The sequence below is a fragment of the Bidens hawaiensis genome, unplaced genomic scaffold, assembly GCF_021521415.1.
Source record: "Bidens hawaiensis isolate Kalapana, Puna unplaced genomic scaffold, B.hawaiensis_p1.1 tig00053971_1, whole genome shotgun sequence".
Classification (NCBI taxonomy): Eukaryota; Viridiplantae; Streptophyta; class Magnoliopsida; order Asterales; family Asteraceae; genus Bidens; species Bidens hawaiensis.
Genome location: NW_027499717.1, coordinates 8,823 through 80,911, shown reverse-complemented (window position 1 = coordinate 80,911; position 72,089 = coordinate 8,823). Strand labels below are relative to the sequence as shown.

Sequence of the window (72,089 nt, the reverse complement as noted above, 5' to 3'; positions counted from 1 at the left end):
GAGCCCTAATAATACTCGAGGAATGTAGGGCGTAATGCTTTTTATAACGTAAGATATGAATGTAAGTAGGTATGAAAGAAAGTATAAAAGTATGAAAGTATGTAAGAATGAATGTATTGTATGATGTATATTTAACTAGAACTCACTTAGCGTAGCTGACTTTTAGTATGCACGCAGGTGAGTAAGATGGAGTAGCTAGCTTCAGGGGAACACGTGGCATTGAATAAGAGGCTGGCATCAAAAGACTCGATATGTTTATGTTTATTATGATGATATTTTGGAAGACAATGTTCCTTTTGAGACAAGTTATGGATTAATGTAATCTTTTATGAAAGTTTTTATATTCCCCGTATGTTTTTATTAACTCTGATAAATAGAACTATGTTGATGAGTAAATCCAACGCCCAAATGTGAGGCACCGGTAACGGGGCCTTACAAGTTGGTATCAGAGAAAAGTTCGAGAGATTTAAGTATCCTATATGCTTAGACTCGAACAGAGAATAGGATTTAAGTAAGAAAAGAAAGAAGATGTCAGTCCAAGAATTCCATGTGTCGCTCAAGAAAGCCCAGTAAAGGTAAGGTGTATGATTGAATAATGTATGTTAATATTAGACATAAGATTAATTGATTTCCTTGATTGGTTAACTTTTTAAAGTAGAACCAGCACAAATAGACTCATAAAAGGAAGTATATAAGACACGGAAAGTAACGTGATCAGCTGGCCACTGTTATTACCTGTTAGCCTTACTATCCTTGTACTAAACAGTTCCTTGAGTGATAATGTTTGTGTTTTCCCTTTTAGAATACGATGGCTTGAACAGGAGGAAATGTAGGAGCTGGAGGAATTATGAGAACTGAAGGTCGCACTGGACGATGTGGCAGGCCTCGTCGTGTCCAACAACCTTCGGTTGAGACAGCTTCCAACACCGGAGAAGAAGGAAACGCAGCTGGAGGAGATCCGAACAACAAAAAAGGGGTTCAACTGGATTCCGCAATCCAAGCGGCCATTATTCAAGCTGTAGCCACCACTGTGAAGAATATGACTCCTGGAGGGTCTGCTGGAAGCCGTGAAAGAACTGCAGAAGAAGCAGGTGGTGATGGTAAGAGAGATGAGGAAGGGGGGAGAGAGGCCTCGAGTGGGAATAAATCTGTAAAAGCAGATGACAGGAAAAGAGGCCGAGGTGGGTGCAACTATAAGTCCTTCAAGGGATGCGACCCGCCGAAGCTGACTGGTTTGGGAGATGCAATCGCTACTCTTCAGTAGATAACCGCCATGGATAAAATTATCCGCATTAGCGAGTGTCGTCCCGACCAAGCTGTGGGTTACGCTACTCAGTCATTCGGTGAAGAAGCAATTTACTTGTGGGAGTCGATTGAGCAGAGGAAGAGTGAATAGGAGATTAAGGCTATGAAATGGGAGGATCTGAAAGAACTGGTTATGAAGAAATTCTGTGCTGACGCCGAGGTTGAGAAGGCGGAGATGAAGTTCCTGAACTTGAAAGCTGGAACGATGACACATCGTGAGTCCACACTGAGTTCAATCGAATGTCTAGGTTGGTGCCTGATATGGTCAACACTGAAGCTAAGAGAATTAAGTGCTATGTGAGGGGATTGCCACAGAAAGTCCGCACGCTAGTCAGGACGAGTAAACCTGCTACCTTTGACTCTGCTGTCAAGCTTGTAGAGATGGATTATGCAGACCTGATTGCGGATGATGTTGTGATGGAAGAAGAAAAGAAAGATAAAAAGTGGGTCTATCATGTCAAATGACCCGGTACTCAGTTGTGGAACTCAAAAGATAAGAAATAGAAAGTTTGGGAGAACAGGTCGTGCAAGACTTGTGGCAAAGCACATGGTGGTGAGTGCAGGTGGGGTAAGGGTTCTGACGTTTGTTGTAAGTGTGGAAAGATGCATGCGGGGGAGTGCAGAGTTGGATCGAATGTTTACTATAAATGTGGAAAGGCCGGTCATTATGCTCATGAGTGCAGTGCTAAGCCCGCATGTTACAAGTGCGGTAAGACAGGTCATTTTGCTAAGGAATGCACCGATGGTGGAGCCGGAGGAAGCGGAAAGAAGGATGTTGAACCAACAAGGCCAAAGACCAGAGGCTACATGTTGACTCAAGAACAAACCAAGCAGATTCCTGATGTCGTAACAGGTACGTTTCTAGTAAACGGTATTTCCGCTTCTGTATTATTTGATTCCGGTGCGAACAAAAGTTTTGTAGCCACACCCTTTAGTAAATTAGCTAAAATGAAACGTTGCCAAGTGTCTGAAACTTTTATAGTAGAAACCGCTAGTGACACTTTGGTTAAAATAATGAAAATGGCTAAGGACTGTAAGATAGAATTAGAGGGACACGAGTTCCCTGTTACCTTGTACGTTATAACCTTAGAAGGGTTCGATGTGGTGTTGGGAATGGATTGGTTGTCAGAGTACGAAGCTCAGATAGTGTGTAAGAGTAGGATGATAAGCTAAAGTCCTTGTATGGTAGTGTGGTGAAGGTTTATGGTGATAAGGAAAGTTCTAGGCTTATGTCATTTCGATGATAAAAGCCGAGGGTTGTTAAGGCGAGGGTGCGGTGCCTACCTGGCGTATGTTGTCAACGCTACGTCCGAGACGAAAGAATTGAAAGATGTTCCTGTCATGCGCGACTACCCAAAAGTATTCCTTGAGGATCTTCCAGGGTTGCCACCGGAACAAGAGATAGAGTTCCAGATAGACTTAGTACCAGGAGCCCAACCCGTCGCAAAAGCGCCTTACCATCTAGCGCCGCCCGAGATGAAAGAATTAATGTCCCAACTGCAAGAACTCCTCGACAAGGGTTTTATTAGACCAAGTGTTTCCCCGTGGGGCGCACCAGTGTTATTCGTGAAGAAGAAAGATGGAAGCATGAGAATGTGCATAGATTATCGAGAGTTGACCAAATGGTAAATAATAGATATCCTTTGCCAAGGATCAATGATCTGTTTGACCAACTACAAAGTTCAAGTTGGTTCTCGCGCATAGATCTCAGATCAGGCTATCATCAGCTTTGCATATTTGAAGAGTGTACATGGGGGACAGGATAGCTTTGCAAGAGAAAATGTAGGAAGAATTAGTGGAGTTGGTAATGTGACTTAAGCTAGAGAAAATGAACTATGTGGAAGAACTAAAGCACAATCTCTTGAGTGTTTCTCAAGTATGTGACAAAAGTTATTCTATGCACTTTACAAATGAAGAAGCCCTGGACTTGTATCTTGGGTTCAGGATACCTGAGAAATGGATACTCATGAAAGATCCAAGAGAGAAGAATACTTATGTAATGGATATGAGGGCAGCTTCAGCGGCTACTGAAGAATATTGCTTGCTCTCAAAAGCGTCTGAGTTATGGCATACACGCATGGGACACATCCACGTAAGAATGAAGAATTATATTGTGAAGCATTAACTAGTACTAGGATTTCCTCTAAAGAGTTCTGGGTTTGAACATAAATGCATTCCTTGTAACAAAGGAAAGCAGCACAAGAAATATTATCTGTCAAAATTGGTTAATTCGATTGTCACACCTTTAGATCTGCTCTGCATGGATCTGTTTGGTCCTATAAATGTAAAAAAAAATTGGGGGGGGGGGGCGGGGGTTTACTACTATTTGGTGTTCATTGAAGATTACTCACGATACTAGTGGGTATATTTCTTAGTAACCAAGGATGAGAAGGTACAAATGGTAATCAATTTGATTGCTAAGGTTGCAAATATTGATGGGGGAAACGTTTAGTACATCCAAAGTAACAACGGGATTGAGTTCAAGTACTATCAAATGGTATGTTTGTAAAAAGGAATAGAAAATAAATTCAGTGCACCGTACACACCACAACAAAATGGAGTTGCAGAAAGAAAGAATAGGACTCTGATTGAAGCTCAAGAACAATGTTGGTGGATTCCAAGTTGCATGTCATGTTCTGGGCTGAGGTTGTAAAGAAAACCCGTTATATCCTTAATAGAGTCTTGATTGTTAAAACACTAAATAAAACATGTTATGAATTAATGCATAAGCGAAAGCCAAATCCGAAAGAATTTGAGCCTTTTGGATCCCCGTGCATGATTTTAAAGAAAAATTCAAAATTGGTGAAGTGGTTCACGAGGGTTTCTTTGTTGGCTATGTTATGGCTCACCAAATAAACGTGTTTATAACACTGCAACAAACAAGGTAGAAGTGGTGTGCAATACTGACATCACTATCTACTTAGCACCTCTACCTTGTACGGGATCCGAAGGTGCTTTCGATCTAACAAATTGTTTAAATCTTTTGACATTACTTTAATGTTTGATGCAGAATCAGAAGATAAACTGGCAACACAGATTTTGTATGATGAAGAAGAAGCTTCAGTCCCCACTACCTCGACTACTGATGTTGATAAACTTAGGACTTCTAATGTGGAAGATGGAAACAATGAAGAATTTTACAATCCTTTCCACAATCAATCGGGTTCCAACGGAATTGATACTAATTTGGGTGACGGCTTAGCTATGGATCTGTTCTCCAATCTCAAAGTCCATAAAGATCACCATGTTGAAAATATTATCGAATAATTCGAATGAGATGGTGCGGAAAAGAAGAAGTATTGTAGAGAATGTATGTGTCTATGTTGAGATACAAGAGACTGGTATACTTAATGAGTGTCTTTACTAATATTTCATCAGTCAAGTAGAACCCAAAAACTATCAGATGGCTCCAAAACAAAGCTCCTGGGTTGAAGCAATGCAAGAGGAGCTGGCACAGTTCAAAAAGATGGATGTGTGGACTTTGGTAGAAAAAACAAGTGATGTAAAAGCTATAGGAATGAAGTGGGTGTTCAAATGCAAAAAAGATGACAAAGTTGTGGTCATAAGAAATAAAGCACTTCTAGTGGTAAAAGGTTTTAACCAACAAGAGGGCATGGACTACAATGAGGTTTATGCACCCGTAGCAAGATTAGAGGCAATCAGGTTATTTCTAGCCAATGCTGCATGTAAAGACTTCAAGGTTTTTCAGCTAGATGTGAAAAGTGTGTTCCTAAATGGAGAGGTTGACGAGTTGGTATACATTGAGAAGCCACCAAGATTTACTAATCCAAACTTTCCAGATCATTTGTGTCATTTAAGCAAAGCATTGTATAGGCTACATCAGGCACCTCAAGCATGGTATGAAACTATGTCAAAGTATCTTCAAGACAATGGGTTTGTATGAGGAAAGATTGACAGTACTCTGTTTATCAAGTGGCAAAAGAGGGACTTTCTCTTGGTCCAGGTTTACGTAGATGACATTATCTTCGGAGCATCGATGATAGAGATGAGTAAGGATTTTGAGAAGGTCATGCAGAAGAAGTTTGAAATGAGCGCAACGGGGGAGTTGACGTTTTTTCTAGGATTGCAGGTTGATCAGAAGGAGAATTGGATGTTCATTTACCAGACTAAGTATGTTCATGACATGCTTGAAAAATTCAACATGGAAGACAGTGCACCCTATGACACTCAGGTTTGCGTCAATCTCAAACTAGGTCCTGATACAGATAGTCCAGATGATGTGGATCCAACCTTATACCAATCAATGATAGGTTCTTTAATGTATTTCACTGCTTCTAGACCTAACATTATGTATGCAGTTTGTTTGTGTGCTCGTTTTTAGGCTAATCCAAAGGAGTCACACTTGAAATCGGTCAACAAAATCTTAAGGTATGTGAAGGGGAAGCCGAAGCTAGGATTATGGTATACAAAAGGCGGTGACTTGGATCTGGTGGAATACACAGACTTTGATTATGGAGGTTGTAATCAAAACAAGAAATCTACGATGGGAGGTGGTCAGTTTCTGGCAGGAAGACTAGTGTCATGGCAGTGCAAGAAGCAGACCTCTGTTGCAATATCTACGTGCAAAGCAGAATACATAGCAGTCTCTAGTTGTTGCTCATAGGTTTTGTGAATACAACAACATATGCACGATTATGATATGAATTTTACTCACACTCTTATGTTAATTGATAATATAGAAGCCATACCCATCACAAACAACCCCGTTCAACATAGTAAAACCAAACATATTAAAATAAGACATTGTTTTATAAGAGACTATGCTGAAAAGAAATTAACTGTTGTGGAAAAGGTCGACACCCTGGAAAATTTTGGCAGATCTTTAAACTAAGGCTTTTGACCGAACTAGATTTTCAAAACTAATCCAACTAAATGGCATGTTTAATCCTAAGTAACCTTTTTTTATTAAATATTAAAAAAAGTTCTTTAATTTAGTTTTTGTTTAATTTAATTTTTTAATCTCGTAGGGAAATGATATGAATCTTCGTGTAAATAGTAAGATCGACACACGTACGACACTGTAGCAGATCGGATAGACTCTGTCATCCATGTGTTGGTATAGTCAGCCCAATGGAATAAAACGTCGGTCTGAACGTTGACTTGTTGGAACCTAATTAAACTTGATCTATATGGGACACATCTTAGGGTCTTGTAAATTTAACTAAGTCTTGCGTAAGAAAAGGGATGAAAGGTCGGGTCATACACAAGCCCGTTGGTGTTTGGTCAACCAAATAAATACAATATTTTAATTATGATAATTCATTAAAGATCCAAATGGTGTTAATATATCAACCAAAAGTCGATGGAAATTTTACAAGCTTATGGGTTTAAAGCTAGAACTACAGAGGTTCGGCATCATTATAAGTCTTAAGAACCTCGAATGCAATGCATGTAAGTCAGGATGGCATATAAGTCCAACGATCAACCTTAATGTTTGAAGTTGAAAAATATTCCGAAGTTTGTATCAAAGTATATAAAAGTTCTGTCATCAAAACTATTTTGGCCATCATCAAGGGGTTGGAGTCAAGTTGGGGTGACTCGATTCGCTAAAACCAATAATGAAACTTGCCGAAGTAGTTTCTAGGCTTTTAAGTGTGGTATTATCCATCAAAGTAAGTATTAAGGGCATGGGTTTAAGTGGACAACAATACCGACAATGGACCAGATCTTACAAAGTATGTGTGTACCTATAAGTGTTCCTTGGTCTAACCTATAACCTTTGATCCCAACAACGAGATACTCATATGTGGGCTTTGTTAATTTATTTGTTGTTTGTTATTGTAACAACTCGGCTATTTCATATAATATATTAAATACCAATACCCGACCCGTTTTTTGTTTTCGGGTAATCTTAATCAATAAAACATCGCTGTTATCGAGTTATCATTAATTAATTATTATTGTTTACTATATCTAATTAATTATCAAGATATAACTTTCAATCATACACACTTTTAACACTAAACATAGGTTTTAGCTCATTATATATCCACAACTAAAGGTTAAGGACGTTTTTGCAAATCTGATTTGAATATTATATATTATGTCAAACCCTCAAATTTCGACTAACGGAGTTTAACCGCGAGGATTGTGACATACCAGGATCTAGCTCATTTGTTATACCAAACATCCAATTCAAATATTCAAAATATTATTTAGGTCTCATTCAAACATGAGAAAACAAAAACCAAACCATACAATTTAAAGTTTTGCGAAAGCGTAAAGTAAATGATTTAAAATAATAAACCACGTGCTCATACATGCACAACCCATCAAATGTAAGTACCATGAAATAAAGTTCATGTGACAACTATGACTCCAGACATATACAATGCAACCAACTCCTTAGCACATCTAGCAACCTAGGCAAGTATAAATACTCAAGGGTCAACACGAGGTTGGTGAGTTCATAGGTTGTAGTAAAAAGTAGTATATACATTATAGATAGTTTACGTAGCATAAGTAGTGTATGTATAAGTAGATTTAGCATTTTTCAAATATACCAGGGTAGCTAACCCATTTACAAGCTACTAGACGTTTGAACCGAAGCTGACTGTATGTATGCCTTTTTACCAGGTCTATCACCAACATTGGCGTATAAAAGTTAGGTAAATATAACACCCGTTTTACGACATCAGAGCCATGCTAGCGCGACTAGCCCGGGTGGGGTTTGTCAAACCCAGTAGTACTACTCCATATAACCTTGCAATCCCATCCTATCGGTTCAAGGTAGCGTAAGGACTTTAAGTGATACAAGGGCATCTAGTATAAACTTGTGATATATAAGAAACTACATAAATCCTAAACAAGTCGCTGCGTTTTCCTCCAGAAAACTAGTATCTAAGTATATCCCTATTTTCTCCCCGAAAAATAGTATAGGAAAATGATGTGTTTTCAATCCAGATTACAAGTATACAAAAATAGTTGTGTTTTCATTCCAGAAAACTACGAGAAGTGTTTTGTGTTTTCAATCCATAAAACAAGTAGGGAAAATGCATGAACTCACCTGGTGTCGCGTGTAATAGATTTTTCTCTAATCCAAAAGGATGCACTTGACTCGCTAATCGTTACCTAGTACAAGTGTATGAGAATGTGTTTAACAACACACGATTCTAACCCAAGTATGGGCTCACACACAAACACAAACTTGACACGAAGACTCTTTGGTGACAATAAGTAATTTCAATTGTACAAAAAAGTCTTAACATGTACCCACACATCATATCATGGCAAATAAACCAACTATTCATCATACAACTCAACTTATGATCATTCAGTTCACGAGACAGATTATGGCATATACAAACTGATTTTTTATTCAATAAGTAAAACTTAAGAATAAATTATACAAAATTTACCACAGTGGAATATAAGAATTAGGTTTCTCAAACAGTTTTTATTATATTTTCCCATGCATACAAAACTCAGAATAATCCAATCATCGCAGATAGGTACCAACAGTTCAGCAGATTGCCCAACAAAACGCTTTTCATGGTTCTCTCAACTCTTTTATCCAAATTGTGCAAGGCTAATTGTGTTATCTTTTAGACTCATAAATCTAAGTTCCAGAAGTGGAACCAACTCATTTGGCTTTGTTAACCTCAAGTAATGATGTCGGGAAGACATGCCAGAATTTGAATCCCCGCATCAGATTTGACACATGTTTTTGTAAAATCATAAAAAACTATTCAAAACTTGTCCACAAATTACAAACTTTACTTTTATGGAAACTAGACTCAGAATAATATATCCTAGAATCAAGAATCAATCACTAATCATCGTTTAACATCAAGTTACAAACTAGACAATAAACAAGAACAAATCTGTCAGCTAATTGTTGTCATCAAAACTCAAACCCTAACATGTTTATGTCATCTCTAGGGATCTAATTCATCAGTAAACATCATAATCATCAATTTTACAGAGATTTAACATCTAGGGTTTCACAATAACTCATTAAAAAAATAAAACTAAACGAAATTAAAGATTAATCTTACTTGTTATGCATGTAGAATCGATGGATGATCAAGAAACACCGTCAATTGCATTTAGTTGGCTTGATTAAAGATGATTAAGGTTGGGTTGGGGTTTCACGATCGTAAGAAAGGGAGAGGGAAGAGAGATCAGCTGGTTAGCAGGGAATTAGGGTTTAGGTTATTTTGTTTAATATTAACATAATCTAATTTACAAGAATGGTCCTTGTTGAAACAATTTTTGACTTAAACGAGCTTTTTAACAACGAACAGGGTTATAACGAAACGTTATGACTAAAATGTTAGTCCAAGTTTATAAAAGTTAACTCTCGTTGTTATGTTGTAAATAATACTTCATAAAAGCCTAAACCGTAGAAGTTATGCGCAACCGATCGAAATTTCACACAACAAGCTACGAACTAAGCACATAATAATTTGACGTGTAATTTCATATAGATAATGTTATAAACAAATACTTGATGTATTGCCTTTACATGATAACTGAAAGCAGGTTAAGCGAGCATAATGTACTAAATCATGTAGCACAAAAACTCATCTTGCACATAATAATTATATCCGGATTATTTAAACATATCTGATTCAACATTAATCACCAATGCGTACTTACATACTCATGTGGATGAATCGTGTAAATGTTATGCATGACGTGTAAGATAACGAAGTTTGGGTTAATGGAGCTAACATGAAAATGCAGGGTGTCACATATTATACCCAAACCCAAAACCAGAATCCATAAACCCGTATTTGAACCCAATGCCATGACCCGTTTAATATCCTGTACCATAATCTTCATTGTATAATTGGAATTAATAATTGCAGATCGTTTATAGGCCTATTACGAACTTGCACTAATGTTTAACTTAGGAATAAGATCAAAACGATACGGATTAACAATTTTAAACAACCCGCTCTAACCTATCGTACTATACCATTTAAACTCAATGAAAATTCAATTAAACCCTGGTACACCTTCTTCTGCACCTCGTGAATCAATCCCCCATAGTTAATTATATTACTGCATCCTCTTGATATCAGTTTTTAATCAAGTCCTAGCTGGCCTTATATCGCTCAAATTAACAGTCAGTTGAACATTGTTTAAGGTAATAATTATATGCATCAAGTTCATTTTTTATCCAATAACATTAACCCTAAGGTTAATTAAGCAAACTTAAACAGGATTGATCGATTTTAGTTTTCAAGGTTCATAAGTTGAATAAGGTTTTAACAGATGTTGTATATAATATCATGTTCTTGTTCAGTAACCAACTGACACCCTCAGCACAGCCGGTTGGGTGTGTGTGTTCCATAGCTAAGCCGGCTGGGGGCGTGGGTTCAAACCTCAGCCATCGCAGTTTTGTTATTTTATTTTTTTTGTTAAATGTCTTAAGGGTCTAAGTGATTAAATTTAAATATAATTAATAATAAATATAAAACAAACATTATTTTTATTAAAACCCGACATCACTAAGTTTAGGTTCTTGTCAATTAATCTCGTTGTAAGCTTTCGTGTGTGTGTGTATATGTTTGTGTGTGTGTGCATGTGTATGTATGTATTATAAGTATGTATTAATAATAAACCAACCTTATTTTTTCAAAATCCGAATCCATTTTTGATGATTCTTGTCGTTGAACGTGTTTACAAGCTTCTTATCTTTATTAATATATATATATATATATGAACTAATAAAGATAAGAACCTTGTAAACCAGCCTTATTTTATCAAAATCCGAATCCATTATTGATGATTCTTGCCGTTGAACGTGTTTACAAGCTCCTTATCTTTATTAATATATATATATATATATATACATATATAGAAAATGGTTAAAATAAAAAGACATAATTTTGTAGGAAGAGTAGGAATGACATAAAATCTAGAGTTAAGATACTATTTAGCCTAGATTCTAGATCCTAGGAAACTATTTGGTAGTTTAAAAACTACCAATCTCAACCACTAGATCATAAATCCAAGGGTTTAGATTTATTCTTACTCTTTCTAGGAAACTATTTCTTTTTATTATAACTCACCCTATATATATATATATATGATATATAGGGTGAGGATCCTAAGAGAAATCTTTGGAAATTGAGAACTTTAAAACCATTTTAAGTCACAAAAAAAACTCCTTTAAAAAATTATAAATAAAAAAACAAAATTTTATAAAAGTAAAAAAAAAACTAAAAAAAAATATTTTTCATTCCAGTTTTATAAAAAAAATGCCCTAATTATACACATATGTATATTTTTATTTAATATCGATTTACGTAATGTACACATATGTACATTATCATTTATCTTAATTGTACATATGTGTATAAAGATTAACTTGTATAAAATTAAAAAATATGTATTATACATATATGTATAATTTTGCTAAACTGATATTTTTTTTATGAAACCCGGATGAAAAATAAAAAAAAATGGTTTTTTTAATTCTTTTATTTTCATGTTTTTTTTGTTTATAATTTGTTTTTATTTTTTATAAATAGAATTTTTTTTGTCCAAAATGGTTCTCAAAGTTCTCAATTTTAAAATAGTTCTCACATGATCCTAATCATATATATATATATACATATATATATATATAAGGGTTCAAATAAAAAAAAGTTGTTTCCTAAGAATGGTAAGAACCAACAGAATTTTAACATTTGGCATTAAAACCTATGGTTAAAGAACAATTGTAGGAAACTATGACGGTTTTTTGTTATTTTAAATCTCAACCATTGATTGATATGATCCGATGGCTATGATTTATTCCTAGTCTTCCTAGGAAACTACTTGTTTTTAGTAGTTATCCCCTATATATATATATATATATATATGTATGTATGTATATATACATTTGTCTTATTTTTAAGCGAAAGTATAATAAACGTATTAAAGTGGTTAAATATATATTCACCGCTAATTGTCGTTAAAAGATTCAAAATAAACTATTTATTTATATATATCTTATTACATATTATTATTTATTTTAAATGTTTATTTGATAATTAATTACGCATTATTTTTTTAAGGGAAAACACTATAGACTAGTAACCAAGTTTCAAGTTTGTTCTAGTTAAGTAACTCATATTTTGTTTTGTCTCAATCATGTCACTCAACTTTTAGTTTGTCTCAATTAGGTTACTTAAATTTCAATTTGTGTTCTAAACCGAGAGGGAGAACTACTATATTATCGTAACTGGTATATTTACTGATAAAAATAAAAAAAATATTGATTTTAATAACGTTTTAGTTATTTATGAACATATAATATTAAGGTAAAAAGATAGTATCAGAAAATTTATTGAAAGTTGAGTGGCCTAATTGAACTCAAAGTAAAAGTTGAGTGACCCAATTGAGAAGCATTAAAAGTTGAGTGACCTAATTGAGACAAAATAAAAAATGAGTGACATAATTGAAACAAACTTGAAACTTGATTACTATTCTACAGAGTTGTCCCTTTATTTAATTATATTCATATAATCATAATTATATCTCAAATTATAGTTAAACTAATTATTTTTTAATTCGATTACATGTTTATTATATCAAGAATAACTAATGATTTTTCAATAAGAAACAATAGAAATTACTCGCTTAATCAGTAACATTCTAATCACAAACATAACTCAAATCATCGGAATCCTAAATTCATTATATGTGTTATGTCATTTATAATTAACTCATTATTATATTATTTAACTAGGAATCCTTAACGGTATATCCCGAAGGGTTTTAACTTTTTAACATCATCACTAGATCCTTTGTCCATCCGTTAGGGTGAGTATCACTCCCCTATTTTACTGTTTTTTAAATACATATGGGGACTTATGCGTACCAACTATCAATTTATACATTTTATTATATTCTCAAATGCAAACTGTTAATACTTGTGTGATGTATCAATTGAATGACTACTTGCTATTTTCTATTTGTTTATGTGCTTATTTATCGCATTCAGAGAGGTTTGTCATTATAATCACATTATGTCGTTCTGGCCGGCGTCCGATCGCATGACAATGGTTTCACCGAAAACTCAATTAATTCGCATGGCAACGGTTTATCCCACACAGTTTTGTGGTTTTTCTTATATATTATTCTAGTGTGAAAACTGGTGATTTTCTCACTCAACATCGTGTTGACAAAATTATATTTTGTACGCATTTTCAGGTAATACGGTTGGATTGTTTATCAAGATGAAGATCACTTAGAGATAACTTTTAGGATTTTAAAACTTATTCAATAATTATTTGATCTTGTTTTGTAATTTCTTTATACTTGATGTACTTAAATGTAAATTGTTTATTTAAAATAGTTAATTAGATATGGTTACTTTACAATTGCATGATAGTACCTTGTGAGCTGCGAACAATCAGTTCACGCCCCGACATTTCCACATTTGGTTGGGGTGTGACAGTTACTTTCAGGATTTAAAGTTTCATCAAATGATTTTCTTTAAATAGTTGGAAATTAACCAAAGTGTTGTTGGCTGAAGGTAACTTCTCCATGAAAAATTGGGCGAAATTGTTCCTAACTTTGTTTGTGCTGCAGTTTTCATATAAATATGAGTTCCATGGGTCATTTTCTCATTTTAACTTCCATATTTTCCACGTGCGGCTTGATAGGAATGTGGTCTAGCTCGATGCATTCACGTTGGTTCATATGCATGCTTGCACGTTACGACACTGGATACACTTCATTCCAACCAAACCTACTCTGAATCGATCTTACTTTTCATGATTCTTTAACAGATCTTCGAGTAATGTGGGTTTGGTTTAGTAACTTTTGGTGTTTAGATATAAGTTCTTACTCAGTTGTTTTCATGTGCTTGAACTCTTTGTGTGGTTGGTCAGTGCGGGTTTAGATGTTTAAGACCCAAAAACATGGCTTTCTGGGTTATTGGCCTACTGATCTACTAGTGTTGTGTGAAAACGGAACGGATGGGTGGTCTTTTTGTTCGATTTTAAAGAGTTTTTGGTGTTGGCATTGTTCGAGGTGGATCAACTGATCCTAGAAAGTGGGAATCTGTCAAATCAGATTCCTCAGGTGAACTTATGTAAATTCACCTAAGTATTGTCAAAACCTATACACACATCTTATAACATAACGGCGAAGTTACCAGACAAATTTTCAAAAATTTTTAAAGTGATAATCGTAGTTTTTCATCAATATCATAAGGTGTAAAATCATTCAATGTTCACAACCATATAACTCTTAATCCATAATGTTGCTTCGTTTGGATGTTATGACCAAAAATTGGTTTTAAACCTAACTAATCATCAAAACGTCACTTGGGTTACTGTTTAGTGCAAACTGAGTTCCGAATCTTGTTTATCGTCACTTCTAGTACCTATGATGATCCTCAATTTGACTTATTCATGGTTTCATCTTACGTTTGATGTTTACCGATGAACAGTTGATGTTTTTGGCGAACTTGTTCATCAGGCGAAGTTAACTAACTTCGCCTACTTCCTATCTTCTCTAACCTAGTAACCAGCGAAGTTAGCGACTATGGGATTTTTACCAACTTACTAACTTGCTTAGTTTTGTGCAGATATGGCAGCTGTTGCTGGGGCTGGTGATGCAGGTGGAGACGACGGTGGAGATGATTTCAGGAGATTTGTTCCAGCTCATAACATGTTTGTGACTTTGGAACCGGATTAACGAGGACTTGATGATTACCGAGAGATGATAAACTTCTTGCTATGCTAAAGAATATTCTATGCTATCTCTACCACGTTGTCGATATCCGAACAAAACATAGAAGACTTTTGGAACACGGTTGGCTATGATTGTCGTGTTGAACTACCTGTGTTTCAAGCTACGGTTAATAATCAATAAATCGCTTTCTCTGCTAATGATATATGCGCAGCCTTACAGTTAGGGAGTGTGGCTGAGGATACGGGTCCTACAGAGTATTCCTATTTATTTCGTAATGGGGATTTTCAGCGTATGGGGTATCAGGTCCTATTGGTGATTCTCATAGACGTAAGGGTTTTCTTTTAGGTCCGTGGAGGTTTTTGATGCATGTGTTGATAGTGTGTATATCGAGTAGGAAAGTAGGTTCTGATGGTATGGGAACGACTATGCAATCATCTATGGCTTCGTTGGTGTATAATAAGCCGTATTGCTTTAGTGGCATAGTATTTTATGAGATTGATAATCAACGGAGATAAACTGCATGGGAACTGTTTTTTTTTTTTTTTGCATCCCAAGTTTCTACAGATGATCTTGAATCAGGTTGCTCCTAATTTGCCTCAACGACGACCGATTAATTATGTTGATAGTATTAATAAGAGGATATATGTTCAAAGTCGTTCGTTCAGTTCGAGAAGTATACCTAAGTTGAGACCACAGCATACTCCGTTGTTTGGGGCTATTGTAAATCCATTTTATATGCATCCACCTAATGATGTTTTCCTTGATGCACTTGCTCATGCGGTTGCTCCGCAAACTAGGAAGCTCCACAACAGCAACATCCACAACAGTTTGTTCCTCCTCCATAGGGGCCGGTTATTCACCAGGAGGGTGTTTATCCTCATGTGTTTGAAAACATTGATCTGGATGTTGCTTTCGATTTGGAAATGCTTGTTGTTTCAAAAGCTATTATTGTTTCAGAGGTTGTTGCTGATCCTTCGGAGTCGCGATCATATGAGGCAACTAAATCTGATAGTTCCTCGGGGGAAATAGATGATAATCAATGTTACTTGGTTTTGCAACATAAATTGCAAAATCTTAAAAAGAAGAAACGGGCTAAGGATGATGATGATGCGGATTTTGTTATTCCGAGTGATGAGGAAGATTCTGAGGCTGAACAATACAGGTTGGTAAGACATTTCAAGAGAGCCCGCGTTGGTGAGGGTTCTAGTTCATTTCTACTTGTTTTTGTTTCACAGTCAGTGGCTAGTTTTTCGATTGCTGATGTGACACGTACTGTGTTGATTACAAGTGGTATATCTATGGTGGCTTTGGATGCACCGGCTATTATTTCATTACCACGGTTTTCTTTGACACCTACGGAGGTGGTGTCTTTGTTTGTTGCTTCGACGGTTATGGCTACATCTGGTGTGCCTATAACTTTTCCACCGGTGTCTACTTCATTGTCAATTCCGTCTACAGATGTTGATTTTCCTCCACCCTACATCTATGCAGTGCCATAGGTTCATGTGAATTGACGTGTGTGAATATATATATATATATACATATTTAAGTAGAAGTTCCACACAAATCGGGTTTTAAAATAGGTTTTCACCTACAACTAAACCACACACGAAAGGCAAGTGTACCTATCGTTTGTAATATAGTGTTGGTAAGAACCGAGTATCAATCCATGGACACGGCAACTTTCTAGTACTAATCTTTGTAAATGGCCAACCGAACAAATAAACCTTGATTTAAATATTTAACTAATTAAACTAGCATACAATTAAAAGAAAGCAAGTAAAAAATACAAGAAAAACAATCAATCCAACAAACTACCTAGACAAGAATCCACTCTACTAACATGACAAAATAGCAATGATATGGCAAAACATCATGAATCTAAACATAAATACTATTTCAATAAAGCAACCTAATACTAGCAAATAATCATCATGATGGGTTTTCAATCAAAAGATAAACATAGACTAACTTGTTTGTCAAAACAACAAAGTCTCATAATCAAAGGAAACCTAGCATGAACAACACTCTAACCACCTAAGATTACACTAAAGTAGCCAAATTCATGAAATCAATATAAACTTATGAAACTTTAAGTAGAAAGCCATCACCAAGTCAAGAATCATAACAACACTCATCAATTTTCCAATATTAAGTGTAGGGTTTCATACTCATCAATAATTATATAACCAAGTTAATTTTTAATAGTCATTCCTAACTTAGTAATGTAAACAAATATTTCATGAACATACAAAGTTTACAAACAAACATCTAGAACATAGTTTTCCAACATGAATGCCGAAACATTTGCAAAACTAACAAGGTTATGTAACTATAACAAGCATGAACACCACCAATATCAACTTATAAACTCAACCATATTCTTGAAAGAACACCACTTTACCAAAATCATGCGTAGAAAATATATCACATTAACAAGAGTTTCAACATTGTCTAGATAGCAAAAGTAATTAGCCCATAAGGCTTAATACAACTACAATAAAACTAGAAATAAGCTTACAAAACATGTTTAAGAACAAAGGAATGCAAATTAAGATCAAGCAAGGATTGAAGGATGGAATGATGAATCTTGTGTTGGTGGAAGCCTCCAAGAATCCCCTAAAACTACTGCACTTGGTTGAGAGAGAATTCCCACGACTCCACAAACCAAAATGAAGTTAAAATGAGTGTTTATAAGCTTATGGACAAAGGGCACGGTCATGCACTATTTTGGCTAAGTCAAACTTTCACTTTCAGATGCTCAGAGTTGCAGGTTCCAAAAAGGTGCATGGTCATGCACAAAAAGGGCATGGTCGTGCATTTCCGGCACTAGCTAGTGCACTTTCAAAGATGATGTGTCTTGCTCTCGGCATCGGATAGTGCACGGGCTCGTGCCCTCGGGAGTGCACGGTGGAGCACAAAAAGTGCATGATGGTGCAGTTTCACTTTTGGCACGATAGTAGATGTGCACGGGTTCCAATAAAGGTGCACGGTGGTGCACTATAAGCTCATGATGGTGCATTTTCTCAGCATGGTCATGCACTTTCATAGCATGGTCATGCACTTTTGGAACGGTATCATATGTGCACGGGTTCCAATAAAGGTGCTCGGTCGTGCAATAAAAGCGCATGATGGTGCAGTTTGGTCAGCATGGTCATACACTTCCTTAGCATGGTCATGCACCGGCTCTGCATGGTCATGCACTTTCTTAGCATGGTCATGCACTTTTGGCAGATTCTTGATTTTTGTCCGAAAAGCACCATCTTTTCGTCATTTCTTTGTCGGGCGGGCGCCCGGACCTGCAAATTCATAAATAACTCAATTAAGTACTAAATATAACGAATTTGCTTGGAGTTTTACCAATATAAGAGGATAATTTGATGCTAAAATGTGTAAACTTTGTATTACATCAAACATCCCCACACTTGAACTTTGCTTGTCCTCTAGAAAATGAAACAAACTCCACAAAAACAAGAATAACCCGCAAGCAATAATCATTCAAAGTTTTTAAAAGATTTACAAGAAAGAACTATTGATGTTTCCATACAAACCTATTAAAAATGAAGACATAGTCTAAAGAACATTACATTTGTTGCCATCACATTCCCACCTTGCAAACCTCACAATGTTCACTCATACACTCGGCTATATTTAGTGATCATATATGTAATATTGAATGTTGAGAACACTCGATGCCAAGACGATGACCAAACAAAGCATAGGCTTGTTTAAGGCTCAAATCTAACCGACACATACATAGCATAATGTAGGTTCCCAGCCGGATCACACAGGAATATCTCGTAACACGAGGGTGCGGAATCCCCACGTAATACGATACGAGCGTAAGAGATGATAATATGTTGAACCAATAAAACAAACACACGGCACAATACTAATAAACTCGATTGTATTACAGCACTTCAACACGTGATATCAATAATCACTAACACACGTTCGGAAAAAACTTGTTTCAATAACCGAAGTAGAGGTATAAATAGACCTCGACAACTTCGCCTAACATACTAGGCGAAGTTGTCATAACTTCGCTTATCCTCCAAGTTCGCCTACATCCCAGGCGAACTTATGCAAAACAATATTCAAAACCAAAACAAACAATCTAAAACGATTACAGACACATACAAAACACAAGATACTGAACTACTGATATTATGCACCAACAGACTCCCCCTTGGCAGTAGCTTCATATCTCTATCTTCATTCGCGTGTCTAGTAATCCCGAAAATCTCGTGTCACCCGTCTTCAAGCATGAACGCCCTATCTTACACAGACAGAGACCACTCTCTGGTACTTCTTGGCTTCATCTTTCCACGCAGGAATATAGAATATCTTCTTATCGTTTAGTACCTTCAAATCAGCTTGAGACAAATTTACCAAGTGCATGGGATCATACACTCTCAGAATCTCCTGTTCGTCCTCATCTTCCATAACAGCTTCAGCTGTTTGACTATCAACGTACCACCACTTGAGACTCTTTAAAACATCCTTGGGCATTATCTTCATCGGCACTTCTTTCAAACACCGAATCGGCTTATATTTCATCACCATCCAAGGTTTGCCATAAGCTCGCATTCCCCTTTCCTTATCTTCAACTAACTTCCCTTTCTGAGGCTTTAACAACTCAAACTTCTTCTCTTTCACGCTTTCTTTCCACACGATCTTCCCAATTATTCTAGCCATATTGTCATCACTCCTATTAATCAATCCCAAATTAGCTAAATCCTTCACCTCACACTCAGGCAAGGTATTGAGCGATCTCAAAGTCCTCTTAAAATACTGAATCCCATCAAAGCATTTAATCACAAATAACTTTAACTGCTCATCATACAGCCAGCAAATAATACCTTTCTTCGACTCAGCATACCCCTTGATATTGTAACTCTTTTTGAACATTGTTGGAACCGCTGGCTTCTTTGTCTTAACAAACCACTGAGCATAGCCTTCTTTCCATCTCGGCTGTTCTTCCCACTCAACCTCATCTGACACATCCATATCTAGACTCACATTCACCTTGTCAACATCTGGAATATCATGTTCTACACTATCATCCACAATCTCACCTTCTCTATCTCACTATCAATCACAATCTGTTCTCCTATCTTTTCAATCTCATCAACAGTTAACACATCATCTGTTAAATCATCATCATCACCCAACATTTCCTCATCATCAACAACAACGACATTCTCACCACCTGATCCACCTGATGTACCAGTTAACTCCCCCTGAGATGTGGAAGTCCCAAGAGTTTGTTCAGTTCTTGGCAACTCACCACCTGCACCTTTCGATGCATTGGGATCATCGTCTCTATCTTGTCTCTTCTTGGTTCTCAACTCGTCGCCCTTGCAGCTCGTCTCCCCCTGAGATGCTAAGAACTCTTTAAGGGCATCAAATAATTTACCGTGTTCAACAAGGAGGGACGACTGTAACTGGTTCTCTGCCACAAGTCTCTGGATGGCATGAGTTTGGATGAGATTAATTCTTGACTGTTCAGCAACCACCCGTTCAAGAGCTGCTATCCTCTCGGAATCTGATAAAGTAGCATCAAAATCAAACCTTATGTGAGAAATGTCTTGAGCATACGGTGGAGGAATGCCCAAGCTAGCTGGAATATCAGAAGTAGTCTGAAAAGTAACTGCGGGAGGTATTGAAACAGGCATCCCCGCAGTAGCAACCAACGTTGACTCAACAAATCTTGCAACAACCTCCGATGGAGTGACAGTAGGAGGTGGCAAGGAGACTATCTCCGGTGCTGTAAATTGAAACGTGGGTTAGAGGAACACCAAAGGATGACGATGTGGTCACCACGGGAACACTTGAGGTAATCGGTACTCTCACAGTCATAGAAGCAGGAACCATAGTCATACCAGATAACGAGGGTGGAGAGAAACGAACCACCATTGAGCTTTCACCAACTCCTGGACTTTCACCAGCTCTGACCTTCTTCGATATTCGTACCAACTTGTCTAACTCCTCCACATAGTCAGGTTGACTGTCATCCGAGTCTTTCTTTCTCTTGCCATGTATTCTTTCTTCTCTGACCAGAATCTGTTGTGCTTCAGCAATATCGTCAGTGGAGGAGTCAGAGTCGGTTCTCTCAGAATCCGCCACAGACGTAGCGACCATAGAAATATTCACACCAGATGCCTCAGCTACTGGGGCTCGAACCTCAGCAGCTGGATCAATTTGTTCCATGTCGAAGAACCCTTGCCCTCCAAAGGCGACTTCAAGATCGACCTGTTCTACCGGAGGTGCAACAGGATCAGCAGGCAGTGCTTGCTGTACTACAGGTGGTGGTTGAACCACAGGAGGTGGTTGAGGAACATTAGCCTGTTGCGGTGCCGGGTCACGAAATTCATCTCCTGGAGGAGCAATATAAGCTGGATTCACCAAATAACCAAACAAAGCAGTGTGCCGCGGACGAAGTTCTGGTTTGCTACGAGCACTTGATGACCTACATTGCGCAAAAATTCTCTTACTTACACTTTCAACATAACGGATAGGACGTCGTTGAGGCAGCGTAAGGGCTACGTGATTCAGAATCATCTGTAGGAATCTCGGGTACATCAAAAATCTTTCCCGGCGACCGCGCGTCATTGACGATCAATTTCATAAAACACCATCTGCCTAAGCTATAGGGCTTGTTGTAAGTCAGGGCAGTCATTGCAGATTGCATCGTTGCCCCCATACCGTCTGTACCAGCTTTACGGCCCGACATGCACACTATCATCACGTGCATCAGAAACCGCCACTGATCTAATAAAAATCCCTTTCTCCGTTGAGTGTCACCTAACGGACCCGAATAACCCATACGCAGAAACGCACCATCTCTGAATGGAGCCAGAAAATCTGTTGGATCATCTTTAGTTTCAGCCCCGAACTGTAAAGCGATCCTTATTTGATCTGCCGAGAACTGTACCACCTGATTGTTCACTGTAGCGCGCATAACCGGAGGATCAACTCTACAGTCATATTCTACCGTTCGCCAAAAGTCTTCGATATTTGGTAGTGAAATAGGGAGAGTAGTCATGATGGCGTGAAAAATACGTGAGCGAACGAGGAATGAAATGTTCTCACGATAGTCGTCTATACCACTAGCATCCGGATGCAAAGTGATATACATGTTATGACCCGGAAAGAACTGTCAGTTGTTGACACCACCTTCGTCACCACCAGCACCACCAGCCCCTGCCACAGCAGCCATATCTGCACAACAAACGGTTTAAGTTAGAACATTGACGTAGCAGATCATAACTTCGCCAGTTACCATGAGCGAAATTATGATATCTTTTACGTTTAACTTCTCAGAACCCAATTTCGCCTGAGTAAACAGATCAGAACACTTAAATAATATAATCTTGAGCAGGCAAAGTTAAACATATGGCGAAGTTGAGTACAACTTCGCCTAAACCCTAACTTCGCCTGAGAACAAACCAGAACACTTAAGTAAAATAAGCCTGAGCAGGCGAAGATAAACATATGGCGAAGTTGAGTACAACTTCGCCTAAACCCTAACTTCGCCTGAATCTGAAACGGCGTAGCACTTGATCCTTTCATGGTTTTGTTTGGTAGTTTTTTGAGAATGAAAACATGAAAAGATTGTTCAATTGAGATCTAGAAGACCAAATGAGTTATAAACACAGTAAAAACAGATAGTTTATCGAGTGTTTTAAGGGTTGGACAAACTATGTCACAAATCGGATCACCAAGGCTTCTGATTATCACCATTAATATGAATTACAGGTTAAACCGATCCTACACACCTTTATCACGGACAAGAAACAGACAATAATGAGGTTCGATTCAAGGTATAAGTTCGCCGAGGGTTAGAAGTGTGTGGGTTTAAGTTCGCCGAGGAATAAGAGTTTGGAAAATATATGACCTAGTTGACCAGCCTTTTCACCTTATATAGTTTTGAAAATCCATAGGCGAAGTTAAGGTTAACTTCGCCCCTTTGACAACTTCGCCCCTAAGTCAAAAAGCTGGTCAACTTCGTTGTAGTTATAACTTCGCCTGATCCATCTTCGCTTAATAAACAACTTCGCTTTAAGTGAGATTAAAGAAAAAGGAATCAAAAATAGTAAACAAGAGTTTATTAAAACGTACCAAGGTATAAAACATAAATCAAAGTAAAGATAATTAATTAAACGGGATCAAATTTCAGTCTTGACGAGAACCCGCATGTTTTAGAAAAGATCCGAACAGGAATCATACTAATTAAGTGGCTGTCACATAGATCCATTTTCAGCGGTATTAAGACATAAAGAAACAGGTTGTAAGCAGGTATAAAACTTAGTATGGTTTTCATCGCTTCAGTGATACGGATAAGGTTCAATTAAGCTCAAACTTTAGATGGACATCACATGAGAGATTGTGATGCCTCCTATCTATTCTCAAAGCGTATTTGGCTTTCCCCAAGTCACCCCGAGTTGACTTCGACCCGTAGTGTCTGATTAGTTAATGTGCATACACCTATCTTTGGAGTATTCTTCCCGTTCACTCTCATGCTTGAAATATTCTTTCTTGCCTCTTTCTTGATATTTGACACAACATAAGCTTCAGAAGGCTTAACAATATACACGGTTTTTTTTTTTAATAAAGACATTAATACAGCTTCAAAATATAGACAACTGCAAGTCCCGAATCTGGATCACTGCAGGTACTTGACGCTATCTTCTCGGGAATCAGAACACTCACGGGCTCGTGTATGACTGGGTAATCACTTTTCTGCCTATCATTCGGAAAGATGTAAATGGAAACATGCACAACTCAGAATGATTCTCCACATTAAATTGAGGAGATTTAATTTGTATCACTTCTACTTTTACGCACCATAGAAAGCTACCATAACATACAATGACTATTCTTGAGTCTTTTAGGCCTAATAACTTCACCAGTTTAGCACACAAAAACAGTTTTCTATCACTTTCCAAGGTTGGATCAATTTTCTTTTAAACATTGTATTGAAACTTCTTTCGAAGTTATAGACTTGAAAAATTATATCATCTCCCAAAAAAAATTTTAAATTCTATCGCCCCCATCAAGTCAAAGTCTTCAGGTAAACGGCTATCCTGAAGATCCAATGGATCATCTGGACCGACCACATACGAGTATGTGTCCTTCTAACTAAGTATGAACGACTATTTTTCAGCGAAATAATAGAAACCCATCATAAACCGCCCCGGTCACTTTCAGTCATCTGGTTAATGGCTATCCTCATAATCTGCTAGTAGAAGTAAGGACCAAACATATCCGAAGATGTGTCCGTCAAACTTAAGCAACCGACATAATTTTAAGCGATAGTGATGGTTTTTTTTTTATAGAAAACAAGGTTACTCGGGATTGATCATCCCATTAAGCTCAACAAGATTTTGAAAACGGGATCGGTCAAACGCTTTAGTAAAAAGATCGGCAAAATGATCCAAAGAATCAACCTTTTCAAGCACAATTAATTTCTTCTCAGCACAATCCCGTATAAAATGATGACGAATGTCAATATGTTTAGTTTTGCTGTGTTTAATGGGATTGTTAGTTACTGAGATTGCAGCAGTGTTATGCTGCCATGTACTCTGCTTCGCAGGTTGAAATGGCTACTGAGGTCTGCTTCTTGTACTGCCACGAAACCAATCTTCCTCCGAGAAACTGACACCCACCCGTTGTTGACTTCCTGTTCTGATTGCAACCTCCATAGTCAGAATCTGTGTAAGCTACCAAATCTAGTTCTCCCCCTTTCGTGTACCACAATCCCAACTTAGGCTTGCCTTTGAGATACCGCAAGATTCTCTTCACTCCCTTCATGTGAGATTCCTTCGGGCTTGCCTGAAAACGAGCACAAAGACAAACTGCAAACATAATATCAGGTCTAGATGCAGTTAGATACATTAAAGAACCTATGATTACTCGATATTGGGTGGGATCAACGTCTCCATCACTGTCAGAATCAGCACCCAGTTTGTGGTTGACCCAAACTGGAGTGTCAAATGGGGTGCTTTCGTCCATATTGAAGCGTTTGAGCACATCATACACATATTTCATTTGATGAATAAACATCCCATCTTTCTTCTGATCTACCTGCAATCCCAAAAAGAAAGTTAATTCGCCCATGGCGCTCATTTCAAACCTCTTCTTCATGACTGTTTCAAATTCCTGACACATGGTGACTTTTGATGCAGCAAAAATGATGTCGTCCACATAGACTTGAACGAGTAGAAAATCTCCCCCTTTTCTCTTGATAAACAGTGTGCTATCGATCTTTCCTCTTTCGAACCCATTCTCAAGCAAGTAATCGGACAAGGTTGCGTACCAGGCACGAGGGGCCTGATGTAGCCCATATAAGGCTTTACTCAGTTTGTACACATGATCAGGAAAATCTGGGTCAGGGAAACCCGGAGGTTGTTCAACATACATCACCTCATCGACTTTACCAATAAGAAAGGCACTTTTCACATCTAACTGGAACACTTTCATCTCTTTGTGTGCAGCAAATGCCAAAAATAGTCGAATTGCCTCCAATCTTGCCACAGGAGCAAACACTTCGTTGTAATCGATTCCTTCTTGCTGATTAAACCCTTTTACTACCAGTCTTGCCTTGTTCCGTATGATTATCCCTTTCTCATCTCTCTTACATTTAAAAACCCACTTTGTACCGATGGCATTTACGTTCTGTGGTTTTTCAACTAATTTCCATACTTCCATCTTCTCAAACTGTGCTAATTCTTCTTGCATGGCTTCAACCCACAAGCTATCCTTTAGAGCCATTTGATAATTCTTCGGTTCAATCTGGCTGATGAAGCAGGTGCACAAGCATTCATTTATGATACCCGTGTCTTTAATGTTTGCGTAAACACATGTGTGTTCATCCAAACTTCTTCTTGTTTGAACACCGTCAGACAGATTACCTATCACGTTCTCCAAAGGGTGATTTTTGTGAATTCCAGTAGTCTGAACCGGAGCAACTTCCAGATTGTTTTCTAAATTTGAAGAGAGTTCATCAGTGTGTGATTGATGTTGAGAGTAAAATGGATTGTAGAATTCTTCTTCAGTGGAGGCAGCAGGAGTATCAACGGCACTTGACGAGGTTGTTTGACATTCATCGTATTGCGGACGTTGCACAATATTTTCCTCCTCGTCATATAGAATCTGTGAAGCAATTTTCTCATCAACGTCTGCAAAATCCAAGTAAGGCACATTAAAAGATTTGAATAGTTTATCATAGTCGAAAGCTTCAGCAGGTCCCATGCTAGGCCTTGGTGATTTGTAACTCGTAATGTCAGTGTTACAGACCACCTCAACCTTGTTGTTCGATAAATTAAAGACTCTTCTGTTGGAAGTCCCAACAACATGTCCGACTAAAATACCTTCTTCGGTTTTCTGACCAAATTTAGAGTTTGTCTTTAATATCGAACATGGGGATCCGAAAGGTTCGAGACCATTCAAGTTTGGCTTTCTACCATGCATAAGCTCATAACAAGTTTTATTTAATCTTTTAACAGTTAAAACACGATTAAGGATAAAACAGGATGTGGCAACAGCCTCAGCCCAGAACACCACAGGAAGTTTAGCATCTGCCAGCATGGTTCTGGCTCCTTCGATTAGCGTTCTATTCTTCCTCTCAGCTACTCCATTTTGTTGCGGAGTATACGGGACGCTGTACTGATGTTCTATCCCTTTCTGTAAGCAGAACATCTCCATCTGATAGTTCTTGAACTCTGTACCATTATCACTCCTGATGTACTTAACCTTTCTCCCAACAATATTTTCAACCTTGGTAATCAAGTTAATTACCAACTGAACAGTCTCATATTTTTCCTTTATAAAGTATACCCAAGAGTATCGAGAGTAATCATTGGTTACAACCAAGCAGTATGACGTTCTACCTAGACTCTTTACATTCACAGGACCAAAGAGATCCATGTGTAGTAGGTCTAGGGTACTGACAATTGAGTTAATCTTCTTGGAGTGATGAGGCTTTTTGTGTTGCTTTCCTTTCTTACACGACAAGCATTGATCTTCAAAGTTAAAATTCTTCAAGGGAACTCCAAGTACCAGCCCATTCTTGACAATGTAATTCATTTTGCGAAGATGTATATGTCCCATTCTTCGATGCCATAACTCAGACTCAGACTCAGTTGCCTTTGACAGAAGACATGACTCTTCTGTTGTCATCTTAGTTGACCTCATATCCATTACATACGTGTTCTTTTCTCGTGGAGCTTTCATCACCACCCAGGCCTCTGGTATCTTGAAACCAAGATAAAGAACGATTGCCTCATTTTTAGTAAAATGCACCGTGTATTCTTTGTCACAAATCTGAGAAACACTCAACAAGTTATGCTTCAACTCTTCCACAAAATTCACCCTCTCTAACTTCACTTCCATTCGTCACAGTTCCAATACCACTGATTCTACCTCCACTCTCTCCAGCGAAACTAACCCTTCCTCCTTGAACAGATTTCCAGTCACGTAACAATTTCTTATTACCAGTCATGTGCCGGGAACAACCACTGTCAACAACCCACATATTGTTTACAGCCATGTTTGACTGTTCCTGCACAATTAAAGAAATAGATTAAAATCTGGGGACCCAAGACCTACTGGTCTTGGGTCGATTAAATCTGTTGGCCGGCATCCAGTACTTTGGTTGCCCAAAGTCAGTTTAAGGATGGTTTCTGTAAGTTCTGAACGGAAACCTTCTAGAGGACTGGCTATGAGGCCATCCAAACCTTAGTGAATTTACTGAATTATAATTGTTGGTTTGGTAGTTGACTGGGAAAAAATGAGAATGATTTCTTTGAAATCTTGGATTAGTCCAATGACTGAAATTTGGTGTGTTCACATTCTTACCAGTATCATAATTAGTATTCGTTTTATTCTCAGTTTTCGGAGGCCTCATACCTCTAAATTTTCTCTGTTTTAAAGGACAATCCGCAATAAGGTGTCCTACTTTATTACATCTGAAACAACTTCTGTTATGAACTTTCGTCTCAACAGTTGTTGCAGATGTCGAGGTTGCATTACTACCCGTTTGTCTAACATATGGTGGGACAAACGGATTTAGGGAAGAATTATTTTCATTGCACTTATATTCCTCCCCACGTTTTAGCAACACTACCTCTTCTTTTATCTCACCCGATTCGGATGACTTGTCCGAAATTGATGAGACCGAGCTAGGGACAGAAATCTCAACATTAGAACTTAACTTACTCGTTTCGCTCTTATTAATTTCAGGTTCTTTAGTCGAAATTTTGATTGGAACTTTCTGACTAATCTCAACATTAGCGGATTGCTGATTACTAGGATCATAAGTATAGTTATTGTTATACGGTGGTGGAACTTCAGAAAATCCAATTCCTCCTTTGTTAACCGGGGAACGTTGAACACTTATGATGTGATCTAGCATTGCTGAAGAATTTCTAAATTGTTCAATTTTTTTGTTTAGTTCCACCACTTTTACCTGGTAATCAGCTATCTGTTTATCTTTTTCAGCAATTAGTTTGGTCTTTTCTTCTAACACTTCATAACTAAGATCAATTACTTGTATTTTTTCAGCTAGACTGGCTTTAAGACTTCTGATATCCTTTTCACTAGCTTTTATTTTTACCGAGTAACTGTTTTCTCTAGTTTTAGTATAGTGATGATCTTCTTTTAAGGTTTTAAATTGTGTGTCCAAACTAACAAACTGATCAGTTAATGTTTTCAATTGTTCAGATAGATTTTCACATTGTTCACAATGAAGTTCAGAACTTACCTCAGAGAGCTGATCGTTCACTTCTGCCATATATGCTTGATTTTCTCCCGTCTCCCTCTCACTTCCTCCAGTTTTGATGTTTACCAAATTAGCCTGTTCGAACACTTCCTCAACTTGTATATTCCAGTTGTATCCACCACTCTGTCTAGATACCATAGCCCTATTTTCACTACCGCCCCCATTCTGTTGTGCAGGCCTGTTCTGACTTTGTTCGACTCTCTCATTTGTACATTCCTTAGCAAAGTGACCATTTTGTTGACAGTTGTAACATCGAACCTTTGATTTATCAAACCCTGGTCTTTCTCCAACGAACTTTCTACCCGTTTTCTTCATGAATCTCTTTACCCTTCTTACTATCATAGCCATCTACCACTGCAGGTCCATCTCTTCCAAATCATCAGCATCGATCTGATCATAGTCTTCATCCAAAGTTGCAGGGTCGACTATTTTACCTTTGATGTAGTTCTCATAAGATGCAATAAAGGATGCATAGAGAGCAAACTGCTGTTCAGCTGATTTAACACTCATGGGCATCTGTGAGTAGTTGTAGCTTGGAACATTTGACGAGAAATTTCCAGTTGTGGCTTGAGGTTTTGAAGGATTACTACCTCCAGCTACGAAACATACGTCACCATCCATATTGAGAATCACATGACCATCTCGAGTTGAGTTTGAGTTTGATTCTCCCTTTGAGTAGTAGGCAGAAGATTCTAATTTTGAACTTGAGCTTGGAGAGACTTTCGTACCATACATTCCGGGATCCTAAACCTGATCAGTTGGTGTCTCCTTCCGAACCATGTTAAGTTCAAAATTTCGTAACTTATTGACCACTGTTTCCAAATCAATATTGGCAAAGTCTTTATCTTCTCTCATCAGAATAGTGTACATTTCCCATTTCGATGGAAGAGCATCAAGAAGTTTCTCTACTATCTCTTTTTCCTTGTATTCAATGGAGTAATTACTTAGTTCGGTCATCAAGTGATAATATCTTGTGATGATATCGTCAAGTGATTCATTTTTCAATTACTTGAATACAGAGAATTGAGTTTTTAGCAGCTTTGTCTTGGAAGCACGTATCCCCACATTACCTTCATATCTATTTTCTAATGCTTCCCATAGCTCTCTAGCAGTTTTGTATTTCTTGAAGGTATGAAGAATCTCTTGTAGAAGAGCCATTGTTATAGCTGCATGAGATTTACTCTCTGCCTCATACATTTTCTTTTCCTCCTCTTCCATCTTACTGTACTTCTTAATCTGTTCACGACCTTCAAACAAGGATGTTGGTGGAATGTATCCGTCTTGAATGCAAACCCACATCTTGGCATCTTGATACTTCACATACTGTTCAAACCGATCTTTCCATGCAACGAAATCGGTACCCTTAAGCATTTTTGGAGCTGTAGTTGCTGAACCGGCTTCAACCTCCATCTTTACCAGTTCTGTAATGTTTATTAAAGTCATAGTTGAAAGAAACACGACTCGAAATAAAAAGAAAGTACTTTTTGTAAACAGTGATCAGATAGCGAAGTTATTATAACTTCGCTTGAAGCTTAACTTCGCTTGAAGCTTAACTTAACTTCGCTTGAAGCTTAACTTCGCTGAACACTCAACCTCGCTGCTTCCTAACTTCGCCTCTTATTAACTTCTCTTAAACTTTATAAGTTCTCTTAAACCCTACGTAAGTTGACGGAAACTTCGCTTGATGAACACAAGGTTTTGCAGGTTTTAATTTGATGTATTGCGAGGTATGCGGAGGTGTTTTGGGGTATATTTGATGGTGGAAGATGGGCAAGACACAATAACTAGGTATTTCAACGTAAACTCGTTCCGCGAATAGTCGAACGGAACGATCTTAACACCCGTGTAATAATCCCGAACCACACAATCACGAGCAAATTGCTCTGATACCAATTGTAGGTTCCCAGCCGGATCACACAGGAATATCTCGTAACACGAGGGTGCGGAATCCCCACGTAATACGATACGAGCGTAAGATAGATAATACGTTAAACCAATAAAAAACACACGGCAAAATACTAATAAACTCGATTGTATTGCAACACTTCAACACGTGATATCAATAATCACTAACACACGTTCGGAAAAAACTTGTTTCAATAAGCCGAAGTAGAGGTATAAATAGACCTCGACAACTTCACCTAACATACTAGGCGAAGTTGTCATAACTTCGCTTATCCTCCAAGTTCGCCTACATCCCAGGCGAACTTATGCAAAACAATATTCAAAACCAAAACAAACAATCTAAAACGATTACAGACACATACAAAACACAAGATACTGAACTATTGACATTATGCACCAACACATAAAACATGAGTACATGAGGGTTGTAATTTGGCTTAGTGTTAGGGTGAGGAATTTTTGGGAAAGGTGGCTAAAAAGGCTAGAAAATCCGGAACTAAGGTAGCTATAAAAAAACTAACTAAACCAAGTGGTCTAAATGAACCGAGAGCTGGCGAACCAAAAATTGCTCTTTGAAATCAAACTTCATCAATACAGGATGAACTAATTTCTTATTCTTTTCTTGCAACATTTTTTTTTCTTTCTTTTTTTTTCTTTTTTTTTTTGTTTTTTTATTTTTTTTGTTTTTGTTTTTGTTTTTGTTTTTGTTTTTTTTTTTGATAAAAACTATACAAATGTATACGAACTAATAAAACACTTTGGGAGATAGCATTGTACTTCTAATATTCCCAAGTGATAAAATACATGAAAATGAAATGAAAAACAAACTAACTTAGCTGAACCGGATTTCTATCCAAAAATGGGTGAAAAATAAAAGGCTTTATGGCTAAGTGGGAGATAAAATATAAGACGAAAAAGAAAAAATACGGGAAAAGGCTAAACATGGGCTACTAGGGGAATAATGTGGGTAAGGGTAATATAAGTGAAAAATGGCTAGACATGGGTTTATCCTAAATTCCTCAAACGGTTTATACTATGTATGTGTATATGGTTTGAAATGCATGCCAAAATCAAGTTCTACTTTGCAATAATCACCCGGCTCACTCAATTGCCCGCAAAAACATGAGCAAAAACAACTGACGAGGCTAACTCACGGAAACGGGCGGAATGGGTAATTTTTGCAAAGTAAGAATGTGAATCTTTTTGTTTGTCATGTTTAAAGGTATGTCTTTTTAAAGATTTTCGGCTTGAATGTCTTAAAGATTTGTGCTTCAAGACAATGCAATTAAAGTTTGAATTATAAATTGCTTAATGGTTATTATTTGTTACAAAAATTTATTTAGGAGTTTTGCAAAAGAAAAAAAAATTAATTTTAGACAAACAAAGTTCAAATTCCCTCCCCACACTTGAATTGTACAACGCCCTCGATGTACAACAAAAAACTATAAAAGTAAAGTGTAAAGAGAGAACAGAAAACTCCCTGAAATCCAGAAAGCTGCCAAAACCAAAGACCCGGCAAAGCGTGAAAGCATCCAAAACCAAAGAAACCAAAACATGCCACTGACATACTAACAAACACATTATAAACCCATCATATATAATAAAAGCATCCAACAAACATCATCCCAAAACCAACATAATCCAAACCATCAATATATAGTTTGCAACAAAACAAAGTACTTAAAAAACACACAAATGGGTTGCACCGACGAGGGAAAACGGTGCAACCCTACATACAACCATAACCAAAACACATGAAAATCCTAAACATGCTACATTTCGCAATAGTCGATAGCTAGACTCACAACCCCTTATTAACGGGTGGCTCTTTGATATTAAAAATTGTTATACGACCCGTTTAGTTTGATGAGTTTACCATGGGCTTGTAAGAAATTGATGGTAAACATAAAAAGTGTTTTAGAAAAAATAAATAAACGGGTCATGCCACCAACACTTAAATTTACCCGGACCATACCTGATACAATTTATGTAGTGAAGAAGGCGATCATCTCGACATTCCTTTAAACTTTTGATGTGTTCATATGACCATTGACACGCCTTGAACTGTGGTTGGTCCGACTTTCTCCATGCCCTCTCCTGTGGTGTTTTTGATTTGGGTGGCGATCCACCATCATGCTCATCCATGGTCGGACATTCTTTATTGCAAGGTAGTGAATTGGATGTCACCATAGTCATTGGTTTGTTGGTGAACCCACTCACTTACAAATTTTCTTCTTGGTGCGGTGCTTTGTTGACTTCCACGGTTGGTTTTCCAAATAATAATGCTTCCAATTCATTAAGATCACCAACCGGGTCGAACTCTTCTTCATTCACTTCCATGAGCGGCATACCTGACAATTCATCCCCAAACTCGTCTTCTCACGATGGAATAATACGAACCGGAGGTGGGACTTTTGCGGTGCTTTGTGGGCTTGAGAATTACACTTTGTCCATTATGGTCTCTGGTTCTTGAGTTTTCTCCAACACAACAATGGATGAGGTTTGTGGTGCTTTAATTACATCCTCATCATCCCAATATATATTGTCATTCGTGTAGCAAGGCAAACTCTCTCGTCGATGGTTAGCACAAAGTTCTTTGATAACAACACTTTAGGCCTCTAATCTACGGAGTTGTTCCTCGGATTCACGAGTATCGATTATCGGTAGCGGAATCCCAATATCTTGCATGCCTTTTTCGAGCATCGCGTCCCAACATTTAATTCTTTGTGCCCAATACTCAAGAAATCTCGTGCTAAAATCAAGTTGGGAAGGTGGTATGTTGGGACCCTCAGATGGTTGTGAATAAGGGTAAGGTTCTTCATTAAAAACGACGGGGCACCCAGGTGAATAATAACAATCATGTGTGTGATGGGGTTCCCCACATATCTCGCACCAAACCTCCATGTGATAATTCCCGTCATCATAATTGTATCCTTCACAATAATCTCCATAGTAGTGCTGCTCCATAGGTATCGCTGCGAGGAACACTCAAACAAAACGGATCACGGGCACCAAATATACAAGAAGAATATAAAATAAATAATGAATAAAGCAAAAGATAAAAAAATAAAAAAAATAACACATATACACAAAGTGACTACGGAAATAAAAAAAGGTAACTAAACAAGTAAAAGACACTAAAATTTAAAATAAAATTAAGATGAATAAAAACAAAATAAAGTAAAATAAAATAGATCGAAAATATAAACAAGGCTAAATCGAATACTTGGATCATTCTCGAAAAGTCACCATATTCCCCGGCAACGGCGCCAAAAACTTGACGTGTGAGAATATATATATATATATATATATAAATATTTAAGTAAAAGTTCCACACAAATCGGGTTTTAAAATAGGTTTTCACCTACAACTAAACCACACACAAAAGGCAAGTATACCTATCGTTTGTAATAAAATGTTGGTAAGAACCGAGTATCAATCCATGGACACGACAACTTTCTAGTACTAAATCTTTGTAAATGATCAACCGAACAAATAAATCTTGATTTAAATATTTAACTAATTAAACTAGCATACAATGAAAACAAATCAAGTAAAAATACAAGAAAAACAATCAATCCAACAAACTACCTAGACAAGAATCCACTCTACTAACATGACAAAATAGCAATGATATGGCAAAAGATCATGAATCTAAACATAAATGCTAGATTTCAATAAAGCAACCTAATACTAGCAAATAATCATCATGATGGGTTTTCAATCAAAAGATAAACATAGACTAACTTGTTTGTCAAAACAACAAAGTCTCATAATCAAAGGAAAGCTAGCATGAACAACACTCTAACCACCTAATATTACACTAAAGTATCCAAATTCATGAAATCAATATAAACTTATGAAACTTTAACTAGCAAGCCATCACCAAGTCAAGAATCATAACAACACTCATCGATTTTTCAATATTAAGTGTAGGGTTTCATACTCATCAATAATTATATAACCAAGTTAATTTTTACTAGTCATTCCTAACTTAGTAATGTAAACAAGGATTTCATGAACATTCAAAGTTTACAAACAAACATCTAGAACATAGTTTTCCAACATGAATGCCTAAACATTTGAAAACTAACAAGGTTATATAACTATAACAAGCATGAACACCATCAATATCAACTTATAAACTCAGCCATATTCTTGAAAGAACACCACTTTACCAAAATCATGCATAGATAATATATCACATTAACAAGAGTTTCAACATTGTCTAGATAGCAAAAGTAATTAGCCCATAAGGCTTAATACAACTACAATAAAACTAGAAATTAGCTTACAAAACATGTTCACGAACAAAGGAATGCAAACTAAGATCAAGCAAGGATTGAAGGATGGAATGTTGAATCTTGTATTGGTGGAAGCCTCCAAGAATCCCCTAAAAATGCGACACTTGGTTGAGAGAGAATTCCCAAGACTCTACACACCAAACTTAAGTTAAAGTGAGTGTTTATAAGCTTCTGGAAAAAGTGCACGGTCATGCACAAAAAGTGCATGGTTATGCACTATTTTGGGTAAGTCAAACTTTCACTTTCGGATGCTCAAAGTTGCAGGTTCCAAAAAGGTGCATGGTCATGCACAAAAAGGGCATGGTCGTGCATTTCCGGCACTAGGTGGTGCACTTTTAAAGTTGATGTGTCTTGTCCTCAGCATCGGATAGTGCACGGGCTCGTGCCCTCGGGAGTGCACGGTGGTGCACAAAAAGTGCATGATGGTGCAGTTTCACTTTTGGCAAGATAGTATATGTGCACGGGTTCCAATTAAGGTGAACGGTGGTGCACTATAAGCGCATGATGGTGCAGTTTCTTAGAATGGTCATGCACTTTCATAGCATGGTCATGCACTTTTGGCACGGTATCATATGTGCACAGGTTCCAATAAAGGTGCACGGTCGTGCAATAAAAGCGCATGATGGTGCAGTTTGGTCAGCATGGTCATACACTTCCTTAGCATGGTCATGCACCAGTTCTGCATGGTCATGCACTTTCTTAGCATGGTAATGCACTTTTGGCAGATTCTTGATTTTTGTCCGAAAAGCACCATCTTTTCGTCGTTTCTTTGTCGGGCGGGCGCCCGGACCTGCAAATTCATAAATAACTCAATTAAGTACTAAATATAACGAATTTGCATGGAGTTTTGCCAAAATAAGAGGATAATTTGATGCTAAAAGGTGTACACTTTGTGTTACATCATAGATGTTCTTAAAAGGTTTTTAGCATCTCAGAGGGGGGGGGGGAGAGTAGTTGCAATGGGGATGCATTGAAGAATGTTAGAATTGATGATATTGGCAATGATCCTAATGCATCAAAAGGTGCATGTGATGAGATGCCAAGCACTTCACAAGTTCTTGGTACTCAAGCTATAACTCAGGGTGAGTCAGGTGAACCAATTTCTGATGTTGGAGGTGATGATACGGTGATAATTGATGAAGAGATTTGTGCTCTTCAAGATTTAGATGATTTTGATGCTATATATGATATTGATGATGAGTTAGAAGAGGGAGAGATAAGAGATATAGGAGAGAAGATTGTGATAGATAAGTCCTTAGAGGAAGGAGAGATTGCTGAGGAGGGGGTAGAGAATGTTATACCATCTCTTATTCATGAACTGGTTTGGATTAACACTGATGGTGGTGCATCGGTGGATTCGAATAAAATTTCTAAACTTGTTGAAGAAAAGAGTGAGGAGTCTGAATGGGAAGAGCAACCCAAGTGGAAAGAAGGGTGTGATGAATGGTTTGTGAAGAGAAAGAAACCAATGGTTCCTCCCTCATTTAAAAAGTCTTATAATACCAAGGGGTTTAGAGAATCGAATAAAGGGATTATAAGTTGGTTGTTTGATGAGAAGTTGAAATTGTTGATGTTGAAAAGATATAAAGGAATTCAGTACTTTCCAAGGTTTCTAAGATTGTTTAATACCTTACCTGAGTGTGAGGTTAAATACTTGGCAAGAATGAAGTTGACAAATCGGGGAAAAGATAATTTTGCAGATTGGGTCAAGAAATTATTTAAAAGGAATTTGTGAAGGACAAAAAGTTTACTCAGCTCAAACTTAAAAAGGGAAAATGTGTTGAGGATGTTAACAGAAGTGTAAGATCAAACGGGAGACCATGGATGATGGTAAAATACAAACATGTTCGACGCTTGAAGAAGATTCTAATGAAGTTGATGCCTCAAGATGTGTAAAGAATATGAAGTTATGAGGTATTGATAGTGAGATGGATGAAGCGATGATGGAGGATGAAGATGAGCAGGAGTTGCTCAGAGTGTATGATCTAATGCACTTGGTAAATCTTTCTAAATCTGATTTTCTAGTACTAAATGATATCAAGATCTTTTATATTCCTGTATGGAAGTCAGAGGGGAAGAAGTTCCAGAGAGTTGTCTCGGTTTTTGTGAGGCATGGAGTGCATGCTGGAAGTTTTGCTTGAAAGTAGCGTTAGATTGCAGACTAAAGAAGAAAAACAAAAAACAAATGAATCTACTGTCAAGGGGGAGTTTGTTGGTGCATTTTGGTGTGTCAGTACTTCATAGGTTTATTGTTAGTCTTGTCTGTGATATACGACATGTTTTGTTTTATGCTTTGTGTTTTAGGGCTTTATGTTTTAGCGAAGTTAAGGCTTTAGCGAAGTTGTGATAACTTCGCCTATCTTGTAACAGGCGAAGATGTGTAGTATATAAACACATCTTCGGCCTAGGGTTTAGTAGTTGTTCATTCCAGCCGTAGAACTTGTGAAGTGCCATTACCGTGTATTAAAATATACCGTGTTATTATTCAATACAAGTAATCATTTTGATTAATCATTGTTCGCATGTTCTTTTTACTACTAGTACTCGTAATCAAACACATAGGGGCATCCGCACCCTTTGAGTTTGTGATATCTCCTGTAGCGACCCATTCTAGGGACCTTGTCTATGTTATTTGTCTGTGACGTTGATGCTCATCTTCATGATTCTGCAATCCTCCCTTTTCGCCACATCTTCATCTCACTTCGTCTCAACTATCATTTTTCCCACATTTGAATTTTCCGTTCCTCAATATATGTATAGTTGGTGTTAAAAGTATCTAATTTGGTAGACAAAGATTCCAATTTTCAATTGTTAGATTTGATGATGAACTTCCGCCCATTTGCTTTTGTCCCTCCCGATAGGGCGGGTGGGTTGATTTGGTTAATTTGAGAATTTCATCTTGATCCTTTAACGTTGACATTCATTATGTAGAAAACGCGCATCAAAGTCAATTGAAATGTAGTCATTTTCTTCCAAGATGTTTGTTTCAAACCACCAAAACATTGAATAGTACCAGCCACTATGTGCCATTTTGCCTTGTCCTTCAAAATGTGCCAATATGAAAAATGGTCAAAAAATTGATCTCTCGATGCTTTCATATTCCTCTTATGCTTTTGTCATGATGTCGCTATTTCTCCAACCACATTTTCAGTTGTTGTAGATATCGTTAAACCTCCCGGCTCTCTTGCTTACTTCACCCTACTTTGAGTTGATTTGATGATGACTTCGGTATGATTCAAGATTTTGAAACACATGAAAACGGTCGGTAAATCGCTTGTAAAAAGCATCACATTTTTGCGAGGTACCTTTGATATGCAGAAAAATAAAATTAATGTTAGATTAAAAAATATTTTAAAAACATAGATATAAATATAAATATAAATTATATATAAATTACCAGGTCCTTCGTCACATCTAACTAAGCTTTTGCCAACGCTTCTTCCTCTTGGTTAGTCCAATGTTAAGACAGTTGATTTGGGTTAGTCTGATGCATTTGTTTTTCTTGATTTTCGAATGGCTTTTGGTTTTGAAACGAGTGTTGATTGAGTCTTGGGCATAGGTTGAGAGTCGATTAGTGGTTGAGATTTGGGTATAGGTTGAGAGTAAGGTGCTGGTTGTGATTCGTGTGTAGGTTGATAATCGGAAAATTCACGTGCTTTGGTCATTGGCGACAAACGCACAAGGTTGTTGGACCCATTTGAATTGTCAGACTTGAACCCAAAGGGGCGGCTCAAACCTAAGACGATATCATCATCTTCGAAAGGGTTTTGTGAGGTACTAGGATCCATTGTAGATCAAAGTATTTGATGTTTGTTTGGGCGCATTCATTTCACAGAATGGAATGGAATTGGAGTTGAAATTAGAATTTGCATAAAATTTGGAATTTGAAAGAATTAGACTTGGAATCTGAGCAATCCAATAGGAATTGGAATTGGAAGGAACTGAAATCCAATTCCATTTTTGATGTGTTCGTTTGACAAATGAATTAGAATCTATCAGCACAAATGAATTAAAATCTTTTTTTTAACGAGGATAAAGGTGAAAACATTTTAGTTTTTTTTTTATTTTTTTTTGTCTTTTGTATATATTTTGTGTTATGATTTTTTTTTTTTGAAATTTTTTGTGTTTTCTATTAAGATCAAAAATTCCTCAAAAAAGTATTCAAAAATAATAGTAAAAAATACATAACTCAAAATATAAACTAAAAAATAAAAAAAAAACTAAAATGTTTTATTCGTTGTCCTTGTTAAAAAAAAAACCTCAAGAAAAGATTCCAACGAATTTCCTTGAATTCCTCTACATTTTGGAAAGATTTGGAATTCCTTTATTTAAAGGAATTGAATTCCAATTCCAATTCTTTGAACCGAACACACAAAAATGGAATTAAGATTCCAATCCCAACAAAACGAACACAACATGTCATCGGATTTTAATTTTGTTTCTTTGAATTCCCACAAATTTTATGAAATAAACGCGCCCTAAGAGAATTGATATTTTTCTTTTTGGTAAGAAAAAGGTGTAAAAGAGATGGATTCTTATATAGTTTATTATTATTATTATTGTTATTATTATTATTATTATTATTATATTAACTTAACCGTTGTAAAACGAGGAAAAAACTTTTATTTTATGTTTTAGGCTTAGGATCCTCATACATCTGTGTGGATTTTGACTCTTCATTTTTTGCCTATATGGCTTGTATAGGGCTATACGGGCCATATAGCGCGAGTTGTGTTAGCTTGTGTCAGACATTTTTCGGACATTGTTTCTAGTAAATCGTATAGCATTATATGGGCCGTATAGACAAAAAAAATTTACTTTTTTATTGTTTTTTAGGATGAGTAAAATACTGAAAGATTGAATAATATAATAGGATAATTTTCTATTTAAATTTACATAACATACTTGGCTAAGTAACTTTTGTTATGCCCGAGAGCGTTCGTTTAAGATTATATTATGTTACGCTTTACAGTAGTCGTACTCCATATACAATAATCAATCAATGATTTAGCAAATAACAAAACATTTGGCAAAAAGCAATTAGTCCACGTACATAAAACTAAAAGTGTACCTCAATATACATTATGTTCTAAACACATGGTCCACATACATAAAAGTAAACAGTGCACCCCAAAATACATCTATCAATACGTGTTGTATATCCCTATACGGCCCGTATAAGCTTGTAAAGTCGTTTGAGCTGCGCTTAACAGTAGTCAAAGTCAGGCTGACTATTTTTGCAAAAGTTATGTATACGATATTATAGCCTTATACCTTATAGGTTTTATGGTGTACCAGGCGCTATACGAGCAATTAAGTACACATACGGCTCGTATAGGTCTATACGGTTGTATAGGCTGCAAAAAGTTGTTTTTGTCCCACTCTGTACATTTGTTAGTCGTGCGTAGCCTATACGGCCCGTATAGGTCTATATACGAGCCGTATAGGCATCCCCAGTAATCATGAGGGGTGGTGTATGAGGATCATATCCTTTTTTTTAATTATTTTTTTTAGATTCCAACGGCAATATCATCATGGAGGAGAAGTTGCGGGTATACCTCATAGCCTAAATAATAAATACTCAGAAAGAAAATACATATGAAAAACCATTTAATCCATCTGGGCCATGTGCCATCAGTTGTAGTAATTAGTTATTGGTAAATATTTAATTTTGTTAAGAGGAGAAATTGGAATTAAGGGTTAGGTAGGGTGCCAATTCGCGGTATACACCACATATTTGGAAAGAGTAACTGTGATTGTTTTGAAATTAAACCGATTAGGATGAGTGGGTCATTGGATAAGCTAAATACTTGTATTATTTTTCTTTTAACTGATTAATGGTCCATGAGTATCATGCGGTTGCATTACAGTATAAGAAAATTCATATCCATGCGGTTGCATTATGTAGTCAACCCATAAATTCATTATCAATTTGAAGAAAAAAGTTGAAACACTCAATTGGTATCGTCGTTCATCCAATTTACAGAGCTAAACCGTCCTGAGCTAGCGAGCGCCAAGTCGCCAACTGGTAGGTATATCCAATAGTTGGGTTTAATTGGAGTGTTTTAACGGAAGAGTATAATGTGAAGAGACGTGAGAGGGGTTGGGTTGGGTTGGGTTGGGTTGGGTTGGGTTTGGTTTGGTTTTGGTTTTCTAGAACAACATGAAGGGACACTATTTAATATATTAACTACAAATAATATACAACTCTAAATCTTGTTCGCAAATAATAAATACAACTTTTTCATCTTCTGAAAACATACCTACCACCTTATTCTATATATAAACACACTCACACCTAATCACAACTCGTGTCTTGTTTAAACCTTTATCAATGGGGTCTGATCACATGAAGCTGAACATGAACATCAAACAATCAGCATTCATACAACCTTCCAAGCCCACACATGAAGCCTCCGCAAAACAGCTATGGACGTCAAATCTGGACTTGGTGGTTGGCAGGATCCATATTCTGACGGTTTACTTCTACCGTCCGAACGGCGCCTCCAATTTCTTTGATCCGGTTGTCATGAAGAAGGCGTTAGCGGATGTGCTGGTTGCCTTTTATCCGATGCCTGGTCGAATGGGTAAAGATGAGAATGGCAGAGTCGTCATTAACTGTAATGACGAGGGTGTTTTGTTTGTTGAAGCGGAGTCGGATTCCACGTTGGATGACTTTGGTGAGTTCACGCCGTCGCCGGAGCTGCGGAGGTTGACGCCCACGGTTGACTATTCCGGTGACATCTCTACTTACCCTCTGTTTTTTGCTCAGGTAATAATAATAATAATAATAATGCTTTGCCAATTTTCACTTGTTTTATGATGAGATCTAACACTTTAAGATCTAAAATAGATGTTAGATCTAGGTGTGTGCAGTGCACTGTTTGGTTTTGGACTAAAACCAAAACTTTGTTCAATTTTAGTTTTGATTTGGGTTTAGTTCGATTTTGTTTTTTATGGTTTTGAATTTTAGCCCAAAATAATGAATTTGAGCCTAAAATATATTGTTAGTGAAATGAGTTACATGTTTATTAACTTGATATAAATTACTTGAAATAAAAATTGACAACGTATAAATTCGGTTCAGTTTTTATTACAAGTACAACCAAAACCGAACCACAAGTTTGGTTTTTAGAAAAACATAAAATCAAAGAATTCGGTGTTTGTTTTGATTCGGTTTGTCGGTTTTGAATCGTTATCTTAGATCCATCAATGAACAGTACTGGTTGATATTTATATCACCCATAGTTATTAAAAGCCCTTGCCTCTTGCGCCTAGGCCCATTTTCCAGGCCGGGCCCAATATCTGCGCTTCTAGTTCCTAGGCCCTCACTTCTTGAAGGTGACAACACCTCCACTGGCATTGATGACGGATCAAGAACAATAGTCATTTGAACGTTTACTATTTATTACCTTCTGACCTTTTGGTTTTTATGTTTTGAACATTTTGGTACTTTACTTTGAACAATTTGTTATTCAAGTTTTGGAATTACATTTGAATCTCGACTCTTTTAGAGCTTTTGGTACTAATAGCCTTTGTTTATTATATATCAAATCATATCAAATCAATCATGCCCAGTAAAATCCCACCGACAGCAAAGCTATAAGTAGGGTCTGGGGAGGGTGGGATGTAGGCACACCGTACCTCCATCCAAAGGAATGAAGAGGTGGCTTCCAGAGAGACCCTCGGCTCTAAGTACATGTGTATGAAGCAAAATAAAGGAAATCAAAGTTTAACAGTTATATACAAACTACTACTACTAATTATAATAATATTAATAATAAGATCACAGTTTAACAGCTATATAAAAGCTAATAATAATTATAATAATAATAATAATATATGTAAGGGAAATACCATTATGGTATGCGACCTAAATAAGTTAAGTCTAAGCCCTAAGGTATTCAATTCTCTCTAAAAATCCTTAACTTTAATTCTACTTCTCCACGAATTCCTATCCTCAACCATGTACTCGGAGAGGTTTAGGTCTATCAAATCATGCCTAATCCTCTCATCCCAAGTCAATTTCGGTCGTCCTCTACCCCTCCTCCACTCTATAGTAATGTTTTCTACGGATCTAACAGGATTCGTCGTCTGTCTTAGGCCTGAAGAATAGTATTATTTTTCTAATACATAATATATTTATATATTTTTTTTTATTTAAGTGCGCTTTTTTTGTCTTAGGCCCTCACTTATTTTGCGACTTGCGCCTAGGCCCCAGGCGAGGCCTATGCGCCTTAAGTGCGTCTAGCGCCTTTGATAACTATGATATCACCTAATTTAGAAGTTGTTGATGAAATTGAAAGTGATTTATTTGATCCAACGAAAAACTGTTGGGTCTTGAATTAGAAAAGACCAATTGACACGGATGTATAGTTGTCATGTTTTATGCTCTCTTTGTTCTTGGAGGGGGTTTTACGTTTAGGTGGACCTGTAAATGAATGAGTTTATTTGGGCCTTATTAGAGAATTTGGCAATTAATTGCTGTTGCTTTTGACTTTTATTGTTGACTAGAGTATTAATTGATATGCATATCCTCATATGGTTACTTGTTGCTCACATCAATAACAGAAGACTCATTTGACTACGTTTCATATTTGTGCCTGGTAGTTTGGTTTTGGGCTCAAACGTTTTCTGAAACCACTTAATTCGGTTTCGATCTTAATTAAGTCATTAATATTAATGTATTATAAGTTACTTAAAATCATCTTTTTTCGGTACTATCATTTCGGTTTAGTTTGGTTGATGCAAAACCGAACCTAACAATCGGTCTACAAAATATATAAACCCAAAGTGTTGATTTTTGTTGGGTTCGGTTACTAACAGTTACTCCCGTTACAGTTCGTATATTTCGGTTTTGTGCGCACAAATAGTAAAAAGCAGGCAGGAGCATTTATCATACAACTAAAAATCCACCTAACTTCACACGTGCAACGATTTAAACTCACACTATAAAACATTATACTATTAAGTTATGGATTATTGTTATCATTTTTTTATTATTATTATTGATAGTTATTATTTATTTGTGACTTATAGGTAACACATTTCAAATGTGGAGGAGTTGGTCTTGGTTGTGGTGTGTTTCATACATTAGCCGATGGTCTATCCTCACTGCATTTCATCAACACATGGTCCGACATGGCCCGGGGCCTTTCCATAGCCATCCCACCGTTCATTGATCGCACCTTGCTTCGTGCACGCGAACCACCCACTCCCACGTTTGACCATGTCGAGTATCACCCCCCTCCGTCCATGAAAACTGCTCCCAAATCCACCCGAAAACCATCCACCACGATCCTAAAGCTCACCCTTGATCAACTCAATGCTCTCAAAGCCTCAGCCAAGGGTAATAATGGAAACACCAACTATAGCACGTACGAGATCCTCGCTGCTCACTTATGGCGATGCACGTGCAAGGCCCGTGGGCTCCCGGATGACCAACTAACCAAACTTTACGTAGCTACTGACGGACGGTCCAGACTGAGCCCCCAACTCCCGCCAGGGTACCTAGGCAACGTGGTGTTCACCGCCACACCAATCGCCAAATCAGCTGACCTCACAACCGGACCATTGTCCAATGCAGCATCGTTGATCCAGACCAGTTTGTCCAAAATGGATAATGACTATTTGAGATCCGCCATTGACTATCTTGAGGTGCAGCCCGATCTCTCGGCCTTGATTCGTGGGCCGAGTTACTTTGCAAGCCCAAACTTGAACATAAACACGTGGACCCGGTTGCCTGTTCATGATTCGGATTTCGGGTGGGGTAGGCCCGTGTTCATGGGGCCCGCATGTATATTATATGAGGGGACGATTTATGTTCTACCGAGCCCAAATAATGATAGGAGCATGTCGCTCGCGGTGTGTTTGGATGCTGATGAGCAGCCACTGTTTGAGAAGTTCTTATATGACTTTTAAGGATTGTGATGCATCAAGATTTGTGAAAATTGAGAAGGGCAATATTGGATTTTATTATTATTTTTTTTTCTTCTTTTTTGGATTTTGAATGCAGGCAATTAGCTTTGTGAGGTATGACAACTTTATAGTGTACTGGAAAAGTAGATTGAGAATTAATATATGTACAAGTACAACATGTCACAAAATCAGATAGTGACTTAGAAGGACAGTAAGAAAGCAAGTCAGTCCAACCCAAATGTTCTGGACAAGGGTGTTCCTAGTTAAAATGCATGATATTTTTCTGTCTAAGAAGGTAATTAGTTTTAACTAATTTATTTACAATAAAGGCACTACCTGTATCCGGGGTTGGAAGCGATATTAATTTGCGTTCACCATGCATTATGAAACAAAAAATGAACCTGCAAAATCATTATGGGTTATGACAGTAGAAGAGAGTCATTCACAATGGTAAATAAATCGTGAATTGTTTCTAACAAACTTCCATTTTCATAACTCCAATTATGGTCTTTTCAAAAACATAGCAATGGCTTTACCTCTTCGTTCATAAGAGCCGCCGCTGTAGATAGGTCTGAAACATTATTGGATTCGTTTTCACTAAAAGATGACAATTTTAACTTCAGAGTTCAGTATATTTCATATCTCATAAAAAGTAATAACAAAGTTAAATATATAACAGGCTTCGATTCTCTCGAGTATCTTTTGGAGATGGCGAATGAGCCAGGTGAAAAAGTGGGTAGCCGCATCTTGGTTTCAATCATTTTCTCTTCGTTACGGTTTATCTGGAAACAAAGGAAAGGGTGGAGATTTAACAAAGGGACTTTCTCTACGCAGTTCATTGTGGAAGAAATCAAGACAAACGTTTTTGGGTGGCTAAAAGAGTATAGATCTACCTACAAGGAGATTTCATGGAACGACCGGGTCAAGTCTCCTTTATCTTGTGTGTCGGTTCAATGGTTTGTTCTAGGGGTTTATTAATTTGTTTCTGTTTGGTTTTGTTTATCTGTAGACTCCTCCTCCAGGCTCCAGCTACCTGCCGGAGGTCTCGTACTTTCATTTTAGTTAGTAATGGATTGTTGCTATTCAAAAAAAAAATGTTAAATAAAATTAAACATCAGAAACAAAAGTAATTAATAATAAATTCATAAAGTAAAGAATTAACAAATACTTTTCAATACAAATAAGCAAAATGTACACAGTTTTGATTATAATTTATATGAATATAACAAAATGTACATAGTTTTGCCTAAATGTGGCATTTTTTTTTCTCCACACTAAGCATGTTTTCAGCATAAATAAGAAAAACCTTACTTGCTAAACTTATGTTATCCATTATCCAAGCCAGAACACTGATTCTACATAATTTATGCACCATCTCCGTTTCCATCTTCCCACTAACTAATGAGTAATAGAATTATGTGGCTCAAAGGATAGCTCCTGTTATGCATCATAAAGGAAACAATGGCATAGTAAGCAAATAATTTAAAAAACAATATTCCCACATCAACATAAACACATAACCGCCAAACCCGCCCATTTTGCAAGGCTTAGTAAGCACATTCTACAATTTTCTTTCATTTCATTTTAGTTGAGAGAAACTTAAGACATTTATCAATAATCTAAATGTCATTAGGAACCATGTAAATCCTAGCATGGAAATATATTAGCTTAGAACGGCTACAAGTAAAAATATATTACCTTCATCGTTTCCCATCTCGTGTAGATCATCATCCTCTTCTCTCTCACTTGAGCTCAGCTTATAATCATCCGACCGCAAACCACGTCTCCCCAATATCACAAGGTCTAGAAGCTTCCTTCTAACAACATACACCGGATTCGGATCAATCAAACACCCTCTCTCATAAGCTTCCCTAAGAAACACAGTGTGTCTTTTCCCCTTGGTAGACAGATAAAACATTCCCGGATGATCCAAGAATAAATCCCTAACATTCAAATCAATCCCAAACCACTTCCTAAAATGACTAATCTTCTCAACTTCAACCGTCTTCTCAACAGTCAAGCTCAAGAACTCATGAACAACTGCAACTGCTCGTTTCTCAATTTGCATAACTCCAGTTTTAGATCTCTTGTTAACGGTTGTAAACTCATCATACGGCCCGGTGTATGGTAACTTCTGCCATTCTTTAACTTTGGCCCTGAAATTCTTCTTCAACTTCATACTTGGAGGATAGCCATGTTTAAAAGTAAACCTCATTTCGGTTCTATCAACACTACAATCGTCTTTACAACACTCCATCATCCTCCAATCTTCAACGGAAGCGGTTAACTTTTGAATATTATGGGTTGCATTAAGCTTGATCAGGTGAGTATTGGGTTCATGAGCATCAAGAATGTGAAAAATGTGAGGGTTTTTGGATAACTGAATCTTCAAAGTCATCAGGAAGACCAAGTTCTCTCCACACTTTGAAAATGGCTCTAAGTGGGAGTGTCCTTGATGACGACATGGAAAGAAGCCGGGTCAAACGGTCAATGATAAGCGGGTGCATGTTGTGAATGGCTGCAGCTTCTTCTTTTGATATCTGCATTGCGGTTTGGGTTAGTTTACAGTAAGGTTTGGAGAGTGATGGGTCGTAATAGATGTCGAAAATGCGAGGGTACTTTCGTAAAAACCCGCGGTTGAGGTGGAGTTTCTGAGAGAGGCGGTTGAGGAAGTCGAGTGAGAGTGAGGGCGGGTTGTTGTTCGAATGAGGTCTTGAATGGAGATGACTTTTAGTAGGTTCTTGTAATGGTCCATGAACATTTTTCTTAAACGTGGCATCTCGGAACCTAGAGGCTACGTATTGAGACGAGGGTTTTGTGGCGGTTGGAAACAAGTGAATGAGGGCGGGTTGCCATAGTTAACGGAATACTGATGGTTCAGCTCATAATATTGTAAGATCTGAAAGTAAAAAAAGAGAGATAACAAGCATTACAGCCAAAGTAGCATATTTTAAAACTTTACTCTCAGTGGGGAATTTCATCTGATGGGCATTAAAAAAGCAGACAAAGAATACACATAAAGCGTAGCATATGATGAAATGAATTTGGAAAATGTGAAGCGTATTCATGTTCATAGGTTCTAAACAAGTATTTGTTAATTAACATAAACTACAATTATACCTTTGTGGGCAAATATTGGGAGAAACAGAGAGCGTGGATTGTTATGGTTTCACTTTCTCTCCTCCAAACTAGTATAAATAGTTGGTAAATTTAATAAAACCTTTTATCACAATCCACGGACTACGCATGGTTTTAATATTTGTGGATGGGCTACAATTGGGGGTGAATTGTGACACGTGGCGTCCAGTCAGTATGGAATAGAAATTTGTTTTTGGGTGTAATGGTGTAGGGGCTACAAGTTGGGCCCACAGTGTCTTTTTTTATTATTTTCTTTTTATAAATAAACTAATTAAATAAAAACCAATTTATTTAAATAATTAAATAAAAATGTATTAAAATTAAAAAATAAATAAATAAAAAAACTAATCTATTCGTCTCCGTCCCCGTCCTCGTCTTCGTCCTCCTCTCCGTCCTCATCTTCGTCCTCAACAGGACGATTATCCCACACGTGTTGAACCAAATCTGCCTTCAGTTGGTTATGTATATCACTTGATGTGAGCTGGTGAATGTTATACGTTCGTTGGTCTTGGGTTGGTTCAGGGAACTGTTCTGGAACGCTTCCTGGTATATAGTGTTGACATATTGCTTTTCCCTCATCTTCTAAAATCATATTATACAATATGATACACGTATACATGGCATCGCTCATTTTTGTCAACGTCCATACACGACAAGGGTTTTTCACATAATGCCAACGTTTTTTTAGAACCCCGAAACACCTCTCGATATCCTTTCTCGCGGACTCTTGCTTCTTCTTAAAATAATCTGCTTTTTCTTTGATAGGGTCTTGAAACGTCTTGACGATGATCGAGTATTCTGGATATATCCCATCTCCCAAATAGTATCTGTGACGATAGAAGGCATCGTTGGCATAAAACGGTAAGACCAGTATGCTACGGCTGATGTAATACTCTAACACGGGTGACGCGTTGAGAACGTTTATGTCGTTGTTGAACCCGACAGAGCCGAAGTAGGCTGACCAAATCCAGAGGTCGTGTGAACAAATGGCTTGAAGACTAACCGTTGGCACTCCATGGTCACCATGAGTGTATTGACCTCGCCATGCGGTTGGACAGTTGGCCCACTCCCAATGCATGCAATCTATACTCCCGATCATGCCTGGAAAAGAATATCATATATGCGAGTCAAGTCGTTTGAAGTAGGAATCCTCAGATAACGACGAGAGTATAATTGTATTATCCCTATACAAATAAATTATTAAACAATATTTATATTAAAAACAATAGTTAATATAAATAATTTAAATATTACCGATGCAAAAATTCTCCAACGCATCTCTCGTTGTTTTCTCAGCCATCTTTAAATACTCGTCATTGATATCGGTCGTGTTGCCGTATGCGAGGATGCGTAGAGCCGAAGTAAACTTTTGGATGGCGGAGAATCCTAAATATCCTCTTGCGTCGGGTTTCTGTTGAAAATACTCATACTCCCGCTCCATATCTCCAACGATGCGCAAAAATAAACGCTTGGACATCCGAAAACGACGTCGAAACATAGCGTCGTTAAATGTAGGTGTGTCGTCGAAGTAGTCCTTCATTAAACGAGCGTTCGATTGCATACGATCCCGAATGATATATGACCGTCTACGTGGTGCCGTAGATGGAGCAGAGCCGGACACCATGTTATTGGCGAAGACCCGAACCGCGTTTGTGATCTCTAAATGCTCTTCCGCCACTTGTTGATGAATCTAATGAATTCTCCGACTCTCGTTGATTAATTGATCCCAAATTTCGGCAGAGTTCGTGGAATCCGGGGAACTCATTGAGTTTGAAGAAGTATGAAAATAATAAAAATGATTGGTATTTTTATGTTTGGGTTTGTGTATGATAGGGTGAAAATGGTTTAATTGGATTGATATTTATATTAAGTTTTTAAATTAATTTTTTTTAATATATAGCCGTTACCCCCCCCCCCCCCAACGGTAACATTATTATTATTATATTGTTATTATTCAATCTCGCCGGCGACAAACTAACCCCGCCCCCGCCCCAAATCGCCCAAATATCGCCCAGGGGGGCGGTGTTTGCGCCTTTTGTCGCCCAATATCGCCCCAATCCGGCGCCCACTACATATAGCCTAACAAAGTTTTAGAAGCAATAACAGACTGTTTTGTTTTGAGTAAATTCAACCATTGGATGCCTCTCGATTGTTTATTTGTGACATAATTACAATTTAAAATAATTGTAAACTAAATTAATTGGGTTGCTTGACTCAGTTAGACCATGCGTAGTGAGGCGCTACCCCACCCTGTGAAACTCCCATAGCGTCGGGAACACCGCCCCCGAGGTGCTATGGAGGAAACCCGGGGGATGGCTACCCACATAGCGTCGGAAGGAGGGGGGTTGATAGAAGTGTTATGAAATATCAAGATTCATTGGATGGTCATTTTATTCAAAAAATAAGGATGAAAATTATTACCTCGTTGTCTCATAAATAGTTATCTTTGTCTACCAAATAGTATTGTAATTATTGTATATATATACTACCTACATGGTAATGAGAAAAATGCACTATCTTGAATAAATTCAAGAGTTATATGTATTTCTTACTACTCCTCTCTATAATTACCTCTAAACTTCTTAAGTTACTTAAAAAATCTTGTTATAATTATAGTTAGTATATTATAACACGTTATCAGCACGACTCGCCTGTGTCTTAATCAAGAAGATCAACCAAGTAAGAAGGTGTTAATCGTAAGCACGCTTATCATTTATATCTCCTTTATTCTATTACTTACAAAATAATTTTTATATCTATACATATAATTTTTATATATAACCATTGATGAACCGGTCATATAGCCATTAATAACAGTTATAAATTTTTAACTTTAATTAACTAATTATCAATCTCAATTCTTTCACAAATACAAAAAATTTCTTCTTAGAAATACTCAAGATAATATTTTGAAAGATGAATCACCCAATTTTGATGTTAACCACCAAAATACTGATAATCTTATTGTTCTTAATTTGTAATCTCTCACATAAGGAGTTTAATATTTTCTTTTTCCTTTATCTATTTATAGCTCTACCTTTGTATTTTCATTCAATTTTAATAAGTATGCAATCCTAATATTTATCTTATTTGTGTTTAGTAATAAAATGGCAAACATCGCAAAACTTGAATTTCCGGCTCTTAATATCACCGGAGATAATTATATGCCTTGGACGACACATGTTAAACGACATCTCCAACCAATGGGTGTTTTGAAAACGATGACGGAGGGAAATAATTGCGAAGAACAAGACAATGCAAAAGCCGATGTCTTCCTCCACAAACATATTGACGAGATGTTACAATTTGAGTATTCAAATTATGAGGATCCATACGTTTTGCGGGAAGATTTAAAAGGCAGATTTGATAATCAAATGGAAGTTCTACTTCCCACTGCTAAAGATGAATGGAACAATCTCAGGTTCCAAGATTTCAAAAAAGTAAATGAGTACACATATGCTTTGTTCAGAATATGCTCAACGCTCCGAATTTGTGGGCAAACTGTTACCGAGGAAGATATGTTGAACAATCTCAGGTTCCAAGATTTCAAAAAAGTAAATGAGTACACCTATGCTTTGTTCAGAATATGCTCAACGCTCGGAATTTGTGGGCAAACTGTTACCGAGGGAGATATGTTGGAGAAAACTTTCTCCACATTTCATGCGTCAAATATGAATTTGCAACCCCAATATAGGTTGCTAAAATTTAAAAGATACTATGATTTAAATTCATTTCTCCTCGTAGCAGAAAAGAATAACAAGCTTTTAATGAAAAACTATCAATCTCGTCCCACTGGATCCCTAGAAATCCCAGAAGCAAAAATTGTTACTAATAATGACACTAAAGAAGAATAGTGGGTGTGAGGCCGTGATCGTGGCCATTTTTATCACACCCCAACCTAAGGCGGAAATACCGGTGCGCGAACTGATTGTCATAGCTCACAAGGTTACTATCATGAAATTATAAAGTGACAATATCTAATTAATTTATTTATTATCGAACAACATTCATATACAACAAAAATAAAGAAAATTACAAATACAAAACCAACTATTCTTGTATATGTTTTACCTAAAGTCATCTCTATGTGAGCATCAGTTCGATAAGCAATCCAACTCTATAACCTGCAAATGCGCACAAAATATATGTTTGTCAACAACACATGTTGAGTGAGTAGATCACCAGTTTGACACAAACAAAAGTGGTAATACCATATAATGATATAAGTGGATAAAAATAGGCAAAACTGTTATCTGTGAGTATAAACAATTAAATCGTAGCACATACATAAGCAATCAACCATAAAGAAAGGGCTAAACCGTTGCCATGCGAATGGGCATTGGTTACCAAAAATGAGGTGTAGGTGAAACCATTGCCAATGCGATCGGGCTCCGGCCACTACGACGGTCGTATGATCATACTATAATGAGATTATGTTGGACCTCTCCGAATGCGATTCAAGTAAGCAAATAGCAAGTAACATGCAATCATTCAATTGATACACAACACAAAGATCACAGTTTGCGTTTGAGAAATAATAAGATAAATAGTATGATAAATGGTACGCAAGTGTCCCCAAAACATTTGAAAACAAGTAAAATAGGGGAGTGATTACTCACCTGATCGGATGATTGAACTACAAGTGATGATGAGAGAAAGATAAATCCTTCGGGATATACCGTCAAGGATTCCTAGTTAAATAATGGATAATAAGATTAATTATAAAGATATAACATGATGTGATGAATTAGGATTTCAATGAGAATTGACTTATGTTTGAGATTAGAATGTAATCGATTGAACAATTTATTTTCTATAAGAATTATTATTGTTATTAGACCTTTTCATTATAAATTCCCCAATAATTACCCACGATAAAATATATATAATTAAATACTTAAGTAATTTAAATAATTAAGATATAAGATATGTTTGTTATGATAAAATCTAAATAAGTAAATAATTAAATATACAAACTAAATACTATAATGTAATTGAACTACACCTTAAAGTACTTGAATAAATAAAATACTAATGTATAATAAATAGATAATGATAATGTGTAATTATTTAAATACAATATGTAATAAGATATAAATAAATATTTTGTTTATCTTTTAATGAAAATCTATTTATTACGATTATTAGATATATAATAATATAAAATAAATATAAGTAAGTTTATAAATATGTACATTGATGACGAAACGTGAATCAAAGTGTCGGGTTTTAAATAAAAAGAATAGGGTTTAATATTATAATTAAAATATACTTATAATACATACGTACACATACACACACACACACGATATATATATATATATACGTAAACGAGAGCTTTTTAATGAGTTTTGTCAAGACAATAAACTCCAAGATTTCGGTTTTAATAAAATAATATCTACTTAATAGCCAATATTAATTTAACACTTACCTAAGATTAATTATAATGATTAAATAATAAAGGAATAAACTGATAAAAAGAAATATCTAATATATCGGATGGACAGGTTCGAACCTGCGACCACCGCTTTCAACAAACACACCCAGACCAACTGCTCCAGCTTGACAGATGGTTATGAATTAGAAACAAAATAATAAGTATAATAACTGATTTAACCTATATAAACTATAAACCCTAGAATTAGCAATTGCCCAGACCAGTTTATGTTCGATCGATTAAAGTTAGGGTTATTGTTAACGAGATAAAAACAAGTCAAAACATATAGTTTATACCTGTAGAAGTTTTGTATTGACGACGTAATTAGACGATGAACAGACGGCGACGTTGCGTCTATGATTGAATCCAGAAAACGATGATCTAGGTTACTACGTCAATTAACTGTACAGTCTTGGTCGCGAGATTGAGATGAAGGATTACACTGGTTTAATTGCGTTATTGTCGTATATTACTTGTATAATGAGATCCAAATAGTGACGGCAATTGATAATTATGTATCATAAATCAAATTGATCAATTTAATCTAATCAAACTGTCGGTTGGGCCGAAACAAATAAGGTTTAACATGTATCTTGATTTGATTTCCATATTTATTCCGAAAATTGTGGTCCAATGCTTAAACGGGTCTATGGGTTTTGGGTTTAAGGATACGAGTATTATAATATAATTTTGATAAAATTTATTCTAATGGTCGAAACCGTCCATTCAAAGGTAATAATAATTACCGAGATAATTTTCATGGTCGTTGGCGTGGCAATGGTCGTGGTCGTGGTCGAAATCAAAGAACCACCAATTACCACGCTCCACAAAATAATAATTCCAACCAACTCAATAAATGGAATGAAGCCGGTAGGTCCGAAAACAATGGCACTTCCTGTTTTAGATGTGGAAGTACAAAGTACAAACCAATGGTCAAAGGCTTGCTACACAGCTCCACATCTACGTGAACTATACCAAGCCTCTCTCAAAAGAAAAGAGAAAGAAATGAACCATGTGGATAACTTTGATGATCTTAATGCGAAGCTGAACATTGCAGACTTTGATGTGGAACTTTGAAACAAATGTTGTTTGACGAAATTAATTATACGCAACAATTAAGTGTGATTCTTATTATCTTTAATTATGTGTTTTCCTTCATAAATTGTTTGTCTTTCAATTAAATAAAGATATTATTAAAATATCATAATGTCTTCATTATACACTTATTATGTTTCATAATATTTTCAAGATTGAAATGAAAACTAAAGCACAAGATCAAACAAATGAAGAAGATATATGTGTCACACCCCAACCTACGACGGAAATGTCGGTAAGCACGATGTCAGATGAACCGAATGATGGTTAACACGGGACGTATGATCATAATAGACTGAGAATATGTTGGACATCTCTGACGTGTATTCAAGTAAAACATATAAGTATATAACACGTTAGGTATAAATTGTTAAACACACAAGACTAACAGTTGCAAGTTGAGTATTAAATAATAGGTAAATAGATAAAGTACGCATATGTCCCCAAAAGATTTAAAACAAGGAAAAGGGGGAGTGATTACTCACATGTTCAAATAAGCAAAGCGGGGATGAATACGACAAGAAAGCGACAAACCACGCTCGACGAGGTATATCAACAAACGAATTTCCTAAGTAACAATAATTACGGGAATTAAATGAGAATTCAACAATGAAGCTAAAACTAGATAGAGGTTCAAGATTTTAGATGATGATCGGGTGAATTCTTGCGAAAGTTAAATATTACAAAGATTTATTATTACTTTAATAAATAGTATATTTTAATTTATAAAATACTTAAATGTTTAAAATTTTTTGATAGACTATAATAAGATATTTGTTTTAAATAATTATTTTTTACTAAAAATATCTTTAATGCATATATATATATATATTATTAACGATTTGTTTTAATTTAGTATCGTAAATATTCAAATATAGATAATAAATATCAATATTTGGATAAACTATAATCTTTTAACAATGCTTGAATTTATATATTTTAATATGTTAATTAACAAAATTATATTACATATATCTTGGATTAAAACTCTTTTCAAATATTAAAACCCTTAATTAATTTTTAATAAACTAACATATATATATGTGTGTGTGTATGTGTCTAGCTGTTTGAAAAAAGGGGGTGTTCCTCGGCTCTGGCCTCAGTGATAGACTGTGCTTTCGAGCGCTCGTCACTGCGGGGTCGGAGCCAATATGATGCCGTCGGGTGGGGAAATAATCCATTCCAATTCAGGTTCCGGGGGACCATCACACTCGAACTCCTGGATGGAAGATTCGTTCTCGATAGGAGTGTTGATGGAGCCATTGCCCGAAACATCAATGGAGGGCGCCTCAACCGCTTCTGCTGATGCAGGGCCGCCCCACGAAGGAGTTGTTGTCTGAAATGCGAGATTGGAGTCGTCAATGCAAAATCGCATTGTAAGACTCGAGCAAGACAATAGCCCTTATCTACTAGATTAGGGCAAGGGGGCCTACTGGTCGGACATAAAAAGGGAGCTGGATCATGCCCCCTCTCAGGGGAAGTATAACCGATTAGTCTCTTTTGAAAACAGGGACCTCCTGCTCCAATAACTCAAGCATGAGGATTTACGCCTTTTTCAAAGAGTCTTGGAGCAGAATCCTCCCTAAGTTGACCAGGCCCTGTACAGCCCGCAAGAAGTTTTTCAAGACTTCTTGGACGAGCATGGCGACCAATTGAACCGGCTCCAGTTGGACGTATACCGCCATGACCATTTGGACCGGCTCCAGTGTGTGTGTATTTATATATATATACATATATATATATATATATATATATATATATATATATATATATGGTTTTATTAACCAAGATTTGGAAAACAACTAGTAAAAGTGTCAGTTTTAGTAAGATATAATTAATTGTTAAATTCTATAATATATATATATATAATATTATTTAGTTGTTTTAAATGAACTTATATAATATATAATGAATTTAGAAAAATAAAACCGAAAAATTCGGGCTGGGGGTGGCTCAAACCGGTGTCACACCCCCATATTAGGCCTGGGTGTGTGGCCAACAGTTGGTACCACATTTGTAAATAAATTAGAGTTAATGGTGTAAAGCGGAAGTCTTTTATAAAATGTGAATTTAATATTTACATTAACAAAAGACGAAATTTTAAAAGTTGCCGTTTAGTGTTTACAAAACATTTACTTGTTTAATTACAAACCACCACTTTATATATATTAAGTTTTTAACAAAATATCTGAGCCATCGGATATCTTGACCACTTCGTTTTCCAAGCTCTAATCTTGATCACCTGCAAAATATTAAGAAAATACGTCAGCAACGAATGCTGGTGAATATGCTGACGCTAAAAATATTTTCTTTTACTTTATTACCCCTCGAGAACGCATGTATCGGCCCATCGTGGCTTAGGAATAACAAAACTAAAACAACACAATTGTAAAGCCCGGTTACCGGTACCTCACATTTGGACGTTGGATTTACTCATTCACATAGTTCTAGTCATCAGAGTTAATAAAAACATTCGCGGAATATAAAAACTTTCATAAAATATTTCATAACAAACCATAACTTGTCTTTAACCAACATCTCGTCTTTCAAAATAACATACTATTAAACATAAACGTCTTCCGATGCCAGCCTCTTATTTAATGCCACGTGTTCCCCTCAAGCGAGCTGTCTCATTCTACTCACCTGCGTGCATACTAAAGTCACCTACGCTGAGTGAGTTCTAGTTAATAACATAACATACTTTTCATACATACATACATACTTCCATTCATACTTTCATAATTCAAATTCTACTTTACTCTATTCTATTCTGCCTCAGATATTATTAGGGTCCGGTCCCTTTTTCTGCCTCGAGATTATTAAAGGGCTCGGTCCCTTTTCTGCCTTGGATATTATTAGGGTCCAGCCCCTTTTCTGCCTCGAGATTATTAAAGGGCTCGGTCATTTTTCTGCCTTGGATATTATTATGGTCCAGTCCCTTTTCTACCTTTCTAACTCTTACATTTATTCATAACATACATATCATTCATAGTCCATACATGACATTATACTTGACAGCGCGTGTAATATCCGAAGATCGTTCACTTACCGACAAGAAATCATTCTTACCTTTCATAACGTACATACATATCATTCATATTTCGTACATAGAATTATAACTTGAAAGTACGTGCAATATCCGAAGATCGTTCACGTACCGGCAAGCAATCATTCTTACCTTTCACATAATCACATAAGACATACACTTATCACTTAGGATAAATGTATTAACAATCACATCGAGTATGCACACAGCCCCGAAAACATAACACGGAAATGGGGCTAGAAACTCACCTGAATGCGGTTACATTCTCCGTTAATAGTTATTCCTTTCTTGAGCTGTGCACGGCTAACTGTATAATATTTACATGTATGAATTAACTATTGCTACTCATATCGTATTTCTATCTTTACATAACCCACAACGAACGGGGGTCCGGGGGCAGCGCCCCTGGCAGCGGGGTTCTAGGGGCGGCAGCCCCTAGCGGGGTCCAAGGGGCAGGGCCCCTGGCTGGGGTTAATGAAAAAATTTATTTTCATTAACTGTCTTAACGCATTTTCCATTAGGATTTTAATTTATCATTTTAACTCTCCAGAATTCGCAAGCGGTCATAATGTACATGAACATACGTGTAAGCGAACTTAACCAATAGCGATCTTAGCTTTAGGCGAACTTAACTTGGCGAAGTTAAACATTAAGCGAACTTAGCCTTAGGCGAAGTTAGCATTAAACGAACTTATCAGAGGCGAACTTATCAGTGGCGAACATGTTTCAAGAGAACTTGGTGAGCTGGCGAACTTGACAACAAGCGAAGTTATAGCCAGCGAACTTAGTCAGCAGGCGAAGTTATTCAATTCAGCTACGGGTTTGGTTCTTATCAATCTTAACAAGCATTTTGGCGATTTTAATACCCTTGTTATGGTTCGACATCACCCACTACCGTTCCCTAACCGTTTTCGTTCATATATATCCCGTATATACTATAAAGCTTGGACCTTTAAGCTTAAGAACGTTCAAAACAAGTCTCCGTACATAGCCATAGGTTTGTCAAGTTCGTTTCCAACGTCAAGTTTGCTACTTTACGTTTCGTTTAGAGCCGATTTACTTTATGTTTAAGTTTCAAAGCTAAACGATCCTAAAAACATAAACTTTAAGGTAAAAGGCATACCTTTATGCGTTCGGCGTGGTCGCGGTTTGCTTGGTTATCTCGTATCTAGCTCGTATATTGAAGATCTAATAATGGTTGGCTTGATTTTGGACTCGAATCCCGTTTTCTCTCTCGCGGTCGTATGAGTGGTGTGTGTGTGTGTTTGGAGTGTGTAGAGATTAGGATGGAAAGAATTGAGGATTTAGGGTTTTAGGGTGGTTTAAGAGGATATTTATATCCCTTAAAGCCCATGGACCTAAGGCCCATTCCCTTTAGTCCATCATAATTAGTCCATGATCTTTATTAATACTAATTATTATTTATTTAGGCCCAATAACTAAACGCGACTTTCTTTTATTAAATACAAAAATTTTAGGATGTTACAACAATTATAAACTCGAGTCTCTACACTATATACCTCAGCAAACACCGCAGCGTTCGACTTAGTTAAGTACATGTTTGTATACACATTGTCGTGCTCCCCGCAGGGAACACGTAATACGACCAGGTGTGGTGTGGTGTGCCCACCGCGTATACCACATATGTAAAACGTATACCACATCCTGAGGGCTAGGCTTATACTCTTGTTTATAACGCTTTAGAGACACGTAGTCCCATGTAAACCATTTTCAAATAATTAATTTGACTCGTTTAAAACAAGTTGTAAAGTTTGAGGCGTATTCACCTTTTTAATTTGGATCGGATTCAAATACCGTCCGAGGGTCTTTCCCATTGCTATCTCACACCTATAGTACGAGTATAACCTTTTGTTAGTCGGATATACAATCCGGCTTAAGACCTTTAGTCTTTTTAATCTTTACCTCGATGAACCTTTAGTTCAAATCTCTTTTCTTTACTTTAAAACCTTTAGTTAAAAAGTATTCTTTTATAAATTAAAAGTCTTTCTTTTAACTTATATCTTTTTATAGTATATACTTTTAGTTTATTTCTTTTAAACCCTACGTTTTCTTCTTCTCTAAGAAACGTATTCTTTTCTTTTCTTTATTGTTTAAGAATTATTATTATTACTTAAATAATATTTTATAACAAAGAATCACATATATATATATATATATATATATATATATATAATCACACACACACACACACACATATATTCATAATTTCTTTCTTTTCTTTTCTTTCTTATATTTTCTTTTATTTATCAAGGTATCGAGTATAACCTCGACTTAGGGTTTTAAGCCTTTATATAATTTTATTATTATTTCATTTGCCATTATGCATACCTTTGTCGGCTTATAATAACCCTAGACAATCGAGCCTCACTTCTACGTCTTTCACCCTTTTCAATTCCTTCTTGATCAACACTTCACTTTGGCACGCAAAACGAGGCACCAACACTTCTTCTCACACCGGAACGCTTTACGAGACGGGAAGTTAGGACTTCGGGATGGTAACACCTTCTTGATTTAAACGTCGGTGGTAAGTGGCACGAATATCGAGGAATCGGGAATGGAGATCGAGTATTATGGACCCGCTTTTCGAAGTGGATAGAGGGAATGATTATCGGGTTCTAGAGGGATGTTAGAGAGAGAGGGGAGTGAATTTTGGTGTGTGAAATGTGAACACTCGAGCTTGCTATTTATAGGAAAAATTCAGGAGCCCATCGCGATACGTGATGGCCTCTTAGAGCAGCCCGTCGCGTATTGCGACGTAGGCTTTCGTCGTCACCCCGTAGATCTGCCGCGTGGCGACACGTGGCAGTCGTTGTGCTACGTGGCGAAGCGTGGCGGACGTGCTGCCACGTGGCGGACGTTATGCCACGTGTGGACACGCGACACGCCTTGTGCTATGTGTGTCAGACAACCCATCGCGATACGCGATGGGTTTCCCTTCTGATCCATCGCGTATCACGATGGGTCAGGAAACCAGAAGTTTCTTTTACACCCTAAAGTTTGGATATTGACAGTTTTGGTCCCTTGGCTTTGGAACTTGATATTTTGAACTCGAAATTTTCACTGTGTTACAACCGGCGCCCCCAGCCACCTGAACCTTAGATGTCACCACCCTAGCCAACTGGGCTAGGGTGTTGGATGGTTATGACGCTAAACAAACAGTTTATAACTGCAGACCCAAATCACCCAGACCAAAATCAAACCCTAGCTAAATCAATTTGTTTTATCTGTTAATAGTTTGATTTATTTGTGTTAGGGTTAGTGAGCAGCGATCAAAGACGAGCATATTCATATAAGTAATTACCTCAAACGATGATTTAATTATGGTTAATTTTATCTTGGCAGCAACGGCTTAAACAGAAACAAGAACACGATCTAAACATCAATCCTAACTTAATGAATATGGGGTTTTCGTAAGCGATATCAAGGAGATGATGCAGACCAGATTAATTTGATTATAGTGAACTCTAGGTGGTATATCAACAATTAGCTAATGACGGTTAGTTAATGTATATGATAGTCGTAAATAACGATCCTGTTTCCTAATACCTCTTGTTGATGAGATCGAAATAAGTTAAGGTATGATTTGCACATCTCATTTTCCAAGATTATGACGAAATTTGTGGTGCAAGGTATAAAACGGGTATACGGGTTTGCTATATGGGTCGGGTTGATGGGTTTGGTAATGGGTTAATGAGTTGGGAATATATTATATTTGTGGATTTGTAAAATGGTCCCTGAATTATGGAGAAGGATACAAAAGAAGGTAAAACTTTTGATTAGGGTTAAAGTGTTTATTTTTCAAAGTTAATTAATATTTAATAAATAAATATAAATAAGCAATTAAAATAAGTTAATAATTGCTCGATAAACGCACTATTTTTTGTTGATAAATTTCGTGAAAATAAAACGAGTCGGGTAACGGATATAATATATATATATTAAAAAATCCGAGTTGTTACAATATGTATAGCGGATAGTGGAGCCACGCATGCTATACTTAGATCTAAAAAATATTTTTATGAACTAAAACCAAAAAAATGGATCATTAATAAAATACTAGGTCTTACAAACTTGATGAAAGGAGTGGGAAAAACTAATTTAGCATTACCAAATTGTAAAAAGCTCAAAATAGAAAATGTTTTATTTTCCCTAAAATCAACAAGAAATTAATTGAGTTTCAAAAACATATATATATATATATATATATTTATATATATATATATATATATATATATATATATATATATATATATATCATAATGGATATGATACTTAGTCAATGACTGTTGGTAATGAAAAATATTTGCATATCATAAGCAAAATCAGATATTGTGAAAACTGTCAATGCTCCATTCTGATTTACATTATACATATATAAATGTGCCTCAAGCACATATGGCAGTCAAAGAAAACAGCCGTGATTCAGGTATCATAAACTTTTTGCATGATATATTAGGCCATCCAGGATCCACAATGATTAAAATGATCAATGAAAATACATATGGGCATCCATTGAAAGATCAAAAGATCCACAAAATAGATAAAATGCCTCAATGTACATCTTGTTCTCTTGTCAAATAAATTACAAGGAATTCGTCATTAAAAGTTGATAAAGAATCACCAATGTTTCTTGAAAGAATTCAAGGTGACATATGTGGACCAATTCATCCACCATGTGGACCATTTAGATACTTCATGGTCTTAATAGACACATCCAGCAGATGGTCTGTAACATCCCCAAAATTTCAATCCAAAAATGACAAGTTAGTAAAACTAGGAGGGTTTAAAAATAAAAATCCTGATTTGTTGACCCATCGCGATACGCGATGGGCATAACCAAAGAGGCCATCGTGATACGTGATGGTTGTTGATGACACATCAACATGTGTCACCAGGAGATGACACGTGGTAGACATCCGCCACGTGGCGACACGTGGCACTCTCTGAGTAACACGTGTCATCGCGATACGCGATGACCAAAAAGAAATGTTCCATCGTGTCGCGATGGGACCAGATTTCAGCTATAAATAGGAGGGTCCATGGCTCATTTCATTCACACCACTCCACTCTCTCTCTCTCTAGAATTATTTTCTCTCTCTAGAATTATGCTCTCTCTACTTCGATTTCCGTGCCACCGACCCGACAATTATAACTTCGTAATCCGTACCATATACCGAAGACACCTCGAAGTTCGTGCCAACAATCCCGACGACCGGCGCACCTCGTTTTGCGTGCTGATCTCGTAACGCGTGACGACCTCGTAAATCGTTCCCATCCCAGACGACCCGACTTTCCACCCCAAAGTACGTGCACAACCCAGCGACCCCGAACGTTGCCTCGATTTGCGTGTCGAGGAGTTGTTGATCAAGATTCTCAATATACATGCAAAGCGTGGAAGTGCTGCCCGAGAATCTAGAAATAATAAAATAAGCAAGGTAAGAGTTCTGTCCAAATAAAATATTATTATCTCAAGGCTTTGAACCTAGTCAGGGGTATAGCCTAGACCTTGATCAAATTAAAAGATAATAATAAAATAAGATTTCTTCATAATTAAAGAAATATAAAATTTTATATAAACAATTGTTATAACTTGTCACACCCCGACTAGGTAGTTGCGGAAGCATAATACGGGAATGTAACAGATAACACTGGTATCAACAACATTGTTTATAAAGAAATTCAACAACTAATTTACATCATATTACATGGGTTGGTACTATGTTTACAAACTAAATGAGAATCACATAACCGGTTTACGAGCTTTATATTTAATATTATATGTCTGCGTCTATTCACAGCTATTCAACTCTCCTTCTAACACCAAGCATGTACGCAATTCATTCCACTTTCGCTTTACCTGAAAAGCATGTTAAAACCGGTCAACTACGTCTAGTTGGTGAGTTTCAAGTTTCATGAGTATCAATGAAATCAGTACACGAGTTCGAAAAGTTTACAGTGTGTATGTATATATGTATGTGTATGATGTATTATACTAAGCCACAAGTGAAACCGAAACGAGCTATAACGCATGGCCTCCACTGCCCATGCACTCCCGTTGGCATTTAACAGCCACTTTGCCCCAAGTATGTACTATGTCTAACACCACATAGTAGTATGTAAAAATATAATGACAATGTGCAACTGGGTTTACATATGTTCCGGCATACCCCTCCGGCCCTGTCAGTTGGGTTTGTCAAACCGATAGTACTATCCACACGTCACCGGCACGAAGTTAATCACTTGTGTTTGTGGGGACTTGTCAAGTGTTAGTACTTAGATAATCCACATCATCACACGTTTTCAAGTATATAAGTATATGTAAACACGCTTTTCACCCCCAAAGTTCGTAAAATGTAACATCCTAAAATTTTAACGATGAATAAAGGAAGTTATGTTTAGTGATTTCGCGTAATTAATTAATATCGGGTAAGGAGCGGGTCTTGGACTTGGATTAATTGAGATGGGTTAAATGAGAATGGGATTTAAGGGATATAAATACCCCCAAAATCCCAAAATATCTTCATTTTTACCATACTCTCTAACACTTCCAAAACAGACACACCACACACCTCAACCGCCGGCGGCCCGAAGAGAGAGGCGAGATCCGAGAGTGTGAGAGAGAGCGACTAGTTGTGATTAAGCAAATAAACAAGACCCAAACAAGCTCAAAAAGGTATGATTCTTGATCTTTGAAGTTTAAAGATCCGAGCTTTTAGTGTATAAACAACCGAAAACGGTCGGGAAGCGTAGTGGGTGATGTTGAACCGTAACAAGTGTGTTAAAATCGCTCGAAATGTTGGACAGAAACCGAAACTGCGGCTATCTGGGCAACTTCGCCTTCATCTGGGCAACTTCGCCTTCAAAGCGATGAACTTCGCCTGCAAGCCAAGTTCGCCTGAAGAACTTCGCCTGCAAGCTAAGTTCGCCTGATGGCAACTTCGCCTAAAGCTAAGTTCGCCTGATGACAACTTCGCCTAGAGCTAAGTTCGCCTGAGGCTTAACTTCGCCTAAAGCCAAGTTCGCCTGATGACAACTTCGCCTAAAGCTAAGTTCGCCTAAGGTTTAACTTCGCCTAAAGCTAAGTTCGCCTAAGGTTTAACTTCGCCTAAAGCCAAGTTCGATTAGAAAATAAATTAAAAACCTAATGAAAAATGTGTTAAGACAGCTCGACCCCAGCCAGGGGCTCTGCCCCTTGGACCCTGCTAGGGGCTGCCGCCCCTAGACCCCGCTGCCAGGGGCGCTGCCCCCGGACCCCCGTTCGTTGTGGGTCATATAAAGATAGAAATACATTATGAGAAGTGATAGTTAATTGATACGTATACTTGTTATACAGTCAGCCGTGCACAACTGAAGAAAGGGATTACGATTAACGGTGAACGTAACCGTGTTCAGGTGAGTTTCTAGCCCCATTTATGTGTTATGTTTTCGGGGCTGTGTGCATACTCGATATGTTTGTTAATACGCTTATCCTAAGAGATAAGTGTATGCCTTATGTGAATGATATGATATGTAGGAATGATTGCTTGATGGTACGTGAACGATCTTCGGATATTGCATGTACTGTCAGGTTGTAACGCTATGTGTAAGGTAAGTATGATATGTATGCTTATGTGTATGAACGTGATAAAGTTAATAAAAGAAGGAAATGACGGTTGCATGGTTGTATGGTTACGAAAAGGGTACCGAGCCCTAATAATACTCGAGGTATGATGTATGGTTGTATGGTAACGAAGAGGGAATCGAACCCTACTAATATTCGAGAACTAGGGAACCGAACCCTACTAATATTCGAGGAAAAAGGGAAACCGAGCCCTACTAATACTCGTGGAAAGAGGGAAACCGAGCCCTAATAATACTCGAGGAAAGTGGGTACCGAGCCCTAATAATACTCGAGGAAGGAGGGTACCGAGCCCTAATAATACTCGAGGAAGGAGGGTACCGAGCCCTAATAATACTCGAGGAATGTAGGGCGTAATGCTCTTTATAACGTAAGATATGAAGGTAAGTTAATACAAAAGAAAGAATGAAAGTATGAAGGAATGAAAGTATGATAGTATGAAAGAATGAATATAAGTTTATGTGTATTGTATAGTGTATGATTAACTAGAACTCACTCAGCGTAGCTGACTTTTAGTATGCACGCAGGTGAGTAGGATGAGGCAGCTCGCTTGAGGAGACACGTGGCATTGAACAAGAGTCTGGCGTCTGAAGACTCATGATGTTTTAATTTAATGCTTTAGTGTTGAAAGACAAAGAATGTTTTGAGACAAGTTATGAATTGTGGAATGTTTTATGAAAGTTTTATATTCCGCGTAAATGTTTTAATTAACTCTGATATTTAGAACTGCGTTTATGAGTAAATCCAACACGAAAGTAGGGCTACCGGCAACGGGGCCTTACATAAAACAGTTTAGAAAGTAGGGGTCGTGAAACTCACCTTATCGTAGTTCGCACGGAAATTACGTATCAATAAGTCAGGTGCCTCGCTTATAGCCTGATTCCTATAAACGGTATCGTATCGTTAATACTAGTATAGTGTTCAAGCTAAGTCGGGCTGTATAGATAATCTGGGTATAGCTGTTAGGCCCAGAACATGACTATAGTCTTAGATTGTGACGTTGTATACTATGAAATGTTGAAAACTGGATGTGGCTCAGTTTCACCGTTTCCCGAGCCTAGCCAAGTTGATTGTTTATACGTTTCAGGATTAGGTAAGATCACATAAACTTAAGTAAATATATTGATTGATAAAATGATTTGATTTATGAAAGAATTTTAAGGTTTCGGTATCTGGTTTGATCGCAGGGTTCGTTTCCGTTTTCACACGGGTTTGATTATACAAAACGCGCACAATCCACCCGAATTATCCGGAATTCTCGTAAAAAGTTCGTTTTTATCAATATCATTCAAAAATATGATATTTGACCACTTTTGACATTTTGACATACCAGTCAGTCCGTTAAACACAAAACTGCCGGTTTCGTTAAAACAATTATAATTTAAATCTTTGATTAATCATAACTAAATATGTACTTATATATAAATTTTTGTAAAAATACATTAAGACATGGAGAATTTTATAAAATTATTTTCAGAAATTTTATGATTAACTATTTATTTATAAAAATTCATTTAATAGGTTATAATCGTGTAATAAATGGCCCGTTTATATCAAACGACCTCCGAAAAATCAAATAATTTTTAAATATGGCCTCAATGTTATTACATAGCCTCTGAAAAATCTCCAGAACCTAACTCTTTAGAAAAAATGCCTTTTTGTGCGTTTTTCTGCTGTTAAGATTCTGTTAAATCATAATTGCACAAACCATACTTAGGCATTTCCAATGATCCCCAAACTTTACCAGTGATCTTACAATCACATATTAAACTCCAATGCCAAGTTTCATAATTTTTCAATATGTTTAGCTATTTTTCCCAAATAAACGCTCATAAACGAAAATAAATTCACCAAATATTCTCCGTTTATCAAAAAATTACCAAATTTGAACAGGGACTCATTTATATGATCCCTAATGTCCCTGCAAATTTTCACAAGCTAATAACAAGCACGTCACAACCTAATACTAAACAGCCCCTAAACGAGTGTTACGGGTTTACCTTGTCGGTTTTCGATGAGATTTGCTAGCTTAAACGACTCTCCGGGTCTCGGGTTACAAACTCAGTGTATCTACATATCATATAACATCAAACCAAGCATAAATCATCCATGTGACAGCCTTGATAATTAGGGTTTCGGTTTTGGGTTCAAACCGAACTTTCTAACCGTAAAAACGTTGTATTCATGTTCTAATCCGCGTTTTTGACCAATAAAGTATATGTTCCTGGTTTGTAAACATTTTTAACATCAAAACATGATTTTACTTGATTTTTATGATTTTTGGATGGTTAAACATGTTTAAAACTAATCAAGGATTAATTTTTCATGGTTAAACTATGTTAATCAAGAATGAAATCAATGAAAATTGAATGATTTACCTCAAACCTTGGCTGGAACTTGAAGAACACAGGTAAGAGGGTTCTAGGATGTGTTTGGTATAGTTTATAACTTTAATTTCTAGCTTATATAACAAGGTATACAAAGGGGGCCCATTTCCCCTTCTAGCGGCCGCATGCTTCTAAGGGCCCATTGGGCCTCTTTTTGGCCCAATGGTGCCTCGGTTTTTCGTGCCACGCGTAAAAGTCGGTCCAAAATTTAGTTCGGGTTCGGTTTTTCACAAGAAAACTAGTTCGAGTGCGAAAACCAGCGCGAAAACGAGTGTTTTTCAACCTAGTTTTGTAAATTAAGAAAAAACGTACTGACTCGTTGTAAAAATCCAAAATATTTTCACGGATTGCTTAGAACATGTCATATAAGTGTTTTATAAATCTTTTTTGGCTTAACGGATGCTACAATGCTCGTTTTGATATTAACGATTGCGTTTAAGCTTATAGCGTATCGATAAACGAAACCTTTTTCGTTTAAAGAGTTTTAAACGTACTGGGGCCTAAATATCAATATGTTAGCCACTATATCATATATATAACTCGTATATGACCCCTCAGTATGTATACGGGTCATAATTAGTATCGGTCGGTTACTCGTTTAAGCACTACGAATTAACCGATTTATCGTTTACTTGCTACGTAGTGAATATAGTATACCTCGTTTTGTCACGAATGTCACATTCTCCCCCCGTTAAGAAATTTCGTCCTCGAAATTTAATGTGTCATCGGTTTTCTAGGGAACAGGCGTGGGTATTTCTTTCGGAATTCATCCTTTCGTTCCCAAGTATATTCGGGTCCTTGTTTTGAATTCCACCGAACTTTTACCAATGAAATTTTGTTTTGTCGTAACTGTTTGGTTTTCCCGTCTACAATTTCTACCGGTTCCTCTACGAAGTTGAGCTTTTCGTTGATCTGAACATCTTCCAGTGGTACTATTGTCGTTTCATCAGTCAAACACTTTTTTAGATTCGATACATGAAACACGTCATGAATAGTGCTCAGTTCTAAGGGTAGTTTTAATCGGTAAGCTACGGGACCAATTTTTGCAATAATCTCAAAAGGTCCGATGTATCTCGGGGCTTGTTTACCAGTCTTTCCAAATCTTATAACACCCTTCCATGGTGATACTTTTAAGAACACCTTATCACCTATTTCAAAAGATAACGGTTTTCTGCGAACATCAGCATAACTCTTTTGTCGGTCGCGGGCAGCTTTCAGTTTTTGTTTAATCTGATGAATCTTATCGGTGGTTTCCTGAATTAAATCTGATCTTGAAATTTGGGTATCACCCACTTCCGTCCAACATAGTGGTGATCTACATTTTCGTCCGTATAGAGCTTCATAAGGTGCTGCTTGTATACTACTGTGATAACTGTTATTGTAAGAGAATTCAATGAGCGGGAGGTGTTGATCCCAATTCCCTTTGAAGTCCAGTACACAAGCACGAAGTAAATCTTCTAAGGTTTGGATGGTTCGTTCGGATTGACCATCGGTTTGGGGATGGTAAGCCATACTTAGGTCGATTCGGGTTCCCAAAGCTTCTTGTACTGCTTGCCAGAATTGTGAAGTAAAGTGACTGTCTCGATCTGAAATAATCAAAAGAGGTACTCCGTGTCGGGATACAATTTCATTGATGTAAATTTGAGCGAGTTTTTCGGTGGTGTAGTTGTTACGGATGGGAATAAAGTGTGCGGATTTGGTTAATCGGTCAACAATTACCCAGATAGCATTGTGTCCTCGGGAGGTTTTAGGAAGGTGCGTCACAAAGTCCATGGTAATTTGTTCCCATTTCCATTGTGGGATTTCGGGTTGTTGTAACATTCCCGAAGGTTTTTAATATTCCGCCTTCACCCTTGCACATGTTGCACATTTACTTACATACACGGCTATATCCTTTTTCATGCCAGGCCACCAGTAAAATTCTTTAACATCCTTATACATCTTATCAGTACCTGGATGAATAGAATATTTGGACTTATGTGCTTCATCAAGAATCAACTTTCGGAGTTTATGAAGTGTTGGAATCCAGACTCGGTTTTTGTAATAATATGCTTCATCAATTTTCTTCTCAAAATTCCTTTCATTCCCATGTAGTTCTTCTTTTTCTAGCTGATCTGCCTTCAAAGCCTCATCTTGTGCAACGCGAACTTGTTCGGTTAGGCTACTTTGAACAATCATTCCGAGTGCTCATACCTTTAATGGTTTGACTCTGTCTTTTTGGCTTAATGCATCGGCTACTACGTTGGCCTTACCCGGATGGTATTTAATCTCACAATCATAATCATTTAACAGTTCTACCCATCTCCTTTGTCTCATGTTTAGCTCTTTCTGATCGAATATGTGTTGTAGGCTTTTGTGATCAGTATAGATGGTACATTTGGTGCCATACAGGTAATGTCTCCAAATCTTCAATGCAAAAATAACTGCTCCCAATTCCAAATCATGGGTTGTATAATTCTTTTCATGTACTTTTAATTGTCGGGAAGCATATGCTATTACTTTCTTTCTTTGCATCAGTACGCATCCTAAACCTTTACGAGATGCGTCACAGTATACCACCAATTCATCATTTCCATCTGGAAGGCTTAATATTGGAGCCTCACATAACTTCTGTTTTAACGTTTGGAAGGCCATTTCTTGTTCTTCTCCCCATTCATACGCTCGATCTTTTTGAGTTAGGAGGGTTAGAGATTGGGCAATACTTGAAAAGTTTTCAATGAATCTTCTATAATACCCGGCTAGTCCTAAGAATTGACAAATTTCTCTTGGTGACTTAGGCGCTTGCCAATTTTTAATGGCCTCAATTTTACTTGGGTCTACTTGGATCCCTTGTTGGTTCACAATGTGTCCCAAAAACTGTACTTCCTGTAGCCAAAATTCACATTTGGACAACTTTGCGTATAACCTTTCTTGCCTCAATAATTCTAAGATTTCCCGCAAATGTTGTTCGTGTTCCTCCTTACTTCTCGAATATATCAAAATGTTATCGACAAACACTATCACGAACTTGTCAAGGTAAGGTTTGCAAACTCGGTTCATGAGGTCCATAAACACTGCAGGTGTATTTGTCAACCCAAACGGCATAACCAAAAATTCATAGTGACCATACCGAGTTCGAAAAGCTGTTTTTGGTACGTCTTCTTCCTGAATTCTTACTTGGTGATAACCAGATCTAAGATCAATTTTTGAAAAATACTTCGCACCCTGGAGCTGATCAAACAAGTCATCAATTCGAGGTAAGGGGTATCTATTCTTTATAGTTACTTTATTCAATTCCCGGTAATCAATACACATTCGAAAACTCCCATCTTTCTTCTTTACAAATAACACTGGTGCTCCCCATGGTGAGTAACTAGGTCGGATAAAACCCCTGTCCAGTAATTCTTGTAACTGGTTGGACAGTTCTTGCATTTCAGAAGGTGCAAGTCGATAAGGTGCCTTAGCAATGGGTGCTGCTCCCGGTATCAAGTCAATACGGAATTCAACTTGTCGGGTCGGTGGTAAACCAGGCAACTCATCGGGGAATACATCTGAATACTCGTGTACCACTGGGATGTCTTCCATTCGTTTTTCCTCGGGTTCCTTAATTGTTACACTTGCCAAGTATAAAGTACAACCTTGGCGTAAATATATCAATGCCTTAAGTTGAGATACGAGAGGCAGTACCGTACCAGATTTCTCACCTTGAACAATCATAGCCTCATCATTCGAAAGAGGTATCCTAACGGTCTTATCCTTACAGACAATTTCAGCTTTATACTTAGATAGCCAGTCCATACCGACTATAACATCGAAACTTCCCAATTCCACAGGAAGTAAATCAATAAGGAATGGGTGGTCGCTTAGGATAAGGGAACAGTTTCGGACTATTCGGTCAACAAGTATAGACTTACCGTTAGCGAGTTCTATAGTATATGGTTTTCTTAGCTCACTCACCGGCATATTTTCTAAAGGTAAGAAGTTAACAGATACGAAACTTCTATCGGCGCCCGTATCAAACAAAACTGAAGCATACTGACCCGAAACTAAGAATGTACCTGTCACCACATTCGGATCATGACGCGCTTCACACGGTCCTAGTACAAACGCGCGTCTCCTAGCTGCGTTGGAGGTTGATGCTTGTGCTTGGTTTTGCCTTCTCGCTGCACCCTGGTTCAGATTGGGGCAGTATCTCCGAAAGTGTTCCGTACTGCCACATTCATAGCAGGCACGGAGGTTCGTGGTAGGTGGGGTTTGTTGGTTGAGTTGTGGGGGGTTGGTTGAGGTCGAGGTAGTTGAGTTGATTCCGGTGGACGGTTAACAGTGTTGGTGGGGGTTCTACAGTTGGGGGCATAGTGTCCCGTTCTTCCGCACTTTTGACAAATGATCGGTTTGCAATCACCCACATGATGAAAGTTACATCTTCTGCACTTCGGCAACTTCCCTTTATAAGTCTCTCGTTTTACATTAGAACTGGTCATGGCATAACTT

General features: G+C 37.1%; 3 protein-coding genes and 2 pseudogenes across 3 annotated transcripts; 4 read left to right on the top strand and 1 right to left on the bottom strand.

Moving 5' to 3' along the window:
- The first annotated feature begins 5,302 nt into the window (after window positions 1-5,302).
- On the top strand, window positions 5,303-5,929 carry LOC143600360 (secreted RxLR effector protein 161-like). Its single transcript, XM_077078074.1, has 2 exons — window positions 5,303-5,497; window positions 5,648-5,929. The coding sequence occupies exons 1-2, from the start codon at window positions 5,303-5,305 to the stop codon at window positions 5,927-5,929; spliced, it is 477 nt and encodes a 158-aa protein (XP_076934189.1).
- A 35,364-nt stretch (window positions 5,930-41,293) lies between these two features.
- LOC143600357 (shikimate O-hydroxycinnamoyltransferase-like) lies at window positions 41,294-44,880 on the top strand. The gene is made up of 2 exons (XM_077078072.1): window positions 41,294-41,731; window positions 43,999-44,880. The coding sequence occupies exons 1-2, from the start codon at window positions 41,294-41,296 to the stop codon at window positions 44,878-44,880; spliced, it is 1,320 nt and encodes a 439-aa protein (XP_076934187.1).
- A 1,660-nt stretch (window positions 44,881-46,540) lies between these two features.
- Window positions 46,541-47,733, bottom strand: LOC143600359 (protein ROOT PRIMORDIUM DEFECTIVE 1-like; annotated as a pseudogene).
- Window positions 47,734-51,122: 3,389 nt separating this feature from the next.
- LOC143600358 (uncharacterized) lies at window positions 51,123-51,869 on the top strand. The gene has a single exon (XM_077078073.1). It carries the CDS (start codon window positions 51,123-51,125, stop codon window positions 51,867-51,869), a length of 747 nt encoding a protein of 248 aa, XP_076934188.1.
- A 2,907-nt stretch (window positions 51,870-54,776) lies between these two features.
- On the top strand, window positions 54,777-56,252 carry LOC143600356 (putative mitochondrial protein AtMg01280; annotated as a pseudogene).
- Window positions 56,253-72,089: the final 15,837 nt, after the last annotated feature.

Excerpts from the sequence above, each read along its gene's own strand:
- LOC143600360 (XM_077078074.1), top strand. The coding sequence starts at position 5,303 with ATGATAGAGATGAGTAAGGATTTTGAGAAGGTCATGCAGAAGAAGTTT. Across the intron at positions 5,498-5,647 it reads GTGCACCCTATGACACTCAG|GCTAATCCAAAGGAGTCACA; the intron begins GTTTGCGTCAAT and ends GCTCGTTTTTAG.
- LOC143600357 (XM_077078072.1), top strand. The coding sequence starts at position 41,294 with ATGGGGTCTGATCACATGAAGCTGAACATGAACATCAAACAATCAGCA. Across the intron at positions 41,732-43,998 it reads ACCCTCTGTTTTTTGCTCAG|GTAACACATTTCAAATGTGG; the intron begins GTAATAATAATA and ends TGTGACTTATAG.
- LOC143600358 (XM_077078073.1), top strand. The coding sequence starts at position 51,123 with ATGGCAAACATCGCAAAACTTGAATTTCCGGCTCTTAATATCACCGGA.